At 39.5% G+C, this 69,540-nt stretch overlaps 2 protein-coding genes and 1 long non-coding RNA gene across 3 annotated transcripts in view; 2 read left to right on the plus strand and 1 right to left on the minus strand.

Annotated features, from left to right (window-relative positions):
- Window positions 1-11,352, minus strand: part of LOC139917571 (organic cation/carnitine transporter 2-like) — a 13,220-nt gene extending 1,868 nt beyond the window's left edge. The window contains exons 1-8 of the mRNA XM_071906714.2: window positions 11,146-11,352; window positions 10,401-10,583; window positions 8,713-8,816; window positions 3,511-3,665; window positions 2,986-3,157; window positions 2,608-2,734; window positions 1,951-2,057; window positions 315-529 (exon numbers count right to left, since the gene is read on the minus strand). Of these exons, the coding sequence (XP_071762815.2) occupies window positions 315-529; window positions 1,951-2,057; window positions 2,608-2,734; window positions 2,986-3,157; window positions 3,511-3,665; window positions 8,713-8,816; window positions 10,401-10,583; window positions 11,146-11,352 (1,270 nt within the window). The remainder of the gene's footprint in view (window positions 1-314; window positions 530-1,950; window positions 2,058-2,607; window positions 2,735-2,985; window positions 3,158-3,510; window positions 3,666-8,712; window positions 8,817-10,400; window positions 10,584-11,145) is intronic.
- A 3,201-nt stretch (window positions 11,353-14,553) lies between these two features.
- Window positions 14,554-21,681, plus strand: LOC139917567 (sodium-dependent phosphate transport protein 2A-like). The gene is made up of 14 exons (XM_071906709.2): window positions 14,554-14,689; window positions 14,972-15,115; window positions 15,286-15,397; window positions 15,481-15,676; window positions 16,562-16,657; window positions 17,025-17,081; window positions 17,279-17,291; window positions 18,179-18,346; window positions 18,651-18,767; window positions 19,387-19,511; window positions 19,631-19,743; window positions 20,582-20,865; window positions 21,046-21,065; window positions 21,604-21,681. Exons 1-14 carry the CDS (start codon window positions 14,554-14,556, stop codon window positions 21,679-21,681), a joined length of 1,659 nt encoding a protein of 552 aa, XP_071762810.2.
- Window positions 21,682-25,156: 3,475 nt separating this feature from the next.
- LOC139917577 (uncharacterized) lies at window positions 25,157-27,368 on the plus strand. The gene is made up of 4 exons (XR_013506864.1): window positions 25,157-25,210; window positions 25,419-25,479; window positions 25,931-26,254; window positions 27,073-27,368. It is a non-coding gene; the product is annotated as an uncharacterized LOC139917577 (long non-coding RNA).
- Window positions 27,369-69,540: the final 42,172 nt, after the last annotated feature.

The following is a 69,540-nucleotide window of genomic DNA, read 5'->3' on the forward strand; positions in this document are numbered from 1 at the left end:
CTTATAGACAACTAAGTTTATGTTGACTTCCAGATGGTGATGAGAAAATGCAGTGAAAAAACATTATCTGTGAGTGAAAACAACATAAAATGTTCATACTGATGTTCCCTGTCAGAATATATTCTGACATGCATTTAGCTGATGCTCTTTTCTGGGGCAGTTAAAAGAAGTACAACAGCAGAATGTGATAATATGATAATTTGAGACAACGTGAGAGGGATTCCCGCTGCAAGTCGGCTGATGTCTGGGAACCCTCTCAGTCTCTTATAATCTTGAGTGTCTCTTTTTTCAGAGAGACCTGCCTTGTCACTCACTTGGAGGCACCAGTTGAATGAAGTAGAGTGACAGTCCTCCCAGCAGCATGGTGCCAGCGGCAGACAGCCGCCGGGGAAGACACCGCAGCGTCAGCCAGCTGAAAATGTATGCCGGCACCTCGATGGCTGCCGAGATGAAACAGCTGAGATAGGGGTTGCCATGGAGACGGGATGTGTTCAGGGACAGGCCGAAGTAGCCGGTACTCAGAGTGAACCTGGGCAAGATACAGAGCAGAGAATATAGATATATAGAGAATATAGTATAGTAGTTTTTCCTTCTCAGGTTGTTTCATTTGATTGTAAGAGGAGGCCTAGAGGCTGAAAACTATTCAGTATTTCACAAGAACATTTCACATGTTCACATAAGAAAACCAACATGTGTCCAAAAAGCACATGTGCTTTGAATCCACATGTGGGGTTTCACATGTAACTTTGAAGTTGCTGTAGTGTTTGTTTGGAATGGAAACCTACATACAAATGTCTCTCAGTGGCACATAGTTAGAGACCACTGCAGTGGATAGATGGACAAATGGATGGATATACTGAGAGACAGAAGATCAACTGAACAGATGGACTTAGTTGATGGATAGATGGATAAAGGAATGAATGGATAGGTGTAGAATGGATTTATTCCAATTTATTTGATTCCCTAACACACAAACCAAAACAAAGCGCAAGAAGGAGGTCTGAAAAGGCACCTACGCATTTGCTTTTCAGGACTCCTTTGATAACAGCTTGTATTAAATTGGTGGATAGGGTGTGCTTACTTCAGAAACACTATAAATGTATAGGAATATATTGTATCTTGTTAACCTTAGTGCAGGGACATACTGTATTAACAGCTTACAGAGTTTTGTCACCTTCAATGAACTAGACGTCATTATGTCCCAACCCTTTGGCTTTACTAAGTATTCTTTGAATTTGTTATCTTTTAACAGCCTTGTTGAAGATAGACCACCGAAGTTCAATGAGTGAGAAAGGTTGGTTGTACTGTAGTATAGTTGTAAAAAGGCCGGCCTCACGCACTGTCACATAATCAGACGTAACACGTGAGAACCACGATGTCAGTTTACATCTCAGAACAGTTGTTTCAGCTACTGTATGTGGATCATGCATTTCACACAACTGTCACATGGACTGGCGAAAGCCCTGGATAATAAATCTTTGAGGAATTTGCATCACTGAACTTTGGGTTAGTGAAATGATTACGTACATTTCACTAACCCAAAGTTCAGTGATGCAAATTCCTCAAAGATTCATAGCATTCATAGTGTCATAGCAAAGAAGGAAACAACTTTGACCAAAGGAGAATGTGTACAGAATATCAAATGTCAATATTTAGTGACAACAGAGGACAGTAGTCGACTGAGCTATATTTGGAAAACAAAATCTTGAAAATTGAGGGTGTGAAGGGACCCCAAACAAGACCATCACCACCACTACCACCATCATCTCCACTACTGCCAAAATTGTAGGAACAGTAAATAGTAGGGCAAATCCTGACAATCTGTCCCTGAGCTAGACACTGACCCCCCCTATCAGCTCAATGGGCACCGGATCTGCTGCCCTGCACTTCTGAAACTGGTATATGTATGTGAAACTCTTAATTGGTACTGTAAGTGTACTGAATACTCACCACACCAAGAAGAGAATGAGTGTTGTGGTTCTGATGTTGCTGGTTCGCACCAAGTCAAGAACAGTGTGGCGTTCCTCCGGCTTAAAGTTGATATTTGCCATATCAGTCTGAAGGATACAAAACCTCACTATGAATCTACTCTATTGATTGATTGATTAATTAGTTTAATGAAGTGTCATACACACAAGGTGCCCAGCCCACACAGACTTACATGACACTACCAAGGAGTTCCATGGGTGTACAACATCATAAAAAAGAAAAGATTCAGCAAACTCAGATATCACATAAACAAAATATCCTGCCTTTTTTCCCCCATGCTTTACAAATGAAGCGAGCAATATGGAAACTACCCTTTCTAAAACATAGTTTCCGTTTTTCATAATCATCTAGCCAAAATAAATTCATAAAGACGGAATTAATTTTGCTATACAACACATTCAAGTAGTTAATCTAATCAACAAATCTGCTAAATTTACCCACATTACATGCAATCATGCAAACTAACTTTTAGATCAAGTGTTTATCAAAGAAGATCAATACATGTGCAAATATTGCAAATATTATTCTGATTCTGGTGGAACTTTTTGTGCTTGGGCCCCTGTCAAAAGGCCTGTGCTAACTCCTGTGTGCTTTAAGTTTACGTCAAAGCCAACCTACATCGTAATCTTCAAAGATGACTTGTGGAGCCTCAACTTTGTTCTTCTTAGCAGCGTTTCTCACTATGGCCTCTGCCTCCTCCACTCTTCCCTGAGAGAGCAGCCAGCGAGGAGACTCTGGGATGAACCTGCCTCATTATGGGACAGAGATAGAGAGAGGGGTTCAGGCTTGAAATGGCTGAATCATAGGGACTAAAACATAAAAACAAAGGTTGACCTATACATATAGTTTGTTTACTTCTCTAAAGCTCCTTTGGTAGTGCAGACATGCTCTGATGAAGGTCCATTGACCAAAAGCTTAGCTGAATAAATAGTACTTTGCATCTGACAGAAGTGCAATGTAATCTAACGCAATGAGAATGTAATGAGTGCAACCCACCACCAGAGAGGGATGTAGACCAGGCCAGGCAGAGACATAGTCAGCAGGAGAGATTTCCAGTCCCTTATAAAGTAAGCAAAGAGAGGAAGCATCATGTAGCCAAAGGCAAAGCAGATGCACACACCCAGAGAGGCGTACAGGACACGGACATTGCCTGCCAGGATCTCAGTGCCTGCAGGGAGAGAGAAAGACAGAAAGAGAGGGAGACACATGCAGAGAATGTGAGTGAGAGAAAGAGAGACAAGCATACAAGGAGACTTACTGTATATGTTACTTTGCCTTCTCCGTTTCATTGGATGGTTTGACAAATGTACTGAATATCATCAGGATGATCCAAAAACACTGATAAATCTTGCATTTTCTTTATTTGCAAATACATTTCACACAAATTACATTTTTCTCCCACATTCATTCTGATCATACTGATGTCAATACCAGGGTTATTTTGTCAGTTTTAATCTGTTCCTACTTCCTATATAGGAAAATATTATTCAGATAATTAAAGCATGAGATGTTCACACATACCCAGCACGAAAGCAGCCACATAGTTGGAGATTTGTCCCAAACCAGTGGCGAAGAAGAGGATGGAGAACACCGTCCAGGAAGGGGAGAAGACTTGCACAAAAGTAAAAATCGTCTGAACTGCCATGGTTGCAAAGAGAACTGGCTTCCTTCCAAATCTATCATGGGATGCCCAACAATAAAATAACAGCAACATTAGACAAAATGTGATGATATTGGACTTCCGGGTATGACGCTGAGCTGAGAGGTTGAAGCTCCCTAGCCCGGTTACAATTCCTATGTAAATCCTATTTTAAATCATCTGAATCCACCTAAAATTGCAGGATATCTGATTCCAAACCCCCCCAACACACAATATGCCGCTGAAAACTGCAAAACATCGCCCTAAAAAGACAGAAACCTCGAATGAAGACGAAGCAAGTGACGACGCTATGCTACAAGACGAAAACTTCCCAGCTAGCAAGGAGAGCGAGGATAGCTCAGAAGCTAATGCTATCTTAGACAACAACAACGCTATCTTACAAGCAGTCAACGGTTTGAAGACAGAGTTTTCATCCAAACTGGATGGGGTACTTTCAGCCATCAATAGCATTAAAAGCGAGCTGATGAGTTGTCAGAATAGAATCGCCGAGTCAGAGGAGCGTATATCAAACACCGAAGACGACGTTGTATCCCTACAGAGAAGAGCCAAGAGCCTGGAAGAGAAAGTTACAACGCTTACGTTACCTCAAAACTGGACAGCTATGAGAACAGGAGCAGAAGATCCAATTTACGGATGATAAATCTACCAGATTCTGCAGAGGGGAACGATGCTTGCGCATTCCTGGAATCATGGCTCCCCGAAGCCTTGGGATTCACACCGCTTGCTTCTCCTATGGTTATCGAGCGTGCCCACCGACTCTCTGGACCAAAACCTGTTGGAAATGGTCCTCCCAGACCGCTCATCATGAAGTTCCTAAACTACAAAGATAAAGTCCGCGTCCAGAATGCTGCAAGACAAATGGATAAAGTCCTCTACAAAGATCGCCAAGTGATGCTGTTCCCTGGTGTCTCTGCAGAGTTTCATAAACAACGGAGGAGATTCGATGGAGTCAAACGCAAGCTGCGGGAGTTGGACGTCCAGTATGGAATCGTTTTCCCAACGAGACTGAGGGTTACATGTGACGGTCGGTCTCACTTTTTTGACAACCCATCAGAGACAGAGATCTTTACGGAAGAGGATTAGGGCCACATGTGAAAAAATTATTTGAGTTCTGAGTTTAAAGTAAGAATTCTGAGTTTAAAGTCAGAATTCTGAGAATAAAGTCATACATATTCTCCCCTACATATTCTTCTTCCTGATTAGCAACCTGACTAACGGTATCTCATTCATTTGTTTGGATATGTTTTGTAAACCGAACTTGGAAATTGGAGTTAGGTGAACAGCACCGAGCGACGCTTCCGTGGATGGTGGACAGGGCGGCTTGCCCCGATACCAATTTGTCTACTTTTTGATAGGTAAGCTCAATAGCTCATCCATTTGTTGGAACATGTTCAGAGCACAGTAACTGCTATTGAATCTATGTGGGGACAATTGGGTTCTTAAAATGTTAACTTACTAAGGGGAATTTGTAGCCCGCTGGCGGGGGGATGCAGGAGGTGATAGGGACAGCCCCTCAGAGTGTGTGGGTCTGGTGATCGGTTGGCCATGTCGGAGGTGTTACAAGGGTGGGGAGATTTATATATAGATCTCAGGGGGAAATGTATGTTAGAGGTTTTGGGTTTTATGGGTGTGTTAGAATACATGTCTTTTTACTTTTATTTTGTTAGGGCAACAATGAATATCCATATAATACTGTACAGTCACAGGACAACAAACTGTAAAACAAAGCATATTGAGATTGAGGTATGTCTAGATCTATGAAGGTTAAGGTCACATCATGGAATTGCAGGGGTTTAGGTAAATTGACTAAAGTGAAGCAGGTACTTAGTAGATTGAAACAAAAACACTCAAACATAGTTTTTCTGCAGGAATCTCATATGATGCCGTGTGATATATCAAAAATTCAAAAAAGGTGGCAGGACAAGTGTTTTCAGCCTCCTATAGTTCCCATGCCCGAGGAGTTTTAATTTTAATTCATAAAACAATCCCATTTCAAGTAGTAAACTCAATAATCGATCCCAAGGGTAGATACATTACACTTCAGGGCATCTTATTGTACGAGAAACTTAACTTAGTGAATGTATATGGTCCCAATGAGGACGACCCTAAATTTTTTGATAATTTATTCCTGACCTTATCAACGCTCCCAGGCAATTTCATTATAGGGGGTGATTTTAATGTCGCCCTGGACCCACTAAAAGACAAGTCTACTGGTTCGGATAGCCTACATCTCATACTAGAGCTAGAAAATCTATATTAAATTTTATGAAGGATTTAAAGGGTAACTTCAGTATCAACCTGGACCCTATTTTCCCATCTTTTTGTGTCTAAGTGACTAAAGGGGACAATTTTTTTTTAAATTGGTCCAGTATTGAGCGAGATCGCTTCAGCCGGCAGCCGTGAAACGAGCTGCAATGTAATCCGACGGGGCAAATCACACCGTCAATGTACGTCCACTAAAAGTGCTTGTTTTTGCCACTGACAGGCTCAGATTGTTATTATAAGTGTCTGACAACATTATGGAAAGGACCCTACAGAGAAATGAAACGTTTTTCTTTACCTTTCGCTTGATCCGGTCTGTGTGTAACTTCCTGCAACAACTCAACTCTCGCGAGACTTGAGCGAGACTTGGTTACACACATACCGATCAAGTGAAAGTCTGTTCTCCCAGGTATTATAGAGTTGGATCAAAATTGATTTGTTAAAGGGAGACAAGGCCTTCATAATGTACGGAGAGTGTTAAATATATTACATGAAAGGAAGGATGCGCCAGATACGGCTCTGCTATCAGTTGATGCCGAAAAGCCGTTTGACAGAATTGAATGGCCTTTTCTTTTCGCGACACTAGACCGGTTTGAATTTGGGACCGTGTTTTGTAAATGGGTAAGGTTACTGTACACTCAACCCACAGCTGAAATTCTGACTAACAATGTTATTTCTCAACCATTTAATATCAATAGGGGGGTCCGACAAGGGTGCCCTTTGTCACCCCTCCTATTTACATTAGCCATAGAACTCTTCGTCATGGCAATTAGGACACACAAGGGTATCTCCGGTGTCAGGTTAGGACAGATAGATCATCGCATAGCTCTATTTGCAGATGACGTCATGCAGTACTATTGATCATATTTCCTCATTTAACTCAACAGATAATTTTACCTATCTAGGTATACACATAGTTCCTGATGTGGGAAGAACTGTTCAAGCCAATTATGGTCCTACTCTAAGAAGGGTAGGATCAAAGCTAAGAAGCTTTATAACTGCATCCCGTAATCAATTATTAACTCCTCCACGTCTTTCTGAAATGGAACGATTGATCTCTGATAATTGTCATGGTAAAGGGCGTATTTCAGTGTTATATGACTTGTTGGTTTCTAACTCATCTGAATCCTCTACTGACTGGCTTAAAGCCTGGAAGGAAGATATACAGGAGGATATTTCCTTGGATGACTGGGGTGTGATATGTGCTGAGGCACATAGACAAACTGCGAATACGAGATTAAGATTGTTACAATACAACTGGCTGATGCGCACTTACATAACACCAGCTAGATTACATCAGTTTAATAATAATGTTCCAGATATTTGTATTAAATGTGAACAGTCTAAAGGCACACTTTTTCTCTGCATGTGGGATTGCAAAGAGATTGCAACTTTTTGGTGCGAGATCTCATGAATAATACACAAAATGCTAGATGTAAAGCTACCTCTTGATCCTAAAATGTTTATTTTGGGGTTATATCCTGCCACCCTAGTCATATCAAGGAATAAACAAATTCTTATGGATATGTGTTTGCTCCAAGCGAAGCGTTCGATCGCCTTATCATGGAAGAATATTCAAAGACCACAGGTGGGCCAATGGCTTAGGGAAATGAGTAATTGTTGTGCTATGGAGAAGATAACTTATATTCTGAAAAGGAAAAGTGAAACCTTTGATAGGGTTTGGGGCCCTTTTACCCAACTGTTAGGGAATGTTAATGTGTCGGATATGCTACGAAGTGATGACAATGGGAATCAATGAGAGATCTGATTAACAGTTAGGGGACTACACATGATCACTGATTTGCTCTTTGCTCTCCGCCAGATACGGCACAGGTGTCTATAGTTTTTTAATGTGATGTTAAAAAAATAAATAAATAAATAAATAGATAAATAAATGAATAAATAGCACAGAGACATTTTGCCGGTGATCATCTGTGGGCCGCTTTAAAATACCTCTTAAACTGATGTTTCTAGGATAATGTTGCTCCTGCCCAAATTTTTTTTTTTTTTTTCTCTGTCTTGTCTTTGCCTCAGTTATATATACTTTTGATGTAAGTTTGTGTAAGGTATGTCTTGTCTTATAACTATGTTGTTTAAAGAGAATAAACATACTGTTTAAAAAAAAAAAAGTGATGATATTCCCCTTTTAAGATGTAAAGAGGGGATTGTAAAGAGACTTTTGAAAAGTGCGATCAATGCAAATTTCATTTACTGCTGTTAAGCTTTCGATTCAACCATTATCCATAGACGGTATTTTCACATCTTTTTGAAATGAGTATTTAATTACTTTTGGATATTACTACATTTCTACTTGGCAGATAAGAAAAACCAATGTAATGTGTATCAAAATACTTTCCGACAAAATATATACTGTATATATATACCCTTTTATAACTTTTATAAATGATATGTGTTGTTTCTTTTCGTATCGTATCATGTCGTATTGTACCATATTGTATCGTTTCGTATTGCTTTGTTTTGTATTGCTTTGTTTCATATTGTAGCCTTTTGTATCGTTTCGTATTGTATCGAATTGTATCGTATAGTACCATATGGTATTGTATGGTATGATATGATATGGTATCGCAATGTATCATATCATCTCATATCATCTCATATCATATCATATCATATCATATATCATATTGTTTCATATTGTATCATGTCATATCGTACCAATTCATATCATATTGTATCGTTTCGTACTGCATTGCAACATATCATATCATATCATATCATATCATCTCATATCATATCATATCATCTCATCTCATATCACATTGTGCTTGTGTTTTCAGTACCTGTCTGAGAGCTGTCCTGAGAAGAAGGATCCAAAAAGCACTCCCAGGAAGTAAACTGTGGAGGTGAACGGCTGCTTCCACTGCTCACTGCACACCAGGTCAAACTGGAAGACCGGTGCATTAAGGAGACATTTAAAAAAAAATGATGATAGAACAAAGTTCTATCTACACTGATGGTATAAAATACTAGAAACAATGAAATGCATTGATTGACCAGGGGAATCCATGTTAATGTTATGATCCTTTATTGATTTAAACCCACTTCAGTCATGAAGGGGGAATATTGGTGATGGGTTGCAGACAGATTAAAGAAGTATTTTTATACATTGAGACAATTGCAACAAGGTGGGGAAAGGTGGTCCTAATATTGTGCGTGTAGACCTATAACTCTGAAGTGGGCATGCACTGTAAAAGATCTCAAGACTTCTCTGACTTTAATCCATTCTTCAGTGTGTCCAATTACCACTTAAAGCAATATTACGCTTTGGTAAAACATTTTCTCTTTATAGCTCCCATATCTCTGTATAAATCCATGAAGAGTCAACTACTAGTATTGACAGCCCTGAATTCTGATTTTCATTTTGACCGATTAGAAAAATAAAATACTGCAATGTGCACTCCCCCTTTTCTTTGCTTTTAGAGTCTTTCAATGCAAAATCTCCTCATAAAATGATAATGTATGTCAAATAAACATGTAGTATCTTGTGTTCTCAGTGTACAAAACATTAGGAACAACTTCCAATTTTGTTGCACTCCTTTAACAGGATTCATATTTATCTCATGGCTTAAATATCTCTCTTTAACTTGTCTCTTCATGTAAGTCATATCTTTCACCCCGACGGTGTATTTTGTGAAAAAAAACAGTAATTCCTATTATTTCTGTGCAGTTTAGGTGCCAGTTGTCAATCATGCTGTTTGTATGGGGGCCAGGCCCCGAAGTCTGTTTAAGAGCATCCTACGTTTCAATGTTTGGATTAGCAAGTTATTGTCCCCTTTTGATCCCAATGTTATTTTATTTCTAATTAGTAATCGATACAGCTGCATTACTTTCTCATTTTCCTCACCAATAATTCTCATATCAAAACCAACTGAGAAAGAATTGATAAAGATTACGATAAGGAATTTCCTACTGTGGGATCATGGAAGTCATGTTACAACTACTACTACTACTAACACTGCTATTGCTACTAGTACTATTACTACTGTTGAGAAAAAAGTTCTGGAGTCAGAGGTTCGTCTTACTTGAGTATATATTTATTAAAAGGAGTCTCATGAGAGGAAGAGATGCACACAGCACATAGGCTACATACACTTCTTCAAAGGAGAATAGATTTGCGCTGGTCTCAATGTATCTTCCAAGGACGCACAGAATGTGCTGACATGGGAACAGGTCACAGAAAAGGGTTACAGCATCATATGTTATGTCTTAGTTTAGAGAATCTACAGATAGTCTGGGACATCCAGGAGCCACTTGTGACAAGAGACCTCTGGCCTAGTAAGTTATGGCCCAAAGGTTACAGTGAGGTAACCATTCATCATGAAACAGTGCATTCCCCGAGGGAGACCAGTTAAGCTGTTACATGTATGTTAAATTTTCTTCCACAAGTACTAAAACATACTACCGCCACTACTACTACTACTACAACCGCTCCTCCTCCTTCAACCACTACACGTACACACACACTGACCTCAGAGACGATGGTGGATTGGTAGATGTCTCTGCTGTAGCTCCATCCGTCCAAACAGCCCTCCTGCCCCAGTTCAGTGAGGTTGACGTCCCTTCCAGGAACGAATCCCCGAGCAGACAGGTTTCTGACCACATCCAGCCGATACCTGCTGCACTTGCTCAGCTCCTCTTCACCGTTCACCACCTCACAGTCACATCAACACAAACTTTATCGGTAACATTTCACCTGCAAAGGTATTATTCCTGTATCGTAAGAACACAACAATACTGTGTAAGGAAATGTGATAAAATTGTGATGCAATATCAGGCAGTAGGCAACACAGTGCTGAATAAAATACACAGCACAATAAAATACGGTTTTATTGTGTCCTTACAATACCTTTCCATATCTTAACCCAAAGATATGGCCATTGTAAAGTGTTGCTGCTTTATCAGCTGTGTACGTGAATACGTGTGGACTTGCTTATGCCTATCCCAAAAAAGTCTCTCCAATGTTTATTCTCCACCTTGTCCATCAACCCTTAATGAAACAGTGTGCTAGTAATCATATAATACATTTTAGGATATATACAAATATCAAAGCAAACAGAAGTCTAAACTACAAGTTCCTATAGGAGTAATATAGAGATACCATGCCAAGTCCCCACGGGAATATTTTAGTAATTTCTTATTTGGGTTGGGTGTTTTGAGGCTAAGAAAAAAATTCATAAAAGGTCTTTTATTATGCCTTGAGGTCACATGCTCACCTCTATTGGGATGATAGCCTTGCGCCACTCTTGGGTCAGGTTGACCTCAGGAACCAGGCAGTGGTGGCGAGGAATGTCAGCCAGGAAGATAACGGAGAAAGCACTGAATCCATTGGGGATGGTGCTGGCACAGAGCAGGAAGAAGACCGTCTGCTGGAAACATCCCCACTGTCCCAGGAAGGCTGTGGCCTCATCATAGTCCTTCATAGTCCCAGAATCCTCCTCTCCCTACTACTTTTGGTCTGTCTACTGTCTTCCTATAAATGTCTTAATGTCTTTTGCCCAATCTGAAGTCTTTATCCTGTACTACAATATGCCACACACTGTGTATCTAAACTAAACTTGCATCACAGTTGCAAGAAACCTTATGGACAAAGTATACATGCTGGCTATTGTCTGTGGCTGCACTGGATTACTGGCACCAGACATGAAAGGCAATCTCCTCTGACTGAGATCCAAGCATCTGCAGCACTTCACTTAATGATTGCCACGATGATATAAACACACTGCAAAAAGGGATTTAGTCTCGTACTGAGTCTAAAAATCAAATTTTTCTTAAAACAAGTGAAAAAAACTGCCAATAGCGTGAGATGTCACTTGTTTTCAGAGCAAATGAACTTGTTTCAAGTGACATTATGTTGACACAAGTTGAGTGATCGACCTTATTTCAGCATATTGTCACCTGTTTCAAGAAAATTCTCAAACTAAGTTGATTTGCATTGGAAACAATTGAAATGATCTCACCTCATTGCCAGATTTTTTGCTGACTGATGATTTTGAGGCTAAATCAATTGTTTCTGTGGGTATTTTTTGCAGTGTAGAACAAAGTATGTGAAACCTCACGCTCTGTGAAGTGACATGGCCTTATCTTATGGCCACATTGCTCCTCCCTGTTCAAAGTATCAGCAGCTAAACTGAGTTGTCTCTGATGAGCCTAAGTGGGCATGACTAAAATGATTTATCTGTTGTTAGCATTGTTAAGGTGAGGAAGGGTAGACCGCACAGAGGATCAAGCCAGATAATATGATACTAGGTTACTTATTGTAAAGATTAGCATCTAGCATGCAAAGGGCTAGAGTATTTAAGTTCCCATGAAATTAACTCACATTACTGTTACTTCCTGGAAAACACAGTATCTTTAATGGTGATCTCATGCTGCACCAGTAGGCTCAAATAAAAACTCCAACCAATAAAATCATCACAGATTTTTGAACAATCCCGCCCCCGATTTAAATAAAACTGCCTTTCTCTCCCTGACTCATATTCCATTGGTTTAGACTTTTGAATGATCCCTCACTGCATTATGCCCCAAAATCCTGTGTCAACATGAAACACATCAAATCAAGGAAGTAAAAATGATGTTTCATGGGGTTCTTTAATAGCCGGCCTCAACATCTCAATCACCTGGCAAATTTTAAGAAACCTATGCTACTGATCACCAACCATGCCCCCTCTTCCTTTTAATATTAGAGAAATTTGTAGCATCCCTGGAACAATTTCTTTTCACAAACATTATTTTTTCAAATTTAGGCTTATAAATACAGGATTGACAAGACAAGAGTTTTGAAAATGAATGAATAAATGAGAGCTTGCATTTATGTGAAACACTTCCCCTATGGTCATGTAAAGATATAAAAAAAAAAAAATGGTCATAACTCAAGTTCACCACTAGATGTTGCCGCTTTACTTGTCTTTAGTCGACTTTTTCCGACAATATCTACCAATAGTGGTGCTGATCTGAGACCAGTTTGTCTTGTGAGTGATAGTGAAGTTCAACTTGTCATGTATCCTGACCAGTGAATCTGGATAAGTGGTCCTATTCCCACAGGTTTTAAGCATATGGGATCATGCCCACATTAACCCAAGATTAGAGCCAAATTGATTTCACTTAATTTAATTCAAAACGTAAATAACACATAAACCAGTCATTCTAATGCTATAACTAGTTATTATCATCTGTTTTACTTAGTTATTTCCAGTCATAATTAATGGCCTGTAATTTAAAGGGTTACCGAAAATACAAGTCATTCGCTAATGATTAAGCATTTATTATCAGTTATCTCTTTAACTGGTTGGATATGGCAATTGTCTGTTGATAAAAACAGAATGAAAGAAGAGATGATAAAGGTGATAAAGATTAACCTAACCAATCCCCCCTCCAAAAAACAAACAAATAGACTAAGAAAGTAAATATGTAAGTATGTGACAAATCACAATAATAAAGCATAATATCCAATAGTGACAGAGACAGAAGGACAGAGAAAGAGAAATAGAGAAAGAGAGTTTACATTATACCACCTGTCAACCATGCTCTACTAATTGGGTTAATCAACACTTTACAGTAGCGCCTCCCTTTCTTATTCCGTCTGCTTCTTTCTCCTCTCTATCTCCTTTCTCGCTTTTCCCTCACTCTGTCTCTCTTTAACTGTATGAGGAGAGAGCAAGTGAACTTTTCCTTCTTTCTTTCGTTCTTTTCTGTTTCACTCTGTTGGTTTTCCCTCGCATTCTTTCATTCTTTTCTCTTTTCTTTTGCTCTGCTCCTTTTACTGCACTTTCTTTCTTTCTTTCTTTCTTTCTTTCTTTCTTCCTTCTCAGGTGGGACTGCAGTCTGAATCAACATTTAGCTTTCTCTGGCACCGTTTCACCAAAACCCAAGGTATGATAAAATAATACATACTATGTTTGAAGCAGCGCTGGATGGGAATCATTTTTGCTTTGCTTTGATATTCATTCATGTTTTGGACACAGTTTTGGTTATAGTGCGGTCTGTAATGCTAAAACTGTTCATCGTTATAGAAGTCAGGTTAATGCACAGTATCTTACCATTATGGTTTATATAAAGTGCTTGATAAACTGCTACTGTAATCTTACAGTTTCCTTTGTGCAGTGCGCTGTAGAAGTAAAATCCAAAATAAAATAAAATTAAAAAATAAATAAAAAATAAATTTGGTTTTAATTCCAGTCAGCCATGTGAAGGGTGAGAGGAAGGTGAAAGACATTCATTACAAGTTTTCAGTTACAGTCAATCAAATCAATACTACTACTACTTATACTACTACTACAGCTTTACTATCACTACTACAACTACTACTATGACTACAATGTCTACTACTACTACTACTACTACTGATACTACTACTACTACTACTGATACTACTACTACTACTACTGATACTACTACTACTACTACAGCATTACTACCACAACTCCTTCTACTACTACAATCCCTACTACTTCTACTACTACTTCTACTACTACAGCTTTACTACCACTACTACAACTACTACTATAACTCCAATCCCTTCTACTACTACTACTACTACTTCTACTACTATGACTGCTGCTACTACTACTACAACTACTTATTCTACCACGTTAACGACAACTGCTGCCTTACAGGATCCTACCATGGAAACTCAGTTGAAACTGACACGAGTGAAATCTGTGGTAACCGGTCTCTCCAAGACCCCGCTCCTCTTCCTCCTCCTCTACCTCTTCGTCTGCTCCCTTGACATTCTAAGCTCTGCCTTCCAACTAGCTGGAGGTAGGTAGCCTTCATCACGATCACCCTCATCATCATCATCATCATCATCATCATAAATATCAGCAGTGTTAGTGCCATAAGAAGTCAAATTCCCATTGAATTAGCAACATACTATTCTAGAAGCATAATAGTCTGTAAGTTGTTTTTATTTATTCTAACACATACTTTGCTTGATATTGAAAATCAGAGCTGTTTCTTTACCTTTCTCTCTGTTTATTTGCCTCTCTCCATCTCTTGCTTTCTCTCTCTCTCTCTTCCCCCCTCCCTCTCTCTCTCTCCCAGGAAGGGTAGCAGGTGATATCTTCCAGGAAAACGCTATCCTGTCTAACCCGGTGGCAGGGCTGGTGGTGGGGATACTGGTGACGGTGTTAGTCCAGAGCTCCTCCACCTCCACCTCCATCATAGTCAGCCTCGTCTCCTCTGGGTGTGAGTTACAGCCTCAGTCTTAATACTTCTACAACTACGGTAATCAAAGTTAATGTACCTACACTGTAAAGAGACACCCGGCCTCATCAAGACCAACACAACACATCTATCTACTAATCAATTGATTGATTGTAGTGTTTCGGTCTGTCTAATTGTGTCTTTCTGTGTAGTGCTTGATGTTCAGTCAGCCATTCCTATCATCATGGGCTCCAACATTGGGACATCAGTCACCAACACCATTGTTGCTCTAATGCAGGCTGGGGAGAGAGATGAGTTTGAACGGTAGGACTGTGTGTGTGTGTGCTGTTGCATACATTTATGTGTATGTTTATTTTTGGAAAGCCTGTTAAACGTGCTTATTCCAGGGCGTTTGCCGGAGCCACGGTCCACGACTGTTTTAATTGGCTATCCGTCCTGGTGCTCCTCCCCCTGGAGGCTGTGAGTGGTCTGCTGAGGCGTCTGTCACAGGCTGCGGTCGACGCCCTCCGACTCAGGACCGGAGAAGAGGCGCCCGAGTTTCTAAAAGTCATCACTGAGCCACTCACCAAACTGATCATCCAGGTACTAGACAGCATCTACTGCCCTGTATGTTTTGATAAGCACTGGCTACCATTTTTGAGTATTCAGGATGGACAACAAAGCAAATTGAGAATGAGTACTACAAGAATGTGTTAAAAACCAAACAGGATCTGAGGTATTCAACTGTGATAGCAACAGTTAAAATCCTTCATTCTACATTGGCAATCTACCAAAAAAGGGAAAAAAGGAGAGAAAAAGGTCTAGTAGCAAAAGATCAACTATTAACTGTTTTTCCATAGTGGTGTTGCATGGAATTTCATTTCCTCATCTGAAAGGTTAACACTGACTAACCTGGCATTGGTCAGTTTTACCTTTTCAGATTGCCAGTCTACAATAAAGGCTCTTAACTTTTGCTATCACAAGTGCCAAGGACCCTCTCTGGGTTTGAAGTAAAGTTAATGTTACTTTCAACTTAAAAGTCTAGCTCCACTCAGCACATCATTACAGAGTCAGAGATCATTTATTCCAACCTTTGCTCCCAAGTTTCTTGTGTTCAACCTCTAAAAAGAGTAATACTGGAAACGTATGAAACAAGAGGAAACAAGATGAAAATGTATACATAGATTAAATTCTTTATAGAGATTAATAGCCATACTGTTCCACAACCTACACTAAGAAGTACCTGACAGAAAGATTACTTCTATATTCAATCTCTATATTCATCTCTTTAAAAGTTTACTATTGCTTGTAAAAAAGTAAAAACTGGAGATAAAAGGGTTCCACGCAACAGTAATACACTGTAATTCTACATAAAGTTTCTTTCACTTCTTCTGCTTCTTTTTACTGTTGTTAGTCAACAAGCAAAATCCCTGTTTCCCATTGTTAGCAGCAATATGTCGTAACTCCATGACACGATTTTCTGTGTAGCTGGACCGGTCTGTCATCACAGCCATCGCTACTGGAGACCAGAGCATGAGGAACAGGAGTCTGGTGAAGCAGTGGTGTCCAACCACAACCATCATGGTACAGGTATGATGCAATGTGTGTGTGTGTGTGTGTGTGTGTGTGTTTGTTTGTCAAGAAACATAAAAGCAAGAGAATGTTTTGAATGGCACATGACATCAATCAATCAAAATGCATACATAAGTAAATCTATGAACTTGTATGTCATCTTAATCAATAAATAGGTTTATGAAAGGTAGGCTATAGTCTACCTGTGTACTTAAAGGTTAGTTGCCAATATATCATGAGATTCTCTGTATGTTATGCACACCCAGTCTCAATTTTTTGGGGAAAATGAGCACTAATTCTGAAACGCAGATGATGTGTTGTGGATTTGAATAATGCAAAGATTATGTTCGCCCGCCTGGAAGGGATTATGTGACAATAGCACAAATCGAACACGGCATTTTCACGTGTTCCTCACATGAAAAGGTTAGCTTATCATGTGAGGATAAGTTTAGGCAAGGAAAACAACTTTGGTTAAGATTAAGGTCATGCTCATTTCACAAAAGACAAAGGGGGCAAGGCGACAAGGACATCAAGCTATACGAACACATCCACAACAGCTTCAGTAACGTTAACTAGCGTAGCTAACTAGCTAATATGAGCTATCTATAAAAGAGGGTAATGTGATGACAATAGACTGTGAATGAATGTGCAAAATGTTAAATATTAAAAAACATATATAAATTTGATGACATCAAATATTTTCTTTGGGCAAAAATTTTTAGATAATACATGTATCAATGCAAATGGAGTTGGTGTGTAAAACTGTCTTGCTGAGTCGTGGCTCTTCTGACAGTGTGGTATACGGTCAGTAAGTGGGGTGGGGGAAGCTGGCTGTGGGTTTTCAATATTCAGATGTGGTTACAGTGGATCCCAAACTATGATTGGATGTCACACATGGGTTTGTGTGTCTGTGCCTCAGTCTGTCTCTCTGGCTGTTTATTCTTTGCTGACAGGACAATGAAACGGCCTGGAGCACCAGCAACCTCTCTCTCTCAGAACAGGCAAAGAAATGTAAGACATTTTATCGTTAAAGTATCTCCTTTTGGGTCCTCTTCTCTTCTCTTCTCTTCTCTTCTCTTCTCTTCTCTTCTCTTCTCTTCTCTTCTCTTCTCTTCTCTTCTCTTCTCTTCTCCCATCTCTCATATACTGTATTTTCTCACTTCTTTCTACTGGTGTGTGTGTGTGTGCTAGTCATCTCAGTTTGTCTGTCTGACACAAAAACATTGTAGCTCCTTCAAGGTGCATAAATCAAAAAGAATCAAAGGAATGAAAAAAATCAGCCACTGTTGGAGTATAATTGACAACTCTTTAATATTAGAAAATAAATGTGTTTCGGCTGCAAAAGCCTTTGTCAGAGTTACAGGATTGCATGCATAGGCCGGGTGAAAGCTATTGCAACTAAAATACCTTGACTTGTAGTATTAAAGTTGTATAATTAAAGTTGTTTTAGAGTAGCTGAATTTGTTTCATTTCGGTACTTATCCCAATCATCTTTTTGCACTATTAGATCCTCTTTCTGTCGATCTCCCCCAGGTAGCCATCTGTTTGTAAACAGCTCTTTGTCAGACTTGGCCATAGGTCTGATCCTCCTGGTTTGCTCCCTGCTGGTGTTGTGCAGCTGTCTGATCCTGCTGGTTAAACTGCTCAACTCACTGCTGAAGGGCCAGGTCGCCAGCGCTATCAATACAGTCATTAACACAGGTAATAAACTCTAATTCTAAACACACCACACCTAATCCTAACTCTTGCCTTTTAATAAACCAAATCCTAATTCTAACATTAACCCTAAACTAACACTGTAAATGAGGAAAGGCCAAAATGACCTCACTTCACAGAAATGTCTTCACTCTGAAGGTCTAAAAGTCAAAGTGGTGAATCAATCTCTCTCTCTCTCTCTCTCTCTCTCTCTCTTACATACACACAACTACTCACTCTATTTGATTCTATACCAATCAGACATGTGAATGTAGGAGTCCTACAATAGATTCCCTCTCCTCTCCTCTAGATTTCCCCTATCCATGCACCTGGCTGGCAGGTTATCTGGCTGTATTAGTAGGAGCGGGCATGACCTTTTTGGTTCAGAGTAGTTCTGTCTTCACCTCTGCGATCACTCCGCTCATAGGTAAGACACAAACACAAACACACACATTTGAGCAACCAGTTGGCAGAGTCAATACGTAGACTCTGGAGGTGAGAAAGCAAAAAGATAATTTCCCTAGAGACAAATCATTTATAAACATGTAGTTATTTCTTATTGTCCACACAAATTTGAAATGCAGGACATAAACATTAAAAGACGACAAACCAATTATTGGATGCTCTTTTTTGACAATGTAGTTCACATGCTGTCCACAGTACAAGATAAATCTGGATATTGTTTGTGTCTCCAAAACTGTACTTTGCATCAGTTGAAAAAAAAAAAAAAAGGTTGATTACACTATATTTTTTATCCTTTTTTCTGCACATGAGGAATAAAATGTCAGTAACAGGAAATTCTAGCATTCATCTGCTCTCTGCTGCTGTTCACTTCAGCATTTAATACATTACCATCTCAGTGTTTCTACAGTTATGCTCAGCTCTCTGCTGCTGGCTTGGTACAACATTAATGGGACTGCAGCAGATAGTGAGGCATGTTTGTTAAAGATCGTACGTGTAGAAGATTTGTTACAAGACAGAATCATTCAGTTCTGCAATCAGCTTGCTTGGACCTCCCTGTTGTATAACCTACTACGAACCCTCAGGTATTGGTGTGATCAGTATTGAGAGAGCCTACCCCTTAACCCTGGGGTCCAACCTGGGAACCACCACAACCGCTACACTGGCCGCCCTGGCTAGCCCTGGGGATAAACTGGGGGCTGCTGTACAGGTACACACACACGCACACACACCCACACACACACACACACAAACACATGCATGGCTATATACATATATTATTATTTCATATTTAAATATGAAATATTTAAATATTCTCTCCTCTTCCAGGTTGCTCTATGTCATTTCTTCTTCAACCTGCTTGGCATCCTGCTGTGGTATCCAGTGCCAGCCTCCCGCGTACCCATCCGTATGGCCTGTGCCCTCGGCCGCTGCACCGCCAAGTAATAACAATAGTTTCCATTTTCACTCACAGCATTAAATGTCCCCAAATAAACTGATTGAGGGACCCAAAATGGCTGCTGCCAAATGGCCAAAGATGGTAGCTGTACCATCAGGAGAAAGCAAAAGATACTACTACTGCTACTACTATTACCAATACTGCTAAGACCAATAATAATTATCATCATCATCATCATCGTCATCATCATCATCATGTCATGTTTCTATCTCACTTTTCAAGACAATGTTCTGTGGAAGAAAACTCGGGACAAGAGAGTGGCAGTTTGACAGGTTTATTCAATCTGCAAGTTGGGAGCCAAGGAACTCAAAATCTGGATGATTACAAAGAGTTTTATAGTGTTGAATATTCATGATTATGTTAATACAGATAGAATATAATAAAGCTATTGGTCAAAAAGTATCAGGTCATATGAACAAGACTGAACAGCCAATGAGAATTATAGTTCTAGCACTTTAAGGAGATGTGTAATAAGAGGTGAGCACCTTCTTCTAGAAAACAACACGTTTTTATTTTGTCAGGGCCACTTGGTCAGTGTTTTGGCTTTTGAGATTTTGGCTTTTGCACATTCCAGGCTCACAGTTGTATGAGAAACACACAAGATGTTACTTTTAGAGTTTAATCTTATAATGGTGAAGCAGATTCTGTAGTCTTGAGTTTTAGGCACTTCAGGTGTAAATATGGGACAAAGGTTACATATTAAATAAGCATATAGGAATGTTGCTTAATATAGGTACTTTTACATTTTTGACATTTAATAAAACTCTACAACATGTTTAAGAAATGATAAACTCAAATAACACAAACACACTCGCACACAGGTACCGCTGGTTTGCCGTGCTCTACCTCGTCCTCTGCTTCCTCCTCCTGCCGTCCCTCGTCTTCTCCCTCTCCATGGCTGGCTGGAGGGTGATGACCGGGATCGGCGTGCCGGTCGTCGCGGTGATTATCTTTGTTGCAATAGTGAATGTGCTCCAGGCGCGGAGGCCTGGCTGTCTGCCGATCAGACTGCAGAACTGGGACTTCCTTCCTGTCTGGTTGACCTCGCTGCAACCCCTGGATGACATCATCACCAAGGCGACGCTGCAGTGCAGACGGGGAAGAGGTAATCAATTTAAGTAAGGTTAAAATGATAAGTATTATGACACTGTTGAACCCCTCCTTGACTTTTTTCTTTTTGCATTATGATGCACCTTGCTTTCTGTTTTTGGTATTATGAAACTGCTTGACTTCTCCTTGGTTTCTGTTTCTGAAAGTCTGACCCCTCCTTGGTTTTTGCTCCTAGGTTGGAGAGGTGAGGGCAGTGTTGGCCCGATAACGGCACTGGCAGGCATTACTGCCGACCCTTGGGGAAAAGAAGGAGAGAAATGGAGGCAGAATGGTAGAGAAGAAGAAAAAAATGTGGATTGGCAGAACCGAAGAGGAGAGGGTTGCAATGAGGAAAACAACCCAAACAACATAGCAACCCTCATGTCTTCAGAGAACAACATATATAACTTGGGCACTCGCTTGTAGTGCTACTGTCCTGCATCTGTACACCTAAAACCAAGGAACCTTACTTGAATTTAAGGATTTTGGGCCTGCAGATCTTTTTGGTGGTCTGCTCAGCTTGCTTTTGAAAACTGGCCACCTTGGACCCGGGACCTGAGGAGGAGTTGGAAGAAGTTGCAGGGGAAAAGGATGCCTGCCCTGTTTTATTTATTTTTGTATACTCGTTTATTTAGCAGGGACAAATGCATTAAACATTGTTTCATATATAAAATACAAAACAGGTGCCATGCATGTGGGTTTCCAGCCAAGGCTAATTTCCCACTAATTCCCCCTGCCCCACCCTCACTCCAAGCCCCTGCCCCACCCTCACTCCAAGCCCCTGCCCCACCCTCACTCCAAGCCCCTGCCCCTCACCCATAACCTGCACTAGAATTTGCACTAATCACAATCACAATCCCTGGACTCAATTTTACATGTATTTTAAATTTATTAATTTCAATTTATTACACTGGATAATGCCTATATCCTTTCTGTGCTATTCTTATTCTATAATTTTTTTTTATTACCTTCTCTTTGTTCTGCTATTGTACTGTACATTGCTGCTGTGACACACCTGAATTTCCCCTAGGGGATCAATAAAGTACATCTTTATCTTATCTTTATCTTTTATCTTTTGGGGTTAAAACAGAAAGTACAGGAACATTAAGACTGGAAATAGTACATAAACATTAAAATACAATATAGGTAAAGATAGAAGACTAAAATATTAATACGATATAAAATACAACACATTTGACAACAACTAATATAAGCAACAGGAAAATTCATGGATGGATGGACTAAAAGCATGGGTCGCAAAATGTGGCTCCTTAAGGTGAAGTTTGAAAAACATTCGATTGAGAACTACTTCTCAGGCAACAGCTTTAAAGGTCGTTCCAACTACCCACTATGTGTGAACTGGAGTTTAGACAGAGGGAGGAAGATTTGAACTGTTTAACAAAGTGTGAAAAGTAAATGAATAATAAGTTGATTTCTTTCCACCATACATCCTGAGATAATTATTAACAGGCCAGCTTTTATTTAACAAAGCTGATGCATGGGGACTCTGTGAATATTTACTCTGGTAACTTTTTATAGCAAGAATTTTGTTTCACTGTAGCAGCAGCAGCTGGTGCCTTCTGTGAACTGGCTAATCCAGAACACTGAGAACTGATGCACTTCATAACCTCTTTTCTAACCTCTTCTTTTTTCAATGACAGAATTAGCAAAGGTGTGAAAGCATCAATGTTAAGTGTACCAATATTGCATGTTTTGTTGTTTTTCTTGTGATAATCTATTTCTTAGAGAGGGAATGAAATAAATCAAAATGTGAAAATATGTGAAAATATTTCTGTTCAGTTACCTATTAAGTAACATGTGATAGCGTATTATTAAAATCTCCTCAGCACAGTGAGCAACTTTAGTGTCATTAATAGAACTTGGTCAGGTTATACTATGCAATATATTTGGAGACTTCTCACCAAAGTCAAATGACAGGATCTTAAAATGGCAGCTGAGGACGCAAAATTTTGACTATCAGCAAGCTATTTTCAGTGCACTTGTATGTGGTCTTCTGTTCTTACAGTAGATCCAAAGAGAATCAAGTCAACTTTATTCATGTAGTGCCTTAAACACTTTGCAAAAGTTAAAAGAAAAGATAACAGGAAACAATCTGAACAGAACAAAGAGAAAATGTGTTATAACAGCCGGCAACAGATGCGTCTCTCTTGAGGGTGTGAGAGTTACAAACCAGACATGCAGATGTGAGCAGTTAACAAAACCTTTAAGATGAATCACCGGATATAAACATTTTCTCTTGAATTCATATTGCATCATCCTACATTTTAAATACCCGTTCGTCCATTTATTGAAAGACAAATATTTCTGCATCAAGTAGAAGTGGACTGGACTCTCAGAAACCCACTTTTAATCAAATACAATGTAATTTACACATTATATTGTCCACTTCTCAACATACTAAAATGAGAACTTGTTGGTCTTTTCTGTGTTGATTCTCTGCCTGTCTTTCTTACGTCTTTTTATCTCTCACCATCTGTCTCTCTGTGCAGTCAAAGTGAAAAACAGCTACTGTCGCTGTGGCTAACACAGAAGCAGACAAGCAGCTGTGGTTTTTAACAGTCACCATGAGGCTCATCACCTAAAGTTGCGTGTAACTAACTTGAGTGATGCAGACTTTTGTGAGCAGTATCTGGAAATTATAAAATTAATTATGAAACTTCATGTTTAGTGACATGTTTAGGAAGTGAGTAATAAAACAATAATGCCAAACAAACGTGCCTCACTGAACTCATATCCTGCATTAAAGTAACTGTTGTGACATGGGAAATAGGATGACAAGCTGTCACCTTTAATAGTGTCCCCCACAGAAACTGATACCTTGTCCAGAGCAGACAAAAGTGGGTCCTTTTAAAATATAGTATCTTTAAGGCTCATAAACTGTAATTACACAGTGCTTGATTTGAAGATGATTCACTTCTAGATGCTGCCTGGGCAGTAGTCGTGTCCTCACCTGAATAAAAACACACACACACACACACACACACACACACACACACACACACACACACACACACACACCTCAATTAGAGGAAGAGAGCTGCAGAGAAGAGCTTTGTGCCCACTGAGCACTTCATATTTTTGTATGGTGGAAGCACAAGTTGCGGCTCCTTTTATTGCTCTATGTCTTTTAAAAACTATAGCTTAAGGCTTGGCATGCTCTTTTGCTGAAGTTGAGATATTTTTAACTTTAAGTGGACAGTGCACTTAGTGCTAAAACATACTGTGCTCTCAGTGCTGTCAGGGACATGCAACAACAATTCTTTTTCATTGAAAGTCTGCCTGTCTTTCTCCTTGTTTACAATGGGTACCATTGCATATGCAGTGAGACAGTGATGCGATTAAACCGTTTACATGATTATATAAAGTGACACCTCCCCTACAAATCTGGTTTACATGTGACGTGGTTATGAAGAGCATAATTAGAGCATGGTGTTTGCAGCCTTCTCACCTCCAGCTCTACTGAAACGTCTACAGCCCATGATGACCACATCTCTCCACCCAAATTTTGTTTTTGCTTTTTTTTCCAGTGCATATTAATGCACATTACATTAATGTGCATAGTAATATATAGTGATTAACGCTGGATCGAGTTCCTGCAAGATTAAAGGTCCTGACATCAGTGACATCAGCAGTTTTGAAAGTCTTATAGTGTGTTCCCAGCCTAAGACCCCTAAGTAGAGATTTATTAGAAACAGATGAGAGGTTATGGCACCCCTCCTTGTATCATTTTTTGACCTATTGGCACCTATAATGGAACGCACACCCCTAATTTAGACAAAACTGAAAATCCCCCTTTTAATATGCCATATGCTGTAATTGGACTCAGGAAAGTCTAGACATCCACTAAATGACAGCATAATCTCATATTGTGCATAATTAAGAATTGATAATTAATAAGCATGTAATACCAAACTCCACACCAAACTCAAAAGTTGAAATCAACATGACTGCAACTGGAGGTGTAGATGGCCTGTGGTTTATTTGAGCAGAGGAGGATTAGACACAGAAGATAAATTTGATGACTGATATCTGAAATTAAAGATAGTAGAGAATATCCTGTTTTTGCACCAAGGGCCAACAGTTTGTCCACAGGCCTATGTTTGAGTTTGAGGTTCTAGTTTATGTCAGTAGTCATTATCTGAACACTGCAAGGTGTTCAATAAGTCTACAAATCTAAAATAAGGAACAGGAGACGAACCCTGACTCTGCTTCCTCGATTCTTCTCACTATCTCACCCCCTTCGGTGATCAAGATGAGCAGAGGTAAACCAACCCGCAGTGGAAACTTCACAGGTCAGTCCTCAACTGCCACGAAGAAAACATCCTGCCATCGTGACTTTGGTGAGTGAGAGTTTTAAAGAATTTCTAAAGGGTATGAATTCACAACCCGTCCCTCAAATTGTCCTCTGATTATGAAGAGAATGTATATATTGTTCAGGTATAATGCTGCACAAGTATTATGGATATAGAAGCCTCTGACACAAAAAATGACAGACAAAGACTTTGCCATGGAGTTTTTAATGATGCTGTGATTTGTGTGTTGGAACAGAAAATGATGATTTTCATCTACATGATCATCGCAGCTCTGGTACCAACAGCTCTGGCACAAGGTACAGTTCAGTTCAACTGTATAATCTTGATTAGTAATTGTATAAATTAGCAATAACTGAAACCCTTACTAAACATTCAAGTTATGTAATTACATTATAAAGATAAGATGCCATTATTAATATTTGATCTTATTGTTGTCAACATTACACATACATTTTTGAGAAAAGAAAATCCTGCTTTTACAAATATAAATTATTAGCTAACATTAAGAAATTAAAACATTTAATTATGAATACAATTACATTATTTAGAAATATGGTTATGAATAGTAAAGTAAAATAGTTATTAAGAGTAATTATTTAAATACACAATTTTGAATTGCTACTAAACGTTGAATGAATAGTGTTGTATTGTTAGCTTTTCCCTATTGAGATATGGATATGCAATGTATGACACTAAAATACAATGGCCATTACATTAGTATTTTATTGTGTTTTTTTTTATTATCAGGGTCTACGGTGTGCAATTTGTCTGACGGCCGTGGAACTCGGCAATGTTTTGGAGCATTGGGAGAGCCGCTGTTTTTTCATCTGACCTCTAGAGCAAATGAGAGAGAGATACAGTTGATAAAGGATAACAAACATTTGTTGTTAAAAATAGTCAATGGGTTAGCAACTCTGGATCAGGAATATATAAATCAGTCTGAATTCTTCATCAATGGGACATTCAAGCTTGATTGTGCAATGGAGAGAGACTCCGGAGATTATCAGTTGGAAACTTTCGATTCAAATGGTGTACTACTGCGGCAAGTCAACATGCAACTAGAAATACAAGGTAGGCCTTTTTTTTCCAAATTAAGACTTCTTTAATAGCAATATGTTGATGAAATTGAAAATGGATTGTGTTGTAACTAAACAAATACATAGGTAAAAGGGAAAATAAATGGTTGTGCTTGGCCTCTCTAGCTGTCTGTCTGTTTAGAGCATACTTGATTTTGTAGGATGCTCATCCACTTAAGTAACATTCATTTTTACCATGGTCTCTTTTTAGAGGCCTCTAATGAAACCCCATCTTCAGTATAAACATTATTAATTATAAGACAAATAAATGATTTGTTTAATATCAAATGTAGCCAAAATCGAATCTTAAAAATGCGTGCATCTGAAGGGTGAGCCCCTTCAGATGCACGTATTTTTAAGATTCGATAAGTGTCTGTGTCACAAGTTGCACTGTGTGTTATGTCTAAAGTAGGATTGTGAATACAAAGCTTGTAACTTGTAGTTATTTTAAACAACTTCAAATTGCTTTTGTAGGTACTTAAATATCTACACTGATACAGCTTCACCATTACAGAAATATTTGTTGCATTTGTGGACACATCTCTATCATATAGGCTATATAACTACATCTGACATACCCACGCTCACCCACCTCTTAATAACTGGGTGCTACAGTGAACAATTACATCACAATACACCTCTACTTCTCATGATGCTCATGCAACTTGTTTATCTTTCAGTTACATGTTTTGGAATAGATTTTGGCTCCATAGTTTAAGGCTTAATGAGACGTGAGATTATGTTGTGAGGACACTGACAGTGGATTTCACATGGCATTGGGTGTATGTGTGTGACTGTGTATTTGTGTCCCAGCTCCAGTATCAGAGCCAGCTGTGTCTCAGGTGTGTGTGTCGCCAGGAGAGAAGATGATCAGCTGCTCCTCAGAAGGAGATGGATTAGAGTTCATTTGGACATTGAACAATCAGTTATTGATGAGGACCAGGACCCCCAGACAATTCCTGAGCAACTGGACACTGGACAAACAATCAATGGCCAGGAATACAACTGTGCAAGTCAAGTCCAGCGTCTTGACCAATAGCATCGGCTTACATGGTCAGCTGACAGGAAACTTGACCTGTTGTGTTCAGAACAAAGTCAGCAGAAGTGAAACAGCTATCCACCTGACAAGCTGTAAAGGTGGGTACAGGATGATCAAATCCTTTGCTTTTGCAAGTCTTCAATAAATTTGTTTTCAAATGCATTCACTCTTGCACGCACACATCGCGTGTTAGTGGCAGTTTAGCAGGCACTGTGGGAAGAGCTCTCTCTGTTTGTGTGACATAGAATATAAACATGGAAATGGGGAAAGGTCACATGTTCATGTCAAGCAGAGTGTGAACACATGACGTGTGCACGTAAGTGTGAATGCTTTTGAAAACAATGCTTTAAGTGAAGACTTGTTGTAAATACTGGTGCAAATATAGGTCTTTTGGACACTGCAATTGTTGGCTTCACAACACTCCTGCACAAGCTGTTTGGAGTAATTTTATAGTCATTTCCATTCACTTAAATTGTTTTGGAGAAGGCTGTTGTGGAGCTGTGGAGCTGACTCGCTGTGTGTTATGTGAACATACAAACTTAATTGGTGTTTTGACTGACATGAGGGTGAGTAAATAATGACAATTTTTTCATTTTTGGGTGAACTATTGTATTAGCTGAATGGGACAGGCTACCTTTCAGAAACAATAGTCTCAGGAGGTTTCTGCAATGAATCTTGTGGCTTCCTATTCATTTGCATTGGCCAAGTCACTATCCGATACATCCTATAGATTTTTTGGTTGGTGAGTAAACTTGTGGGATCTTTATCTGTCTTCCGTCCATGTCATTTTTCTGTTTTGGAATTGTACATCGGCCGTTAGATATTACGTCAAACACTTGATGGAGGACACAAGAATGAACAAGAAATATTTGAGAAAGACCTTTAATTAGTAGCTCTGGCAATAATATGTCTACCTCATCTCATATCTCATTTGGTTTGGCTCAGTGAGATAGGGGAACCAGAGGGATACCAGCCCAAAAATTCTGAGATAGCTTAGTTAAGTGTGGTTGATGATTGTTAAACTTTGTACAAGTTCATCTGAGTTCAGTTTTTGTTTTGTTTCCAGCCTCCTTGTCCCACCACTTCCCTGTTGTGACTGTGGCTGTGATTGCTAGTGCCGCCACTCTCCTTTTCCTTCTGGCTCTGTGTCTTGGCATCACCTGTAAGAAATGTAAGAAAACCAGATCCCAGACTGTTAATGCAGGTAAGAAAAAGAGATTCTTCTTCTTCTTCTTCTTCTTCTTCTTCTTCTTCTTCTTCTTCTTCTTCTTCTTCTAAACCGAGAGGGCCAGCCTCTGCAAATCTAAGGGCTCTGGTTGGTTTAAGATTCATTCAGGTATTCTGGCGCTGATCCAGTGAGTGATTTAAGTAGCCCACAAATAAAATAATTGTCCCTTTTCTTTCAATGATAAGAACCTATTACTTAAAATCAGAGATTATTTTACTCATCTTCAGTGAACTGAGTGATTGAGACTTATCAGGTGAAATATATATTATATATGTATATATATATATATATATATATATGTTAAGGCATAATCGGTATAACTGAAAATTTACACCAATAAGGGTTAACTTTAAAACGGGAATAAATCATGGTTTATGAATAATTTCTGTTGTTAACTTAAAAGTTAATGTTGAGGTGGTTTAACTGTCAAAATGGCAGCATTTTTGAGGTAGATGGAGGAAAATTAGTTTCTTGAAGAAAGATGAGGTACAGACTCAATCCGGTTGAGTTTTATGATAAACAATGCATTGCCCTATTTTTGAGAAAATGTTTTAAATACACAATTAATGTGTTATAATAACACCCATCTCTTTAACTGGATCTCTGATGGTGTATCCATTTTTTATTGTTTCCAGGTAATTATGAAAGCGATGTTGTCTATGCAGACGTTGTGGCGATGAAGAACACAAGGAAAGCAAGACGGCCAGATCCAACTAAAATCACATCAGAACGCAACATCATTTCCCCCTAAAAAGTTAATTATGAACCTAGCCCTTGTCTTAACCCTAACTTTAACCTCACTGGAGACTCAACATCTAACCCTAAATAGAGGTGGAAAAAATGTGCTCACTCATTTTCAAAGACAAAGGTATTTCTGATTTGTGGCTTGTCCAAAACAGTAAAACTCACTTGCAGCCACATTAAGGCCACAGTTTTGCTTCATGGCTGCTGCTAGGTGTGATTGTGAGGAATGACTGTGGTCAGAACAGCAACCACCCAGCTGAAATCCATGGTTCAGACAGGCTTGGCCACTACTATATACATATATATATATATATATATATATATATAAGAAATAAGAATATAAGATGAATGTGTTCTTAGTTGTCCTACCTAATTTGGGATTTTAGTTCCGATGATCTTTTCTGGTGGAAACATATTTTTTGGACATTTGACATTGATTACTTTCATATACAGTATATATGAAATTTATATTAAAGGCCATAGTGCAACATAGTTATAATGCAATATATATTACATTACATTTTTCATGGGACAATGAACAGTTTAAATGTATTTTTTATTTACTTTTGATTTTTAAGCTAACATTTTAAAATTATAGTTAATATAAGCATTCATACAATCTTTTCTCAAATGTAACAGTGCTTTCATTTTCAGTGATTTGCTTTGTAATTGTGTGTGGTATTTTGGAAGATTTTTTTTGGAATAAACATATTTTGAATTCACTCACTATCAACACATTTTCTTTCCTCTCTGGATCACAGTGTTGTGTATCCCACTTGGTTCTTCCATACAAGCCAGCAAACTGAGGTCAAACAGAGAAACAGTAGAAAATTTGTAAAACACTGTCTGACTTTTCATTATTTATTACCTCTGCCAAGGAGGTTATGTTTTCGGTGCCGTTTGTTTGTTTGTTTGTTTGTTTGTTTGTTTGTTTGTCTGTTTGTCTGTTAGCAGGATTACTGAAAAACTACTGGCCCGATTTTCATGAAACTTCGTGGAAGGGTGTAGCATGGGCCAAGGAAGAACCCATTACATTTTGGAGCGGATCCGGATCCGACTCACGAACAAGCAATAATAGCACGAACCTTGGTGGAGGTCTGCGCTCTCCGAGTGCCCTTACAGTTGTGGTTTAGTGACAATAAATGGTGAAAAGGCAACTATTGTTGTGCTTTGATTCACACTCAACTCTACCTAAACGCACCAGACACCAGATTGATGACTCAGTTTTACTTCCTGAAACTTGAACAAACACAGTGATTGTACTGTATCCACAAGATGGAGCCAAAGATCCTCAGATCATGAGGCTAGACACTAACAGTCATGAAACTATTTCCTACATCATTCAATTCATGGTGTATCTGTTGTAATGTTTTGTCCATTTTGATATGGCTGCACAATGATTACTTTAAATGATTCAAAGAAGACTGTTTTAATAAGTTAAGCCTGCTTAAAATTACAAAACTGCTGTTTTGATTACTCTATTCTGATTGGCTGATGTAGGCATTCATTTCATTAAACACCCAGCCATGCCATGCATGCAGGTTTCTAGCCAAGGCTAATTTTCAACCCCTGGCAGGATTTTGGGGTTAAAACAGAAAGTACAGGAACATTAAGATTGGAACTACTACATAAACATTAAAATCCAATACAGGTAAAGACAAAGACTAAAATGTTAGTACTGTGGCGGACTCTATGGACATTATTCACCATAATCTGTGGTTTGGGTATGTTTAACACATGCAGTTATATTGTGTACTTCTCAGGGTTAGGGAGATACGGTCCCTTTAAGAAAGTCTGGTTCACTTGGGACTTGACTACGCTCGCATGGCAGCTGATCAGGCCGCCGACCCGGACGTGCAGGCTTACAGGACGGCTGTCACAGGGCTGCAGCTGGAGGACGTGGTTTTCGACGATGCCGACACCACACTCCTGTGTGACGTCTCCATGGGTCAGCCCCGGCCCGTTGTTCCCTCTGGGTGGAGACGCCGTGTGTTCGACGCCGTCCATGGCCTCTCCCACCCGGGCAAAAAGCCATCTATAAAGCTGGTGGCGGCCAGGTTCGTCTGGCACGGGCTCAAAAAAGACGTGAGAGACTGGGCTGGCACCTGCGTGGAGTGCCAGTGCTCTAAAGTGCACCGCCACACCAAAGCCCCCCTGGCGCAGTTCCCGGTGCCCGAAAGGAGGTTCAACCACATCAACGTGGACCTGGTGGGCCCCCTTCCCCCCTCCCACGGTTTCACTTACCTCCTCACCATGGTGGACAGGACCACTCGATGGCCGGAAGCCGTCCCGCTGTTGTCGACGACGTCCACCGAGGTGGCCCGGGCGTCCCAGGCTCAGCCTCTCTCTCAGCTCCACCCCGGCCAGAAAACCTCCAGACCCCTGGTGCAATGCACTGTTCTCCAAAATGACCTTAAGAGTCTGTGCCAGGATAAAAAACAATACGAAGCCACCTGGAAATGCCTCGAGAAACATCTTCAGTAAATAGTCTTTCTAAATAAGAACAACAATATGGACCAATTCAATATTTTGCATATCAATATAAGGGGAATCAGATCAAACAAAGAAGAGCTCCTACACATCCTACAGGAAAAGGATGTTCATGCAGCTTCAATAAATGAAACGTTTCTCTCCCCACACATAGAGTTCTCCCTACCAGGCTATGATATTCTAAGAAGAGACAGGCCTCAGGGGAAAGGTGGAGGAGTTGCCCTGCTCATAAAAAGATCAATTACATACAACGAAACCATCATCTCAGTAAGCCCAGAACAAGCCCAAAGTAATGAATTTATAACTGCAAGAGTTAAGCTCTCTCCTAACTCCAGCATACTCCTGATGTCAATTTACTGTCCTCCTGGTGTAACTCCTTCCCCCCGTCTTTTCCAAGAGATTCTCCTCCAGGAGAAGAAAGCAATCATAATGGGAGATTTCAATGCCAAACACTCAGCTTTCAATAATAAAAGCACAAATCAGTCGGGTACTATACTGAATACTATAATCGAGCAGACTGATCTAGTTCTTCTTAATGATGAGCCAACACATTATTCCACTACGCACAACTCGGTGGACATTTTAGATCTTTGCCTCTGCACCCCAGAATTAGCCGGAAGAGTAACCATGTTTTCTAAACAAGATATGATTACAAATCAGCAAACTGGCAAGCATTCAAGCTCTCTACTACCAACCAGAGTGCCCACCTTCCTCCATGTGATCCAGAACCTTCTGCCATCGACCAAAGATCTATCTTGCTCGGACAGATACTCCTCACAGCCAGGGAAAGCTCAGTGAGCCTTAGAGGAGATCCTAAAGGCCCAAAGAACCTCCCCCTTTCTCTGATACGGCTTATTAAAATAAAAAGAAGACTAAGAAGAGAATTTATGAAAACAAGGTCTCCGGAGATCAAACAAAAAGTCAACCAACTACAAACACAAATATGGAAAGCAATCAGGAGGGAATGAGAAAAAACATGGAACAGGTTTTATACGGACTTAAACAATGACCCAAATCCCAAAACATTTTGGCAGAAAATCAATCAGCTTAATGGAAAGAAAAATTACTCAAGAATCACAGTTTTAAGACATAATGGCCAAATGGTCGAGGAAGAAAATGAAAAAGCACATGTTTTTAAAGAGCACCTGCAAAATGTACATTCATGTCCAGATGACCCCTTGTTCGATCCAGAGTGGAAGGAAATAGTAGAGCGCCAGGTCTGTCTGCCTACCCATCTACCCCTAGGAAATATAGAAATCAATCATCCTCTAATCAAAGTGGTCACGATAACTGAACTCCAGGAGCATTTTAAGAAGCTCAAAGTGAAAGCCCCTGGTGAAGATACAGTGGACAATCGGCTTATCAAAGAAGCATCAACAGTTTCTGGCCATACTTGCAGACCTCTATACCCTTTGCCTCCATGTTGGTTATTTCCCAAAGCCCTGGAAATCAGCCTTGGTGTCTATGGTCCCCAAACCACACAAAGATCCCCACCTGCCTGTCAATTACAGGCCTATTAGCCTCCTGAGTAACCTTGGCAAACTTCTGGAAAGAGTGCTGGCTGACAGGCTCCAAAGCCACTTTGATGCCAAAGGAGTTTTGGGGGTCCACCAGGCAGGATTCAGAAAGGCAAGAAGTACAACTGACAATATCCTAAGGCTGGCAGAAGACATTCAGCGGAGTTTTAATAAGAAAGAGGTAACGATTGCCATATTCTTTGATATTGAAAAGGCATACGATAAAATGTGGCACGAAGGACTCATATACAGGCTGCTGGACTGTAATCTACAACTCCCGCAACAAATGGTGGTGCTTTTAAATAGTTTTTTAACCCAGAGAGAGATTGCAGTGAGAGTGGGAGCATCAACCTCCAGCAGATTTACCCCAGAAGCTGGCGTGCCCCAAGGCTCAGCTCTCAGTCCCCTGCTGTTTTTAATGTATATAAGTGAATCTACTACCCACCCAGAGGAGAGGGACAAGCCTCCCAATTTGCTGATGACCTTTGTTACTGGGCCTCATCAAAAAATGTTCAATATGCTGGAAAAAAATTACAGAGATGCATCACTGAGATGGAAGCCTGGGAAAATATGTGGAGGGTAAAATTAAACCCCTCAAAAACGCAATGTGTGCTATTCTCTAAACACCCACGCAAAAATAAGCAGATAGATCTCAAACTATACGGAGAAACTCTTCAGGCCACCCCCACAGCAAAATTTTTAGGTGTGACCTTTCAACAAAACATGCAATGGACGGCACACATAGCTGCAATAGAGAAAGAAGTGAGAAGGAGACTCAATCATCTGAAAGTGCTCTGCAGAAAACAAGGAGGAACGAATCCTGAAACTGCTGTGCGGGTGTATCAGTCTTACATCAGACCACTGTTTGAATATGCAGTGCCTGCCTGGTGCAATGTAGGGAGAGCACAACTCACAAAACTTCAGGTTATCCAAAATCTCGCCATTAAAATATGCTACAGACTACCCAAATATACAAACAATAAATACACCCACCAACTCTCTGGCCTGATGACATTACATGAAAGAATTGCCGTTTTGGGAAAAAAATATCTTCACAGAGCTGAAACCAACCCATCACTGCAACCAGCCATAGAGGAGGAAAAAACTGACCCGCCCAGATACCTCTGCAGCACTCTCCTGTCTGTCGTACTTTACTATGATGTACTTCTCTCCATGCATATATCATCAAGAAACCACTAAATCAACGGACGGCAAACTTGTCTTTATTAAGGCATACATAAGACATACCCCAAAGTAAAAGTTAAAACATTGATTTATTAACTAAAACTAAGGGCTAAACAAACAAACTATCAAAACCAAAAGAACAGAACAAAAGGTGTGCATAGGTGAGGAGGGAGAGAGCGACTGATAGAAGGCTTCATAAAGAGCACTATAAACTTTAAAATTTACCAATTGATCAATACTGTACATACAGTATTAAAAGCAACTGATAAAAGGAATTACACAATTTCATTGCATTTTGGCAACAAATTACGTCGTCGTTTATAGATTTACAGAACTGACTTTGGGTTTTCAGATTCGTTTTTTACGATTCAGCCATTTCACAATGTTGAGTTTACGTACAATTTGATTTGGCGGAAATATACCTCCATAATCCGCCACTAGTACTGCAACATTAATGCAGCCTTTTCTTTCTCATATACAATAAAGTATCTATCTATCACATATTGTCAATAGACATGAATAGGCATGTTGTAACACACAACACTAATCTTTCAGACGTCTTCTTGCCAGGCCATTCTCTGCACCAACTGATGGCTGAAAAATTCTGAAAAATGGAGCAGCAGTGTGGCAGTAGTGCAGCAAGCATAGAGTAAAACATGTAAATTATACAATCTGCAGTTGTAGTTGCAGTTTTCCAGTGCAGCACAGTGATTGTACTGCATCCACAAGATGGAGCCAAAGATCCTCACATCGTATAGTTTCAGTTTAAGTTTAATGCGTTTATTTATATAGCACTAAGCACCATTCATACATAGAATGCATTTAGATTTACATTAGATTTAATTAAAACAATACATGTATTAAAAACAGTTAATGGATTAAAACCATTACATTACATTATAATTTCTAAATCAAAAATAGTCCAGCATAAGAATGACCGTCTATGCCAATGACAACAGTCATGAAACTATTTCCTACATCATTAAATTCATGGGGGGTGTCTCGCTCATTTCTCCAAAGTTGCCCATAGCAGCTTTAACATAAATATTTGCATCACCTGAAAGTGCATTGGACTCTCAGAAACTGACTTTTAATCAAATTCTGTATATTTTATATCACACATAATATTGTTGATTACACTTCTCAACATATTTCATCAACCAAGAAGAACTAGATCATGTATATTTTAAAGATCAATTCATGGCTAAAATGAAAGCTTGTTTGCCTTTTCTGATTCTCCCACCTGTGACGACCCTCCCACTCTGCCGGCTGCTGCTCTGTGTGTATTGTCTGTCCTGTAGGAGCCTGGTAGGCAGGATCGTCATCAGAGCTGATGAGTGCACCTGGGCCCGGTGAACTCCTTGGCTTAAGAAGGCCTCGGACCATCAATTGCTCTCTCCCTCCTCACTTATGCACACCTTTTGTTTTGATGTAGTTTGTGTTTGTTTACTCCTTAGTTTTAGTTAAAAAAATCGTTGTTTTAACTTTTACTTTGGCGTATGTCTCCCCTCATTGTTACTTCCTTGAGCCGGGTTGTAACATATGGGGGCTCGTCCGGGATCCATATGTCTGTAACATATGGGGGCTCATTCTAAGATTTTGTACTCTTCGTTTTGCACTCAGTTTGTTTTGTTTAACTTTGTCAGTCCATTTGCTAGCATGGTCAGTGAGAGGCTGCGCTGCAATGGTAGTGTTTTGGGGAGTTATACGTCAGAGTATTTGGTTTTGTTTGGCTTAGTTTGTGCTATGGCTTGGCTTACTATTGTGTTCCCGCTGGTAAGTTTTTCCTGTTCCATTTGTTGCCTGGTATCATTTATATGTGTCAGTAGTTTTGTGGTGTTGGTGAGGGGAGAGCCATCTCTGGCATCCGCCAGTGCTGGAGATGTTTGTTGGTGGGGACCTAGGTAAGTGTTGTTTGGCCTTGGTGTACTAGCAGTACTAGTTTGGGTAGCCTAGCCTGGTAAGTTTTGGAGTAGTATTGTATATTTCCCCTGTTAGGCATAGCAGTGTTTCCCCTTTGGGTTTCACTGGTTTCCTTTTGGTAGTGTTGTGACGAACGTGGAAAGAGCAGTTGTCTCGGGAGCATGTCCCTGGTCTCGAGAGGGTTGTCGGCTTGCTGATCGCTTTTCTCGCACCAGCGGGTGTTAGTGCATAAATACCCACCACAAGTAGTCGCATGAAGACTAGGGTTGTATTTAACTAGTTACTGGTTAGGTAGCTAGTGGGGAAGCTCCGTTTGGGTAGGCTGCCCGAACCATGTCTGCTGGGTGCACTGTAGCCATGTTTTGGGTTTTTTGTAATTCGGCTTCTTCTGGTGGCTCTGTTTTGTGGTTGATTGTGGCTAGTGTTGAGGATTGGGCAATTTTGGCTTGGGTAAGCATGAGCTATGATGGTTTTAGATATTGCTAGTGTTAATGGCTTACAGTTAAGTGCTTTCCTGAAGGCTTGTAAGTTACCTGCTCTTGTTATAACAGTTTGGTCTTTGTGTGTGCTAGTGTCATCTTTGTGCTGGTGTGGCCAGTACTACGCTTTGTTTGGGTAACACTGTGTTACCTTGGGTTGCACTAGGGATGTGCAGCCTTTTGGGTGCTGCTATGGCACTGTGGTTTTGGTGTTTGTGTTGCCACAGTGTCAGTAGGACTACTGTCAGTAGTTGGGTGTCCTACTTTTGAGCAGTCTTGTTAGATTAATTATGCACACTTGTGGGCAATTCCAGGTCATGAGACTGGGGTTGCGGCCAATTGTTTGAGCAGGGCACATGGGCTTGGAAGCAGCCTCTTAGTGAGCCAGAAAACATGGCAAGTGAGTTGGAGAATGTTGTTGCCGTGATCTTCTCCCGAACTTAGGTGATGATAGTTTGAGTATCATCTCTTTGTGGTGGGAGTAGCTTGTGTGGTCATCTGTGGCAGTAAGTCTTTTGATATGCATTCTCCTGTTGCTCTGCCTTGTCATTTATATCATAACCTCAACATTAGCCATATGAAAGGGACGGACAACGTGGTGGCGGTCATGTTGCCCCTGCCCTGAAGCCTAAATGTGAGGTTCTTGTCTCTGTTACCTGTTTCTCCGGTGCGTCCTCCCTTCCTCTTAAACTCCTGCCTTCAGGTACCAAGGTCTGCTGAGGATGGGGCGAGAAGCTGGCCAGGGGCAGGCGGGTTGGAGACATTAAATGTATAATTTTGTCTTTGCTTGTGTTACAGGGGTTCCCGGTGGGACCCTGGTTTTTATGGTGGTGTGACGACCCTCCCACTCTGCCGGCTGCTGCTCTGTTTGTATTGTCTGTCCTGTAGGAGCCTGGTAGGCAGGATCGTCATCAGAGCTGATGAGTGCACCTGGGCCCGGTGAACTCCTTGGCTTAAGAAGGCCTCGGTCTCTCTCTCTCTCACACACATATGCACACCTTTTGTTCTGTTCTTTTGGTTTGTTTAGTTAAAAAAATAGTTGTTTTAACTTTTACTTTAGCGTATGTCTCCTCATTGTTACTTCCTTGAGCCGGGTTGTAACACACCAGACTTCAATCTACCAATCATAACCACATCTCGCTCTCGGTGTGTGTGCTGTCAAACAAAGTGCTAAACATAGCTACTGTCGCTGTGGCTAACACAGAAGCAGACAAGCAGCTGTGGTTTTTAACAGTCACCATGAGGTTATCATGCTTGTATTTCTCATCACCTAAAGTTCCCTGTTGAGTTCCAACTTGAGTGATGCAGACTTTTGTGAGCGGTATATATGGAAATTAATACTTTGGTTTTATGTTTAGTGGCATGTTTAAGAAGTGAGTAATAAAACAATAAGGCCAAACAAACGTGCCTCAATAAACTCATATCCTGCATTAAAATAACTGTTGTGACATGGGAAATAGGATGACAAGCTGTCATCATTAATGGTGTTCCCCAGATACCATGTCCACAATGTTAGAGATGATTCACTTCTAGATGCTGCCTGGGAAGTAGTCGTGTCTGCACCTGAAATAGAAACACACACAGAAAAGAGCCCTGTGCCCACTGAGCAATTTTTTTTTTTTTTTTTTTTTTTAAGCTAGCTATCAATGCTCAGCAGATGTGTTGTGGAAGCGCTAGTTGCAGCTCCTGATATTGCTCTGTCTTTTAAAAACTAGCTTGAGGCTTGGTACTCTCTTTTGCTAAAGTTGACATACTTTTAACTTTCAGTGGACAGTGCACTTAGTGCTAAAAACATACTGTGCTGTCAGGGACATGCAATCAGCTTCCTTTTCATTGAAAATAATGAGAAAAAGAAGCCAGCAAATGAAAGTCTGTCTTTTTCTCCTTGTTTACAATGGGTACCATTGCATGTGCAGTGATAGTGATGTGATTAAGCCGTTACATGATTATATGAAGTGACACCTCCCCTACAAATTTGGTTTACATGTGACATGTGGTTACTGAGAGAATTTTCTTTTTTTAGCTAGGCACAGGCCAAGAGCATAATTAGAGCATCCTGTTTGCATGGGCCTTACTTGCATTATCGTCTCATCATCCAAGCCTACTCACCTCCAGCTCTACTGAAACGTGTACACGCCCACGATGACCACATCTCTCCACCCAAGTTCTCTTTTTGCTTTTTTTGTCAGTGCATATTAATGCACATTACATTAACATGCATATTAATATACAGTGATTAATTGTAGTCAGCAGGATAATCACAGTTATAGTTTTGAAAGTCTTCTAGTGTGTCCCCAACCTAAGACTCCTAAGTAGAGATTTTTAGACAAAACTGAAAATCCCCCTTTTAATATGCCATATGTTGTAATTGGACTCAGGAAAGTCTAGTCATCCACTAACTAAATGACAGCATAATCTCATATTGTGCATAATTCAGAATTGATAATTAATAAGCATGTAATACCAAACTCCATACCAAACTCAAAAGTTGAAATCAACATGACTGCAACTGGAGGTGTAGATGGCCTGTGGTTTATTTGAGCAGAGGAGGATTAGACACAGAAGATAAATTTGATGACTGATATCTGAAATTAAAGATAGTAGAGAATATCCTGTTTCTGCACCAAGGACCAACAGTTTGTCCACAGGCCTATGTTTGAGTTTGAGGTTCTAGTTTATGTCAGTAGTCATTATCTGAACACTGCAAGGTGTTCAATAAGTCTACAAATCTAAACTAAGGAGCAGGAGACGAACCCTGACTCTGCTTCCTCGATTCTTCTCACTATCTCACCCCCTTCGATGATCAAGATGAGCAGAGGTAAACCAACCGCAGTGGAAACTTCACAGGTCAGTCCTCAACTGCCACGAAGAAAACATCCTGCCATCGTGACTTTGGTGAGTGATAGTTTTAAAGAATTTCTAAAGGGTATGAATTCACAACCCGTCCCTCAAATTGTCCTCTGATTATGAAGAGAATGTATATATTGTTCAGGTATAATGCTGCACAAGTATTATGGATATAGAAGCCTCTGACACAAAAAATGCCCATTGCTGAATCAGAATCACCTTTAATTTGTCAATTGCTTAGCACACGGCTTTGCCATGGAGTTTTTAATGATGCTGTAATCTATGTGTTGGAACAGAAAGACAATGGTTTTCATCTACATGATCATCGCAGCTCTGGTACCAACAGCTCTGGCACAAGGTACAGTCCAGTGTAACTAGTGCTTCTGTCTGCTCTCTTAAGAGCAAAATTGAGAAAAAGTATAGAAATGCAAAGTATATTAAGAAGTTATAACAACACAATATAACTGTCCTTGATTAGTAATTATATTAATTAGCAAATAATTGAAACCCTTACCAAACATTCATTGTAAGTTATGTCTAACTATATTATAAAGATAAGATATTAATATTTTATCTTAATGTTTGCAACATTAAACATAAATAATTGATTAATCATGTTTAGCTTAGATTTTGAGATAAAAATCATGCTTTTACACGTATAAGTTCTTCTATAAGTATTTTTATTATATGTAATGGAAATAGTGTAGCATTGTTAGCTTTTCCCTATTGAGATATTTATATGCAATATATGACATTTACACCCATTGCTAGAATTGATGTTTTATTATTTTATATTACATTGAGCATTTTCTTATGTTTTTTTCTATCAGGGTCTACGGTGTGCAATTTGTCTGACGGCCGTGGAACTCGACAATGTTTTGGAGCATTGGGAGAGCCGCTGTTTTTTCACCTGACCACTAGAACATATGAGACAGAGATAAAGTTGATGAAGAATAACAAACATATGTTTTTAAAAAAAGTCAATAATTGGCAAGTAACTCTGGGTCAGGAATATGTAAATCAGTCTGAATTCTTCACCAATGGGACGTTCAAGCTTGATTGTGCAATGGAGAGAGACTCCGGAGATTATCGGTTGGAAACTTTCGATTCAAATGGTACATTATTGCAGAAAATCAACATGCAACTAGAAATACAAGGTAGGCCTATTTTTATTTATTTATTTATTTTCTTTAAAATGACTTCTTTAATAGCAATGTTGGTGAAGTTGAAAATGGATTGTGCAGTACAGCTAAAAGCAGGAATAAAAATACAGATTTTTGAAATTTAACAAATAGGTAAAATTTAAAAAAATGGTGGTGCTTTGTCTCTCTAGCCGTATGTCTGTTTAGAGCCTAGACTACTTGATTTTGTAGGATGTTCATCCACTTAAGTAACATTCATTTTTAACGCAGTCTCTTTTTTTAGGCCTCTATTGAAACCATCTTCAGTATAAACAGTATTAATTATAAGACAAATGATTTGTTTAATATAAAGTATAGCCAAAATCTGATATTATAATTGCCTGTAACTGAAACATGAGCAAGCTTTGTGTCACAAGTTGCACCTGTGTGTCAAGATTTGCAAATATGCACTGTATGTCTAATGAATACAAAGCCTGTAACTTGTAGTTATTTTTGAACAACTTAAAATTGTTTTTGTAAATAACAGATACGGCTTCCCCATTATAGAAATATTGGTTGCACTTGTAGACACATCTCTATGGAAGCGTATTGCATTCACCTGAAAAAAAAAAAAAACATAAATCAGCTTCATTTTTCAGAATAAATTACATCTTTTCTCATAATTCTGAAATAATTATCTCATAATTCTCAGATAATGTCTCGTAATCCTGAGATAATTATCTCATAACTCAGAAAGAAAGAAAAAACAGAGATGCAAGCAGTTTTGAATCCTGCTAGCGGTCTGACATACAGTATCCGCTTTCACCCATCCCTTAATAACTGGACGTTTCATTGAACAATTACACATCACAATACACCTCTACTTCTCATGATGCTCATGCAACTTGTTCATCTTTCAGTTACATGTTTTAGATTAGATTTTGGCTCCATAGTTTAAGGCTTAATGAGACCTGAGGTTATGTTGTTAGGACACTGACAGTGGATTTCACATGGCATTGGGTGTATATGTGTGACTGTGTATTTGTTTGAACTCCGCCAAGTGCGAGCACACTCAATCAAACAATCTTCATCAGGTGCACGGTCCAAACTGATATTAGTAGAAAGAAATGCCAGCACTCATAATGTCCTTTTGTCCTTTTAATACATGGGCAGCTAGTATGCACAAACAACGGACGTGTTTCAGCTATCAGCCATCATCAGCATTATATGTATTTGTGTCCCAGCTCCAGTATCAGGGCCAGCCGTGTCTCAGGTGTGTGTGTCGCCAGGAGAGATGAAGATCAGCTGCTCCTCAGAAGGAGATAGATTAGAGTTCATTTGGACATTGAACAATCAGTTATTGATGAGGACCAGGACCCTCAGTCAATTCCTGAGCACCTGGACACTGGACAAACAATCAATGGCCAGGAATACAACTGTGCAAGTCAAGTCCAGCGTCTTGACCAATAGCATCGGCTTACATGGTCAGCTGACAGGAAACTTGACCTGTTGTGTTCAGAACAAAGTCAGCAGAAGTGAAACAGCTATCCACCTGACAAGCTGTAAAGGTGGGTACAGGATGATCAAATCCTTTGCTTTTGCTTCCTTCGCTTGATATCACAACTCCCCTCTGCTGCCATTTGCACCACTCTTTTTGCATCTCTCCTTAAAGGAATAGTTCACCCAAAAATGAAAATGTTATCATTTTGAAGTTTGTGGACGTTTGCATGTCCAACTAACACACAGCAAGATAGCTAGCGCAGCTCCATGTGACCCTTTTCCAAAACAATTGAATGGGAATTGGTTATTTAGAATTCCAAAAAGGGCAAAAAATGACCATATAAGTACTCTGAAAAGTAATGTTAGGTCCAAGTGAGGCACTTTGGGAAGAGCTCTCTCTGCAGGTTGCATGTTCACGTTGAGTAGAGTGTGCATACATGATGTGTGGGTGCGCGCAAGTGTGAACGCTTATGAAAACAATGGTTTTAATGAAGACTTGTGCTAAATACTGGTGTAAATATAGGTCTTTTTGACTGGATTGTTGGCTTCACAACACTGCTGCACAAGCTGTTTGGAGTCATTTTATAGTCATTTTTTGCCCGTTTGTTTTGGAGAAGGCTGTCATGGAATTGTGGGAGCAAACTTGCTTGTTATGTGGACATACAAACTGCACTGGTTTGACTGACATGAGGGTGGGTAAATAATGACAAATTTTTCATTTTTGGGTGAACTATTTCCCAGCTGAATGGGCTACCTTTCAGAAGGTTTCTGCAATGAATCTTGTGGCTTCCCATTCATTTGCATTGGCCAAGCCATCCGATACATCCTCTGTATTTTTTGGTTGGTGAGTAAACTTGTGGGATCCTTATCTGTCTTCCGTCCATGTCATTTTTCTGTTTTGGAATTGTACATCAGCTGTTAGATATTACGTCAAACACTTGATGGAGGACACAAGAATGAACAAGAAATATTTGAGAAAGACTTAGTTGCTCTGGCAATAATATGTCTACCTCATCTCATATCTCATTTGGTTTGGCTCAATGAGATAGGGGAACCAGAGGGATACCAGCCCAAAAATTGCGAAAGAAAGCTTAGTTAAGTGTGGTTGATGATTGTTAAACTTTGTACAAGTTCATCTGAGTTCAGTTTTTGTTTTGTTTCCAGCCTCCTTGTCCCACCACTTCCCTGTTGTGACTGTGGCTGTGATTGCTAGTGCCGCCACTCTCCTTTTCCTTCTGGCTCTGTGTCTTGGCATCACCTGTAAGAAATGTACGAAAACCAGATCCCAGACTGTTAATGCAGGTAAGAAAAAGAGATTCTTCTTCTTCTTCTTCTTCTTCTTCTTCTTCTTCTTCTTCCGCTTCTTCTTCTTCTTCTTCTTCTTCTTCTTCTTCTTCTTCTTCTTCTTCCAAACCAAGAGGGCCAGCCTCTGCAAATCTAAGGGCTCTGGTTGGTTTAAAGATTCATTCAGGTATTCTGGCGCTGATCCAGTGAGTGATTTAAGTAGCCCACAAATAAAATAATTGTCCCTTTTCTTTCAATGATAAGAACCTATTACTTAAAATCAGAGATTATTTTACTCATCTTCAGTGAACTGAGTGATTGAGACTTATCAGGTGAAATATATATTAAGGCATAATCGGTATAACTGAAAATTCACACCAATAAGGGTTATCTTTAAAACGGGAATAAATCATGGTTTATGAATAAATTCTGTTGTTAACTTTAAAGTTAATGTTGAGGTGGTTTAACTGTCAAAATGGCAGCATTTTTGAGGTAGATGGAGGAAAATTAGTTTCTTGAAGAAAGATGAGGTACAGACTCAATCCGGTTGAGTTTTATGATAAACAATGCATTGCCCTATTTTTGAGAAAATGTTTTAAATACACAATTAATGTGTTATAATAACACCCATCTCTTTAACTGGATCTCTGATGGTTTATCCATTTTTTATTGTTTCCAGGTAATTATGAAGATGATGTTGTCTACTCAGACGTTGTGGCGATGAGGAACACAAGGAAAGCAAGACGGCCAGATCCAACTAAAATCACATCACAACGCAACATCATTTCCCCCTAAAAAAATAATTATGAACCTAGCCCTTGTCTTAACCCTAACTTTAACCTCACTGGAGACTCAACATCTAACCCTAACTAGAGGTGGAAAAAATGTGCTCACTCATTTTCAAAGACAAAGGTATTTTTGATTTGTGGCTTGTCCAAAACAGTAAAACTCACTTGCAGCCACATTAAGGCCACAGTTTTGCTTCATGGCTGCTGCTAGGTGTGATTGTGAGGAATGACTGTGGTCAGAACAGCAACCACCCAGCTGAAATTGGCCTCTACTTGGCCACTAATACAGCAGTGTTGGGGAAAGTAACTTTTGAAACTAACTAGTTAGGCTACTTTACTTAGTTGCTTGCCCTAAATAGTAATTAGTTACGTTACCCATGTAAAATCATGCCTTTAAAATAGGCTACGTCTTCTGCTGATATCATCACTCTTAAGGTACAGAAATCATCACTAATCATCACGTCTTGGACACAGCCTTAAGTAACAATCTACTGTTGTCTAAAGAAAACATCAAGGTAGCTTTCAGTTACCTGGTTCCACAGTAAATACTCAGTGGGGGCTTGGGCTGACTGGATGCCTTTCTGCTGTCACTGCATCACAACCGCAGGTGATTTTGACTTTATCAACACTGTGAAACATTGGCTCCGTGTTCCTCTCTATAAAAAATCTGAGAAAAAATATGCTATCGACACGGAGCTATTGACGTTAAAAGGCGCATCAACCGGTGAATATCAAACTTCAAACTAACTTCACCCCGGTGATCAACAGAGCCTGAACTGATCCGGTCTGGTCTCAAAATAAACGGTAGACAGCGCTCACAAGCGCTTTCAATTCAAATCTTCAGGTTAGATAGTGAAAGCTAAACAGTTAACAATAATGTTCTGATCCTTCTCTTCGATCAGTTCAAAGTAATGTGAATATTTCCAAGTTCTGCAGTTTGTTGTGTTCATTCTGAAAGCGAGTCATAACCTACAAGCTTCCACTGCACCGCCAGCCTGCTGCAGTCTGCTTTTAATCATTTTTTAAAAATGTTTAAATAATAATTTTTTACAGTTTACATTTGCACTAACTAAACATTTAACCATTTGAAAGAAAAATAAAAGTAGCGAAATGTAACTTTGAGAAAGTAACTAATAACTGATTACATACATTTTAAAACTAACGCGTTAAGTTCCTCGTTACCACAAAAAAGTAATCTGATTACTGTAACCCTCAACACTGCATATAAGCAATAAGAATATAAGATGAATATGTTCTTAGTTGACCTACCTAATTTGGAATTTTAGTTTCGATGATCTTTTCTGGTGGAAACATATTTTTATGGACATTTGACATTGATTACTTTCATATACAGTATATATCTGAAATGTATACTTACATGAAAATTAAAGGCCTTATATGAAAAATAGTCCACAGTGCAACATAGTTATTATAGACCATAGATTTTTCATGGGACAATGAACAGTTTAAATATAATTTTGATTTACTTTTTATCTTTAAGCTACCATTTTAAAATTGTAGTTAATATAAGCATTCATACAATATTTTCTCAAATGTAACTGCTTTCATTTTCAATGTTTTGCTTTGTAATTGTGTGTGGTATTTTGGAAGATTTTTTTTGGAATAAACATATTTTGAATTCACTCACTATCAACACATTTTCTTTCCTCTCTGGATCACAGTGTTGTGTATCCCACTTGGGTTTTTCCATACAAGCCAGCAAACTGAGGTCAAACAGAGAAACAGTAGAAAATTTGTCTGTCTGACTTTATTATTTATTGTGGTTTAGTGACAATAAATGGTGAAAAGGCAACTATTGTTGTGCCAATTATGTTTGGATTCACACTCAACTCTACCTAAACTCACCACCAGATTGGTGACTCAGTTTTACTTCCTGAAACTTGAACAAACACAGTGATTGTACTGTATCCACAGATGGAGCCAAAGATCCTCAGATCATGAGGCTAGACACTAACAGTCATGAAACTATTTCCTACATCATTCAATTCATGGTGTATCTGTTGTAATGTTTTGTCCATTTTGATATGGCTGCACAATGATTACTTTAGTTTAAATGATTTAAAGAAGACTGTTTTAAATTTTGGACAGTGTTAGGGAAGTTAAGCCTACTTCAAATTTTAAAACTGCTGTCTTGATTACTCTATTCTGATTGGCTGCGATGTAGGCATTCATTTCATTAAACACCCAGCCTGACTTTGAATTGCAGCCATCAAAATATGATTATCATCCCACACTATGATCAATCTTCAGGCCCAGAAAATGTTTCTCATGTTTCCTGCCTTATCCTCACAACTCCACAGTGTGGCGACAAAAGTGATATTGCTGATACACTGCTGTCATGTGAACCTTGCAACTCCAGTTTTGGTGATTTAAATTGATTTAACTTAAATTACAGGATTGCATGCTCCTCTATGGATTGAGATAAATTCTGCGACCTTTTGGCTTATGAAACCTTTTCAAAACAAATTTAAAAAAATCTAAATATAGGATAAATTCAAAAATGCATGACGGTCAAGCTAAAAAAGCACCTGTTTTTTATTAGATCCTGAAAAGTTTAATTTTTGGAGATACAAGATTTTCCCTATAACAGTGAAGCGCAAGCAGCAGCAGTAAATAAAGGCAGCTCACTCAAAATTTCATAACACTGTGTCAGCTATCAGTAATTCAAATGGTCTGAGAGAAGATCAGGCCTCTGTGATCGCCCCTGCCTCTGTGTTCAGGATCTCAAAAATCTCACTGCTCCTGGTAGGCCTTAACCAATCAGGCGAGCACTCTATGAGGAGGCGTACCTACTGTCTGTCAATCACGCGCGCACAGCGGTTCTTCTAGTCCTGACCACCCTTCAAACTGCAGAGGGAAGGGTTATTTCCACAGAAGAGATGACATGAAACATCCAAACTGTATACTGGGAAACTGTAAATTGTTTAAGGAAACCAGTTATTTCCCCATGGCACAAGACCTGTTCATCAGGAAGGAGCCATATTCAGGCAATCGGTGTTAGGTAGCTATAGCTTAGCAACTGTGGTGGCTAATGTATGTGTGACAAATAAAATGTTTTGTTTAGTTACACCTAGATATATTGAGCTAGCAGAGTTGTGTTCTGTGTAAAAGGTTTGGAAGTTTGCCCAATTTGAAGTAAACGGCGCTCTCTCCCCATAAAGAAAAAAAAGATTTTTACTGGTGATTATTTTTGGAGGGAGCAGAGAGGGAGGGGGTGGATTCTTTTTTGGTTGCATACTTTAACATTCTTGCTCATTTCTCCAAAGTATAAATATTTCTGCATCACCTGAAAGTGCACAGGACTCTCAGAAACCCACTTTTAATCATATTCAGTGTATTTTATATCACACATTATATTGTCAATGACACTTCTCAACATAGCCTACTTCATTAACCAAGAAGAATTAGATCATGTATATTTTAAAGATCAATTCATGGCTAAAAGTTGTTTGTCTTTTCTGTGTTGATTCTCCTACCAGTCTGTCTCAGTTTCTTTTCTATCTTTCTATCTCTCTCTCTGTGCAGTCAAAGTGATAAGTATAGCTACTGTCACTGTGGTTAACACAGAAGCAGACAAAGACCAAAGCTGTGGTTTCTCACAGGCACCCTCATATATGAAGTTATCATGCTTTTATTTCTCGTAACCTAACATTTCCTGTAACTAACTGAAGCGACACAGACTTTTGTGAGCAATATACGTATATGGGAATGAATACTTTGGTTTTATGTTCAGAGGCAATAAACGCTTCACGTGTTTATTTCCTTTTGCGTCTCTTGCAGCAATACAACATCTCTCTCATCCTGAGATGGTATTTAGGACATGTCATTGCAAGCTAGTTTAAGAAGTGAGTAATAAAACAATTACAGGCCTCCATGAACACATTTTGGGTTTTTTTTTTCTCCGTCAGAGTTGATGCTAGGTGTGGTGTTCCACAGGGCTCCATCTTTGGGTCACTTTTATTTAATTTATACATGCTTCCACTGGGACATATGATACAGAAACACAACATACTAATCCATTGTTATGCTGACGATGCACGACTGTATATCTCCCTTTCTCCTGCTGTTTGAAGTCGTACAATCACTGATAAAATGTATTGCAGACATTAATATATCGATGTCCCAAAACTATTTGCAGTTAAACTCAAAAAGTACCAGACTACTTAAATTCTCCTTAACACCATATTTTGATGTTGATTATCTGTTTGAAGGGTTTCTAGACAGTGATAACATTGTGGGGATAATAATTTGGGAAGTCCTGCTCTAAAATGAATGTAGTTTCTAGCCTAACTACCATTACCTTTTTTCTGATAAAGCCTATTCACCTCCAGCTCTGCTGATATGTGTACAGCCCACGTTGACCACATCTCTCCACCCAAATTCTCTTTCTGTTTTTTTTTCAGTGAATATTAATGCACATTATATTAATGTGCATATTAATATATAATGATTAACACTGGATTAAGTTCTAAGATAGTAGGAAATAGCCTCTTTCTGCGCCAAGAAAGTTTGAGAGTCTGAGGTTCTAGTTTATGTCTAGTTTATGTCAACAGTCATTATCTGCATACCGCAAGGTGTTCAATAAGTCTATAAATATAAAGTAAGATGAGGTTCCGCTTAACATAAAACAAGCGGTGTTCACTGGCTAGAAGCGGGTAACCCTGCTTCCTCAATTCTCACTACAGTATTTCTGCTCACTGAAGACTAAATAAGCAGAGGTAAACCAACCTGCAGTCAGTGGAAACTTCACAGATCAGTCTTCACCTGCCCCTAAAAAGACATCCTACCATTGTGACTTTGGTGAGTGATAGCTTTAAATTGAAATCTACAGCAGTTGATTTTTCAGAGCCAATCAAATAGCCAATCCTGAATCAGAATCATCTTTAATTTGTCAATTATTTAGCACGAAGAAGGAAGTTGTTGCAGATGTTTTTTAAATGATTCTGTGATTCGTATGTTGGAACAGAAAATTATGATTTTCATCTACATGATCATCGCAGCTCTGGTACCAACAACTCTGGCACAAGGTACAGTTCAGTGTAACGAGTGTTCTCATCTGCTCTCTTAACAGCAAAATTGATATCACAATGCAATATTATTAATATTTTATCTTAATGTTTTCAACATAACACATAAATAAATGATTAATCATGTTTAGCTTAGATTTTGAGAAAGAAAATGCTTTTATACATATGAGTTTGTATAGCTAACATTAAGAAATCCTAACATTTGATTATGAATACAATTACATCATCTGGAAATATGGTTATGAAGAGTTTATTTAAATACACAATTTTGAATAGCTACTAAATAGTTATTGATCAACAGTACTGGACAATAAAATGTAATGACATGGAATACATATAGAATAAATAGATGGAAATGTTGTATTGTTACTTTATCACTACGGAGATATGAATAGAATAAATATATATTCAATAACCATGTATGATAAATACAATATACCCATTAGAAGAACTTATGTTTTTATATTACATTTTGTATTAAATTGCATTTTATATTACATTGAGTATTTTATTGTATTTTTTCTATCAGGGTCTACGGTGTGCAATTTGTCTGAAGGCAGTGGAACTCGGCAATGTTTTGGAGCATTGGGAGAGCCGCTGTTTTTTCATCTGACCTCTAGAACATATGAGACAGATATAAAGGTGATAAAGGATAACAATATGTTTTTAAAAAGAATCAATAATGGGCAAGCAACTCTGGGTCAGGAATATGTAAATCAGTCTGAATTCTTCACCAATGGGACATTCAAGCTTGATTGTGCAATGGAGAGAGACTCTGGAGATTATCAGTTGGAAACTTTCGATTCAAATGGTGTACTACTGCGGCAAGTCAACATGCAACTAGAAATACAAGGTAGGCCTTTTTTCTGAATCAAAGGCTTTAATAGCAATGTTGATGATGTTGAAAATTGATTGCATTGTAGCCTACAGCTAAAGCAGGAATAAAAAGACAGCTGTCTGTTTAGAGCCTACTTGATTTTGTAGGATGCTGGTCTGCATGCATGGTCTCTTTTTAGAAGCCTCTGTTGAAACTATCTTCAGTATAAACAGTACTAATTATAATACAAATAATGTATTTGTTTAATATAAAGTATAGCCAAGATCTGATCTTAAAATGCATGTAACTGAATGGTGAGCAAGTTGTGTCTGTCAGAAGTTGCACCTGTGTGTTAAGATTTGCAAATGTGCATTGTATGTCTAATGTAGGATTATGAATACAAAGCTTGTAACTTGTAGTTATTTTAAACAACGTCAAATTGTTTTTGTAGGTACTTAAATATCAACACAGATACAGCTTCACTCTTTGTAAATTTTCAGTTTTGTGAATTGTGTTTACTCTATGTGTTGCCAAAATGCAATGAAAGTGACTGTTTAAGGGACTGTCTAATTCCTTTTACCAATTGCTTGGAAATCAGAATTTATGTGACATTAAAAATGCTTCTGCAAAATTAACACTCAAAATGTTCCACAAGATGGGATGGCTGCCTTGTTACATGTTGTGACTCTCTCTCTCTCTCTCTCTCTCTCTCTCTCTCTCTCTCTCTCTCTCTCTCTCTCTCTCTCTCTCTCTCTCTCTCACTCACTCTCACTCTCACTCTCACTCACTCTCTCTCTCTCTCTCTCTCTCTCTCTCTCTCTAAATCATATAGGCTATATAGCTATATTACAAATATAATCAGTTTTAAAAGTTATTGTTTGAAATATTATATAAAAAATCAAAATACACATAATTTATATATGTAATATTTCAAATTTCAATATAGATAGATAGATAGATAGATAGATAGAAACAAAATGTATAAACTCAAAATAGAGATGTATTCACAAATTAAATAAATATTTCTACAAAACAATAGATTTGTAATGCTTTAATTGAGTCCTGCTAGTGGTCTGACATGTACGCTCTCACCCATCCCCTATTATCTAGGCACTACACTGAACTTTTACACCTCAAAATACACCTCTATCTCATGATGCTCATGCAACTGGTTCATCTTCCACTTGTTTTGGAATTGATTTTGGCTCCATAGTTTAAGGCTTAATGAGACGTGAGATTATGTTGTGAGGACACTGACAGTGGATTTCACATGGTATTGGGTGTATGTGTGTGACTATGTATTTGTGTCCCAGCTCCAGTATCAGAGCCAGCCGTGTCTCAGGTGTGTGTGTCACCAGGAGAGATGAAGATCAGCTGCTCCTCAGAGGGAGATGGATTAGAGTTCATTTGGACTTTGGACAATCAGTTATTCGCGAGGACCACAGCCCCCAGCCAATTCCTGAGCAGCTGGACACTGGACAACCAATCACAGACCAGGAGTACAACTGCGCAAGCCAAACCCAACGTCTTGGCCATAAGCATCAGCTTACATGGTCAGCTGACAGGAAACTTGACCTGTTGGGTTCAGAACAAAGTCAGCAGGAGTGAAACAGTTATCCACCTGACAAGCTGTAAAGGTGGGTACAAGTCAAATCCTTTGCTTTTGTTTCCTTTGCTTGATGTCACAACTCCCCTCTGCTGCCATTTTGCACCACTCTTTTTGCATCACTCTTTAAAGGAATAGTTCACTCAGAAATGATCATCATGTCATTCAGAACGCAAGTGAATCCAGTGCACTGAAGCACTGCGACACGGTTAAATTACCTAATTCCATTAAATACCACAAGATGACGTCACCTACCGTTAAAGTTTGTAGGGCAGCGAAGACGAGTTAGTGTCTGCAAATCCCCGTTACTGACTGTGGAATGTTAAGTTTCACTTTTGTTTTCACACCGGGAGACTCTTGAGTACAGCGTCACCACGCTGTACTCAATGTGACGCACAACACTTGGATTATGTTGCACGAGCTGTTTGGAGTAATTTTATGATCACTTTTGGCCCTTTTTGGAACTGTAAAGGACCAATTCCCGTTCACTTCAATTGTTTGGAGAAGGCTGTCATGGAGCTGCGCTAGCTGACTCCCTATGCTGTTGTTGTCAGTTTTGGGTGAACCATTCCTTGAAAAGTATTTGTTTTAATTCAACTGGGGACTCAAAATAGCAGAAAAAGCAAGCGATCTGGGGCATCCTGGTGGCTTATGCCGCTTTTCCACCGCATGGTACCGGCTCACATTGAGGGGGTACTATCTGCAGTGGAAAACCAAGTGGTACTACCAAAAGCGAGTAGAGTCGAGTCGAGTCGAGGTGAGTTGAGCCGGTACCATGCGGTGGAAATGCGGCTTTAGTGGTCTGGGGTGCATACTTTTGCCCTTACTTGAGAGCCAGAGATATCTGAACTCCTCCACCTGAAGCAGTTGCTCATTTCCCATTTTACCGTTTTTGCAAAGAATCTTGGGGCTTCCCATTCATTTGCATTGACCAAGTCACCCGGTCCATCCTTAATATTTTGTGGTTGGCAAGTCAACTTCCGGGATCTTTGTCTGTCTTTTGTTCATTTCATTCTTCTGTTTTGGCATCATAAATTCGCTGCTAGATATTATGTCAAACACTTTATGGAGCACACAAGAATGGACAAGAAATATTTGAGAAATAGCTCTGACAATAGCTAGAAATAGCTAGAATAGCTCTGACAATATCATCTCATTTAGTTTGGTTCAGTGAGATAGGGGAACCAAAGGGATACCTGCCCCAAAATGTGAAATAGCTTTGTTAAGTGTGGTTGACGATTGTTAAACTTTGCACAAGTTCATCTGAGTTCAGCTGTTTTTTTTTTTTTGTCCAGCCTCCTTGTCCCACTTCCCTGTTGTGACTGTGGCTGTGATTGTTAGTGCTGTCACTCTCCTTTTCCTTCTGGCTCTGTGTCTTGGCATCAACCGTAGGAAATGTAAGAAAGCCAGATCCCAGACTATTAATGCAGGTAAGAAAAAGAGATGATGATTCTTCTTCTTCTTCTTCTTCTTACACAGATTATTTTCATCTCTCATCTCTAGTGAACTAAGTGATTGACACTTCTCAGGTGACATATATACATTAAGGTATCATCAGCATAACTGAAAATTGACACCAACAACGCTTAACTATTAAGCTGAATTACATCATGGTTTATCAATCAATTCTGTTGTTAACTTTAATGTTAAAGTTGAGGTGGTTTAACTATGGAAGCATCCAGCAACAAAATTAGAACTGAACCTTGAGAAATGCCACTCAGCTAGAAACGAGTTAAACCAATCTCTTACCTCCAATTAGAGTCCAATTCTTTTTTTAAGAAAATGTTACATAAAATACACAGTAAATGTGTTATAACACTTATCTATTTAACTGGATCTCAGATGGTTTATCCATTTTTTACTTTTTCCAGGTAATTCTGAAGATGTCTACTCAGACGATACGGTGATGAGGAGTATAAGGAGAGAGAAACAGCCAGACCCAACTCAAATCACATCAGAAAGCAACATAAATGACCCCTAAAAAGTTGATAATGAACCTTACAGTCGCCTCAATCCTAACCTTAAAGGATAAGGCTGGTGTTTTTAAATGCATTTCTTACCGTCAACAAATCCTATTAAAATAACAAAATCAGCAATGAATTTGTTTTGCTAACAAGTCTCGTCCATGTAGCTGATGCCCAATAAAGCCTTGTCTCAGTAGCCATAGAACTCCATTGTGTTAAAAAAAAACGATTAAAACCACATCACAGAGCCATGCCGTTGCTCTGGGCAGCATATTGGTCTGAGCAGCTGGGTCTGCTTGGTTTCCTCGCGGTGTGTCTTACAGAGTCCCCATACATATGGAATATGTAGGGTGGAGAGATAGTCTTGACACGATAGAGAACGGAAGGTTACATTGTAACCCAGGTTCTCTGAGTGGAGAGACTATCTCTCCAGCTAAAAGCTGCTCCGAAACGCGTTCCAATCAAGGTTAACCGAGAGGCCCCGCATGCGTGGTGCTTATATAACCACGGGTTGCTAGTCAGTGCGTGGCCACCACAGGTGATGTCTCTTAAAGAGTATCCACGTCAGCTGCCCCCATGGGGGTCAGTCCCCGTACATATAGAATATGTAGGGTGGAGAGATAGTCTCTCCACTCAGAGAACCTGGGTTACAATGTAACCTTCCATTATCCATCTAAATAAGGGCTAAAGAATATAGTTCAAATAGTCATTACTGCATTTTGTATTACATTAATTCACTTGTTATTTAAAAATAAATGGTTGTTTTTTTTATTCACAATGCAATCCTAATTATTCTAGAACCAATCAGAGTCCATGTTCCTATGGAGCTATATACTGTATATTGCATTATAGCTATACAGTATATGTTTAAGTACTTTTCATGGGACAATGAACATTTTATATTTACTTTGACTGACTTTTGATTTTTGAGCTACCATTTTAAATTGTACAGCTAGTATCATTTTCTAAACATTTATTCAATATTTTCTGAAATGTAACAGTGTTTTTGATTTCAGTGGTTTGCTTTGTAATTGACTGTGGTGTTTTGGAAGATTTTTTTATCAGAATAAACATACCTTGAAAGACTTTAGTTGTTTTACTCGCTATCACCACATTTCCTTTCCTCTCTGGATCACAGCGTTGTGTGTCCGACTGGGGTTCTTCCATACAAAGACAACTATTATTGTGCCAATCTATCTTTTGACTCACACTCAACCGAGTAACTAAACTCACTAAAATGCTACACTAAAATATGCATCTCAGATTTCATGCATTTCATTTCATGGAAGTTAGATTTCAAAAATTACAAAAAAGTTGTTTATTTAGCAAACAACTATACATAAAAAATAAATAAATAAAAGAAATTCGACTATAGGTTTCAAAGTACAAAGGGTGAGGAAGCATACTGAGCACATGAAGAGCTATAAACTTTAAAATGAACCAACTGATCAATAGATACTGTACACAGATGAGCAACATTTTCTTAGTAAATGAAGAGGAATAAAGAATCAAGGAGAACATTTATGGATTGTTTATGCAGTGGCTCCCAACTCTGCAGTAACTATCCTCCTCTAGTACTACAACAACAGTGCAGCCTTTTCTTTCTAAAATGTTGTCGATAGAGATTAATAGGTAAATTATATCACACAACATTAATCTTTCAAACGTCTCCTTGCCAGGCCATTCTTTGATGGCTGAAAAAATCTGGAAAATGGAGCAACTGTGCAGCAGTAGTGCAGCAAGCATAAAACATGTGACTTATACAATTTAGTTGTTGTTGCAGTTTTCCAGTGCAACACAGACGGAGCCAAAGATCCTCAGATGATGATGAGGCTAGATACTCGTAACAGTCATGAAACTATTTCCTACATCATTGAATCCATAGTGTATCTGTAAGTTGTTGGTATGGCTGCAAAATTTTTACTTTAAATGCTTAAAAGTTATTAAAATGATAAGCAATTTTAAATTTTGGGCAGTGTTAGGGAAGTTAGGCCTACGACAACGACGATTGAAGACTCTAAATTGCCCATAGATACCCACAGTATGGTATATGATGTATGTATGCTATCGAGTAAAATTATGTATATGATGTATTAGTATGATGTATACTATGTACAGTATATGTAGTATATGACATAGGATGTACATGATGTGTATATGTAGTATGTATATATGATGTAGTATGTATATGACATGTACTGTATATGATGCTATGAAAAGCCCTTTGAGACATGCTTGTGATAAAGGGCTATATACAGTAAATAAACAAGACTAGACTAGACTTAAAATGATAAAACTGCTCTCTTGACTACTGTATTCTGATTGGCTGGGATGTAGGCATTTATCTCATTAAACACCCAGCCTGACTTTGAATTACAGCCATCAAAGTATGATTATAATCCTATACGAGTGATCAGTCTCCAGGCCCAGACATGCTTATCATGTTGCCTGCCTCACCCTCGCTACTCCACAGGGTGGCGACAAAATGTTACAAATCACTGCTGCCGTGAAAACCGTGTGTACCTTTAAATGGAAGTAACGGAAGTTGAAGGATTGCATGCTGCTCTATGGGTTGAGACAAATCTGTGAACCTTGAGACCTTGAGAGTTGGAGATGCAAAGTTTTCACCCAACAGTGATGAAAGACAGTAAACAACAGCACTAAATATTCTAATGTTCAAATCAATATGGGACGTCTAACATTGAAAGTTAGAGGGGTTAAGCAGCTCATCAGAGGTCTAATGTTGTTTGGGTTTGGTTTAAAGGAACTATTTTGGATAGACATAGTAACCTTCCACAGAAACCTCTTCATGTCAGTGTTCAGAAGTGTGTGCATCATTGCCTTTCATGGGATACTGACTGACAGAGGCATGACAAAATAACAAATAATAAGCAAATCATAAGGGTTTCATAATATAATTAGACAATAAGAAGATAGTTTTTGAACTTATTGTCTTCTGACAGATGTTGTAGGTATAGTCTTTGGATTTTATACATGTTTCATGGCTGGCACCATGCCCAGAAATGTCACTAAAATACGAGTGAATAAGAGTGAATAATGTAATGAAAAAACATTATAATCATATCTTTTATCTTATTGGAGGGTCCTTTCAAGCCTCCCCAAGCTTCATGAGCACACTTATAGCATGTTTGTTTATTGATTGTCCCATTACAGTAATAGTGTTTGTTTTATTATTTTTATTATCAGAATATCCCCATAGGAGCAGTCAGTGTTTTGAGAGTTCAGATTTATTTAATGAGTTGCATCAACGACTTGCAAAGACAGATTTCCTGCATCGCTCCCTTTGTCAAGTCCTGGCCAACAAAATAAAGACAGCTCATCATAACAGTACCATTCCTAGAATAAACAATATGCTGCATTTGTATTATCAGGGGAATCCCTTTTTCCATGAGCTGTATTTGGGCAGAAGGAGTAATCGAGGCAGAGAGGGAGAGGTTGAGGGAGGTTTAGCGGAGTGGATGTTATGGGCGATGGCGGTGACCTGTGTATGCGGTTCCCTGTAACAACTACTCAGTTTCACGTCATTAATTACTCCCCTCCCTGTATACTGCAAACCACATCCTCTCACTCCTTTAGCGCTGCCTCTGCCTGTCTATCTTTATCGGATATTGAGTTGCAGCCGCTTTTTGCACAATCCACATCTCAGCTGCCTCAAAGCTTAAAAATCCCTCTCTAACTCATCTGCTCCTTATCCTCCTTTGTGGTTGGTATAGATTTAATAAGGGAAATCAATGAAGAATAATGGCTTTTAAGTGGATTCACCTCATCAGTGTACTTCATTTTGTACATTCAGTTTATGCAACATAAGTACTTAGGTTTTCATATGACTAAGAAAGTCCATGGGTAAGAAAATGGACATAAAATAAGGTTTCTCTAGCGCGTCAATTTCAAATAGACTTAATTCAAGAACTAAAAAAAAGGGAAATCCGCACTCTCAAAGAGATATCTTGAATCAGTCAAGCTATCAAAAGCACAGTTTTCATATGAAATGTGAATTCCCTTTCCCTCCCACCACCTCAATCACCACTCTCACCAGCTCCCTCTCCCTCCCTCTGTCTCTTAATTTCTTTCTTTTCTCATTCTGTTTTCTAATGGGAAAGTCTCTTAATGATGGTGGATAAAAGGAGGTTTTACTGTCAGATCTGCGGTTCCTTGGTTCCAGAGGGGGATCCCCATTGTGTCTGCTGTCTTCAGCCTGCTAACTGTCTTTCCATAAGCGCTGTGCGATACGCCTTCCCTCACCCACACCCCCAACCATTTAAAAGTGACTTTACACTTAGGTCATATGGAATAACACTTTGCACGACTTTCCCTACTTTCTCTCTCCCTCCCTCTGTTTTTTTATGGGGTGACTGTAGGAGAAAGCAGGAGGGCTTCCCCCTCTGCTTGACACCCCTGCTTTCAGAACATGTGGCCTGGGAGTAATTGGGTTACAACTGCAGAAGTCCAATGAGTTGGCCCGCATTTGCAGAATGACTCCATTTACTTTTGTCTCGCTGCCCCGCTGCCGCCACAGCTGCAGCTTTTATACTCCATTCAGGCTCAAGATTTTACTGTATAGGCCTGGCAGGCGGCCAGATGAGAAAGTGGAACACGATACGAGTGTTAACGCACTAACCCACATTCAGAGGATAGGCCCAGAGAACAATTTGGTGCCCTCTTTGTTAAAGGGGAATTCCACTCAATTTAAGAATTTACCTCTCGTCGTTGGCGGGTGAGAACTTTGTAACTCCAATTTTGGTGATTTTCATGCTTTACCTTAAATTGAAAGATTACATGCTGGTTCTACGACCTTTTGGCTTTTAAAATCCATTGGATAAACTGAAAAATGCATGGTGGTCGAGCTGAAAACAAGTCTGTTTTTCTTAGCTCCTGACAAGTTGACATTTTGTAGATACAAGGTTTTCACCCAACAACAGCGCTGTGTTATTCCTGAGGCTTAGGACTGTCCAATTAATGTTTGTGAACACCATGAATGGCTCATTCCCAAAGAAATTAAGCGGAAAAGTGAGATTCTCATCTGTGATGTCATCAAGGTGCGCTGCCTGGGGCTGCTCCATTGATGTCACACCAAGTTTCAATGTAACATCATGTAGTATGGCAAACAAATACATTCTCTCATTTTTTTCTGGCTATACTGTAGGAGATGAAGTGAATGGTCACTTATACAAACTGGGTTTGGGCACATGAATGTTTCATTACTGAAAATTAGTGGTATCAAACTTTGTCAACTAATATTTTCAACTTTTGGTGAATGACAGAATAATGTATTTCACTTTGATATTAGCTGAGAATTTGTACATGTGGTAATTACATACTCCATTCACTCCTTTACCGCAAAATCGATATCAAGAACAGCAAGAATAGATCACCCAGGTTAATTATACAGAAATGGTAAAAGTGTCTAACAGACAAAAAACATGTTCACCAACAACATGAAGCTAAATAGCTTCAGGTTTCTGTTTCTGAAACAATGTGGATGCACTGGTTAACCTTCCTCAGTTCAGGGACAAAGCAAAAGCCTTTACTTGTCAGGGTCATCCCTGTTGTTCTGTTTTTATGGAAACCTCTCAACAATCCCTCCCTCCTGATTGGAGGAAGATGCACTGGTGACATCAGAGATCGAGGTTCAGCAATTAGTCAGCAGATACCATCAGATCCTCTCCGCTCATCTCTGCGCCAACAATGCGTGGCTCACGAGCCAAGGCCGTTACAAGTGGTTTCCTCATGCCGTCCATCTTCCTTATCGGAAACTTCTCCACCAATCAAAACAGGCCGACCCTCTCCCAGCCCTCCTCCTCCTTTCCACTTGGCACACAGAAGCTGTTTAGTGTCTGTCTCCTCAGCTGTAAGTAAGATAGAAAGGGGTCAAGGTCTGTGGACATTGTTATAGATGTGGCCTTGTTCACTGTGGATGGAATGGCCGGCGTCCAGCTCGATCTCTGTTAAACTCTCATGGCCGCTCAGACAATGACGGCTCTTATCTCCCAACAAAGGCTGCTGGGTCAGTGAAGTAGGTGAACACCCTGACACACCCAGCCAAGGCATTAAGGGAGGGAAATGCCTGAAGGTGCTTTAGTGAATTAAATGAACGATAAAAAGACAATAACACCAGCCTTGGAGTCAACAGTACCCTTGTATGAAATAAATAGAAATTACTTTAGTAAAAAAAAAATTATAATACCACTTTAGAGTCACATTGCTGTGATTTAATTTGAGATATTTTAAACATCTTTACAACCAAAGCACAACCAACGTAGGGTCACATGTGAAAAATGTATTTGAGTTCCGAGTTTAAAGTCAGAATTCTGAGAAAAAAAAAGTTAGAATTCTGAGATTCTGAGATTAAAGTCAGAATTCTGAGTTTAAAGTCAGAATTCTAAGAAAAAAGTCAAAACTCAGAATTCGGAACTTTATTTTTCATGTGGCCCTAATCCTCTTCTGCACTTCCCAAACTCTTTCCTGGTCTCTAGTTTCACAGCTGCCAGCCAGCCTGTGCTTCTAGTTAACTTTGCAATTGAATAAAATGGTCAAGTAAGCATTCATGTCAGTGGGACACAAAAGCGTCCGGTGTAATCTCTATCCAAAAAAGGGAACTGCTTTGATGCACAAACAGAACCTGCTGGACAGCGTTGCGTCACTGGGATTTCAGAATAACAAGCCACTGAATGAATCCACATCCCGAATGGTCTGTGAGCCAATATCTAGCTCAGCAGGCCAACTGGGATACTGCAGGCCGCACACACACACACACACACACACACACATGCACACACACACACACACACACACACACACAAACACAAACATACACACACATACATATAAACATACACATTGGTAGGCTGACACATATATGCACTCATGACATTTGAAAAACATGCACTTCTACACTTTCTGTCTCTCTCTCTCTCACACACACACACACACACACACACACACACACACACACATGCATACACACACACATAACATGCACATTTACACCTTGGTAGCCCCAAACATCCATGTACAGGCTCTTGAAAGCATGCATTAATTTACTTTCTCACTCACACACTCACACACGCACACACACACGCACACACACACACACACACACACACACACACACACACACACACATATAAACATACACATTGGTAGGCCGACACATACATGCACTCATGACGAAAAACATGCACTTCTACACTTTCTGTCTCTCTCACACACACACACACACACACACACACACGCATGCATACACACACATAACATGCACATTTACACCTTGGTAGACCCACACATCCATGTACAGGCTCTTGAAAGCATGCATTCATTTACTTTCTCACTCACACACTCTCTCTCTCACACACACACACACATACACACACACACACACACACACACACACACACACACACACACACACACACACACACACACACGCCTCTTTTCAGCCACTGCTCATGGAAACCATGGAAATGCCAAGCAAACAAGTGCTTGCACTTGGCAGGCAGGCAGCTTGTTGGCTTCCGTCTATGGGAACTACTGTGCCAAGCTGCTGGTGCTGTGTCAGAGCGTATGATGGAGCGAACCATACGAACCTGACTCAACCGACAAACAACTGTGGGGACGGTGAGGTATTTGCCCTAGATTTATTTTATTTTATGTGTTTATTTGAAAGGGACAAGTATCAGTGATGCCATATCAAGTAGAGCATCTTTCACTTTAACCCCGTGAACTCTGATTTCCCCCTTATAATTTTTTTTCCCATAATGTACGACAATTCCACATACATATTCTGTATCTACTCGGCCCAACGCTTCACTGAAGCTATCGCACGCTTATATTGAGTCAAATATTCAAACACAAGATGGCATTTTTTATGGCTGTACCATTACATTAAATAAAAAAGAATCTAGATGTCTTGTGCATCATTTTAATTCAGCATGGCATATTTGGTGTCTTTGGAAAATCTTTGGAAACCTTGGGATCTTGACTAGAATTTAAAATAAAGTTCTGTGGGTTTGAACAAAGCTTGGCCGCCCAACGTGCGTTTGTAATGACAGACCCGCCGGTGGGGTAAACTAATTTCCAACATCGGTTCCTTGATGAACATTGATTGACATTTGTTAATTTCTGCCCCGTATGAAGATGGTATTGTACGCTTTTTTGTAAGCTGCAGTGGTGACCTATTGCATTTTGGTCACGAGAGGAGGATAAATAAAGTCAGGAATAGAATTTATGGCTTTTTGGGCTCTGTCTTGGTGGAAGTTCTCCACCATTTCCATTGGAATCCATTAAAATGCTGGCTAGTGGCGACATTATGGCACAAGCCTGGGCTTAGTATTAGCGGGCTAGCAAAATTTCTATCGCTGGTTGGAGTTAACTGCTCATATACACACACACACACACACACACACACACACACACACACACACACTGTAGCCTCACACCGCTGCATTGCTTCCAACAGCCACATGCTGTTATAAAGCTATTTCCATGCCGTAACAAATCAGCCTTTTCTAATTTTAGCCAATATTGCGCTCACTTACCATATATTAGTTCAGACTAAGATGTGTGGCCTGTGTTAAACAATCATGGCATCTTCCATTTTTGCAGGCTATTTGAAGCCGTTTCTGTCCCGCTGCGGGCCTCAAACTGTTGTCCCACAGTGTTTGGCTTTGGCTGCGGGGAGCGCTCTGCTTAACGATCGCCAAACCAATACACACAACTGTTTTTATCTTCCTGTTTGACTCTCATTTTCTCATAGTTGAGGCAGAGCTTGACTTGATGATTGTGGATGACAGATGGTGATGGTGCAACAATTACATACTTATTCTCAATAATGGGACCAAAGTCAGTGGGTTTAGTGAACTGCTCGGTGTCCCAGTCTCTACTTAAATACTTTCTATTTTTTTTTTCTATCTGATGAAGTCCAAACCTAACTTCTGCATATGGAAGACCTTAGAGAGGTCCGCTGTGAACTTGCACATGTAGCAACCAAGTGAAGTTTCATCATTTCACCTGCTGCACTGCAACCTCCTCACTGAAAAAGAAGTGATTTTGAATGAAATTTCTGTTTGAGGTAACACTTTACTTTACAATGGCCTTATCCCAGTGTATTAACCTATGGAAAAGTACAGTAAGTATACAACATTACTGTATAGGTACTTGATGAAAATCTCCCTAATACTTTGCATAGTGTACTTACAACGGTGTAACACACCATTCGAATGACTTCATTGTTGTGAGTATATTACGTATCAGGGAGATTTCCATCAAGTACCTATACTGTAATATTGTGTACGTACAATACTTTTCCACAGGTTCATATACTGGAATAAGGCCATTGTAAAGCAAAGTGTCACCCTGTTTTATTTTGCTGCTATAGAAGCTGCAAAGTATGGTTTGTCAATTTCATACTTATTCTCAATAATGAGGCCGAGGTTCAGTGGTTTTACTGAGCGGCTTGTTCTCCGGGACAGTCAGCCAGATGCTGCTGCTGCAAAATCAAAACCTTGTATCTTTTAAAAGCCAACTTTCCAGAAATTGATAAAAAAAACTGTCCAATTTTTTTCCACTGACACTGATGCATATACGGTACGAAACTATACGGTTGGTTTCAAATGGGTTTTATGGCCCCTAGGATTACAATTGTAAAAGTTACTCTGCACATGAAGGACCGTGTAACTGTTCCAAAGGAAAAGGGCCAATATTTGAGTTATGACTTATGAGGTTTTTATCCAGCAGCAGTGAAATATTCTTTTATTTTGTTGCTTCTCTCTCTATGTGGAAGCTTTGTTCAGACTGTGCAAGAGGGTTTACACTGAACTTACAGGTGTAGTAGTGATTTGGTAAGTTTTAGATTCCAAATATGCCTATCCAGGTATATTTAACTACATATCAAAAAGATTAATGCATTCCCTACTGTAGTAATGACAGGATTGATGCCGGATAAATGCAGGCATGATGGAGGACTATGATGGCTAGGTTGCTTGTCCGTTGTTTCCCTCCCTCTCTCCCTAATTCTCTCTCTTTCTCCCTGTAGAGTGATGGGTGGAGGAGAAGACATTCTCCTTTATATGCGTGATATATTTTTAGCTCTCTTCCCACATCACAAGACTGAGAGCGCTGCTCCTTAATCGAAACCAAATAACCTATCCCATATCTTCTCTCTCGCTCTCTTTCTGTCTCTCTCTAGTGATTTCCTGCTGCTAGACTCTTCTGAGTCAGCACAATGGAAGTGGAGGTCTTTAGGTTTCAGCATTGGAAGGAAAAGTCTGTGTTGAACTTGTGGGAAACCGCTGCGATGATTCTTAATAAGGGACATGCAAAGTTCAACATTCTGCTATTGGTGGTGTGTGAAGGGTAAGGTGTTTCTGAAAATGTGTACGAACAGCATTTGTGTGATTGTACTTTGTGCGGCTATGACAGGCATGTACAGTATATTTGAGACAATGTATTTGAGCGTGTGTCTTTGTGTGCATCAGTGTTATTATAGCATCAGTTTAGTATATTAGTATATTACTAGTCCCTACCCGGGGATGTGCGCCACAACTCCGCGCAGACTTGCCAAAAAGGCGCATAAACGGCGTAAATTTGTGAAAATGGAAAAATGAGCTCCGTCAGTCCCTGCCTATGCCAATGCTCAATGGACATGTGCAGTTTCAGATTGATTGGCCAACCCGATGAGGAGCAAAATGGATCCGGACGGACGGACAGAGATTTCCTCATTTATAGTAGGATAGGATATGCATTTGTTTTTATTTGTATTAGTTTTTGTTTTTTAATTCATTTTTAATTTAAGTTGAGTTTGTTAGTTTTCAGTGTGGGTACTGTGTTTGATTTTTAACGGTATAATGATATAAGTTCAAAACAGGTATTTTGTTTATGTTTGCAACAGGTGTTGTGCAATACAGCAATAAATCCTAAAAAAAACAAATTTACATGAAATTTTCAATTAGCGTTCAGTAAGAATAGCCAAAAATTTTACTTCGAAAATGCATCTCTTATTTTACCCTGCACATAAACAAAAATACCAAATCTAACAGCATTTAATGTAAGTTATATTTTAGTTATTTTTTCAAGTAGTAGTTTTAGTTTAGTTTTTTCTCATTATTTCTTTTTATGTCGATTTACAACAATGTTTTTTAACACCTAATTTCCGTCTTATTTCACGATAATAACCTTAGTTTGTGTGTGTGTGTGTGTGTGTGTGTGTGTGTGTGTGTGTGTGCATATGTCTTTGCTCATGAGTGCATGTCCACAAGACACATCTTGTGTCATCTTATCTCCTTCCTGAGCAGGATGTAGTTTGGTAGCCAATATGTCCATGTGGCAGAGGAGTGTGCTGACAGATAGCAGAAGATATAAACCAGAGCCATGCAGAGTCGAACAGAGACTGAGGTGTGTTGAACAGCTGCACCATCAGGTGGAGGGAGGCCTCGCTCAGACCAGACCCTGCTCAAATACCAAGACAGGTGACTTGAATGAGTTTGTGTGAATGTGAAAGAGGAGTGGGGGTTTGTGTGGCATTGAGTGTGTGTGTGTGTGTGCATGTGTGTATGTGTACTCTTTAGTGTGTGACTGCTGTTCTATAGTCTATGTTTGTGTGAGAGGAAGAGAGACAAAGCAATGTGTGTGTGTGTGTGTGTGTGTGTGAGAGAGAGAGAGAAGATTTACTAAGATTAAAGAGGCATTAAGTAATATATGACTTTTATCGACTTCTATTGTTGAATAAGGAATTGCAAAACATCTACAGGTCTCTGCCACAGCTTACGGTGGCCTGTAGTTGACATAAATAATAAAGTCACATTCTCACAGTAGAGATGAGAAAGCTTGATAAGAACAACAGAAATGTCTAGTGAAGAGGTAATATATCATCAAAATCAACCTTCAGTCAGTTGTTAACTTAAGTTTACTTTGGATGTTGTCTTCTTCATGCTTTGGCAATGTAAATGTGTTTTACCATTTTACCAATAAAGCACCTTTTGAAGTGAACTGAATTGAGAGAGAGAAAGAAAGAGAGAGAAACTGAGACTGAGAGACTGCTGTTCTCCTTAAGAATCTCAAGGGCATCAATCAGCAGCAGAGCGGCTCAGTGTGTCTGGATCACAGATCCTGCTCCCACTCATCTAGACTTGACTCCAAAATTAGCCCAGGACACCGCAGCATCCTACCAGCTGGCTGAAACTGAACGCCAGCTCACACTGATGTGATATGAAAACTGTATGTGGTGTTGAAAATGTGTCAATTTGAACATGTAAATTATCAGAGGATGCCCCATTGACTACAGTTCAAACTCATGCAGAATTTCACAAGCATCCAGACTTGTGATTTTTTTTTTTTCCTGACCACACTAAAGTTTTACAGTCGGTGTCGCTATTTCACATAAAAACTCTTATGACTATTAGAGTTGCATTAGTACCTTATCCCGTTTACGAAGCATGTTACTTTGTGTGAGGACTTGCCCTTGCAACTTAAGTTAATGCTTAACCTGTTCCACACCACTTTATCTTAGATTTGTGATAGACAACAGACAGCCATAGATCCATTTGAAAACAGAAAACACACGTTCTGCATTGTTGTCCCTCATCAATATTTATCCTTCCAGCCTGATACACTGGGGAAAAAAACATACTCAAATTTCAGTTGTATGCTGTGTCTCCCAAACAATATTTTCCTTGGTGCAGTGGGACGGCCCCTGGAACAACATTAAGACGAGGTAACGCTAAACCTCTCCACTGAAACTAATCAATATTAATGAAATTCCTTTAGGCTGGGAGGCTGCCAGTTTCCCCTGGGCAGGACGGCCCACATTGGCAGCCCAATGTAAGGTGGAAACACTGGTGCGCTTTATCACTTCACCCAGAGAACCTGTGACTCTGGAACGTTTACCCCAAGATGCCCGATTGTACAGGGCAGACCTGGGTCAAATAGCATGTGCAAATAACTCTTAGTGTTTTGCTTCAGTTTAGAAAGAATTTGAAGTGAATTTAGTACACTTTTCTGTGTTTGACAACTTATGTGACTCTATCTAAACTCTCCTGCAGCAGTAAACCTCACCTATTTTTTATTCCAAGTAGGTTAGTCTGAGCTGAACTAACACAAATCATAACGTAATCTGTTGAACTGGCAAATCTTGACTCTTGAATCGACTTTTAATCGACTTTCCCACCTCTCAGTCTGGCGATGAGCTCATGCTTGCTAGTGACATGATGGAGCGGCATTGGTTTCATCCCGGCGGTTTGTAGAAAAACCCTGCACATCTGTGGATGGCTCGAACATTATGTCATATTAACACAACTATAATTATACAACCCCTGTCATTTACACAGGGGTGGGTTACTGTAAACTCAGTGCGTGGCTGGTTTTGGTGTTCTCATTGCTGGACCGGCTGAATATTTTCTCTTGATGAACTGTTCATATTGTGGTCGGTGACTCAATGACTTTTTGGTGGTTTACCGCACAAGATGGAAGAGTCTGGGAGAGGAATATGCAAGTCAGAGTTAGGAATGAAAAAGACTGGGGTGCAGAGTTAACAACTTTTTAACAACCTTAAAAGATGTAAACAATGTGAACGCATACCAACATTTTTTTGAAGACACGTCATATTATCCCCAACTAGCAACAAAGATGCCTGGCCTCTCAAGAACAAAATACTTGCAGCGTAACCTGGTTGTTAGGTGAGGCCTGTTGTCAGGGTAACATGAAAGGTGAAACACAGAGATGGAATTTCTTATTAGATAATGTAATAATATTAAGTTTAGCGAGGAGGATCATGCTCTAAAATAATATTAATGCATAAAAATCACAAATGTGTGTTCTTTTGTGCATTTCATATTTTGTTATTAACTATCTCAGTATGAGTAATGTAATGTTCAAGTTTAATGCTTTAAAATTATACACATACAAAAATGTCTTAAGAATACAGGTTTGTTCTCATGGTATTTTATTCTCACAAGTTTGTTCTCATGGTATTTTATGGTTCTCATGATATTTTATTGTTTCTAATTGTCTGTTCCAGTTCCATGAGTCCCTTCTTGGCTGCTGTGGCGTTGTGTGTGCGGCGGGCTGAACATAGTGAGTTCATCTGTACATAGCTCATCCGCTCCCAAAATCTCTTAAAATCATTGCGGGCGAGCTTAATTTTATGCCTTGCTGAAGCATGTGTGTTGTAGAAGGAAGTGCAGCACAAAATATGGCCCTATCTATGTTCAGTTTCACTGTTTTTTTAAAAACATAATTAAGGTATTTCTGTTTAAATAAGGGAGTAACATACAATATCACCAGTACTTGAAATGAGCTTTTGCCCGTTAAACCACCAGGATGCTCCTGTAGTCTGAACCTAAGTTAGTGTTTCTCCCACAGAACTTGAATGGATAGAACGGTCTTTCCCATTAAAAATTAACATTCCTGGATGGTCGGAGCGGTGGCCATTTTTATGTGAACTGTTGGACTAGCTTCTGTATAAACTGACTTAAGGCAAGTCTCTGAGGAGAGAGCTTTTGCAGGTTTTGCAGAGGTTTTTTCTGTCTCCTTGCTGCCATGGATTGCAAACATGCTAATGTTAGAAGAGCTAGAGACAGAAGTACAGTCTGTGATAAAGCTACGTTAGCCTCGTCGCTAACGTTAGCTTTCAGCTGAGTTTTGACAGTTGGCTAAACACTTGTGGAACAGGCTCGTTCTCAAGCAAGTGTGACAGACTTTACGGCCTTAATGCCCAGACTTACATTATCACCATAGCAACTAACCCTTAAAATTCCATAATGGCCATTTTATGCTGTACTAGCCAAATTATCAAAGGACCGTTCTATCCATTCAACTTCTGTGGTTTCTCCTCTTGTGTGAACCACTCTGTCTCGTCTGGTCAAACTCTGTTTTGGTCTGGGTGGCCTGTGGGTTAGAGAGGCCAGTCCATAACCAAAATGTCTCAGGCTTCTGGCTGCCCTTGTGTCCTGACCCCTTGGCTGAAATCCATATGTGTATGTGTGTGTCAGAGGGATACGCAGAGAAACAAACTCCTAATTACACTGTATTTAAGATGCCGATGGAAACACCTGAATATGTCAGTTAGTACAAACAGGAGTAAGCAAGGGTCTTTCGTTTAATTTTACATTTTACTTTTCAAGTTTGGATACTAATGCATTCTTAGCTGTCAGTGTTGTGTGAATAATACTGTATGGAGAAAGCCAACAACACAAATAACCGCAGCAGACAGGTCGGACCCACCTCCTCCTGTCTCCCTGATAGAATTATGACCCTGCCTGCTCTATACTTAGACGCTCAGACGATTGTATCTCCACTCCGTCTGCTTCATGAAGTCCAGGCTGAGTTGTTTAGGGAAAGAAAGGCTTTTCTCACTCCGCTAAAGATGTCTGGAAAGGATGAAAGACACACAGGAAGAGAGAGAGACAGAGAAAGAGAAAGAGAGAGAAAGGGAGAGTTGGCAGTCCTACCTCCTATGGTTGCCATGTTTGTCCTACGGTGGCCACCGCCGTCGTGCCTTTCACGCAGTCGCTATGGTATCTGCTGAAACACGTAACTACTTCTACTGGGGGTAGAAAGGGGTATGTAAAGAAAAAAAAAAGTTTTTGTGGGAATGTGTGTTTCAGATGTGTGTCATTTGGGGAAAAAAAAACATGAGTTACAAAAAAGTTGAGACACAGGGTGGTCAAGAAGAAAAAGAAAAACAAAGA

Source organism: Centroberyx gerrardi, chromosome 11 (genome assembly GCF_048128805.1).
Source record: "Centroberyx gerrardi isolate f3 chromosome 11, fCenGer3.hap1.cur.20231027, whole genome shotgun sequence".
In the NCBI taxonomy this organism is placed as follows: Eukaryota; Metazoa; Chordata; class Actinopteri; order Beryciformes; family Berycidae; genus Centroberyx; species Centroberyx gerrardi.

Excerpts from the sequence above, each read along its gene's own strand:
- LOC139917567 (XM_071906709.2), top strand. The coding sequence starts at position 14,554 with ATGGAAACTCAGTTGAAACTGACACGAGTGAAATCTGTGGTAACCGGT. Across the intron at positions 15,116-15,285 it reads CAGCCTCGTCTCCTCTGGGT|TGCTTGATGTTCAGTCAGCC; the intron begins GTGAGTTACAGC and ends CTTTCTGTGTAG. Across the intron at positions 21,066-21,603 it reads GTTGGAGAGGTGAGGGCAGT|CCCCTGCCCCACCCTCACTC; the intron begins GTTGGCCCGATA and ends CCTCACTCCAAG.